Source organism: Ranitomeya variabilis, chromosome 4 (assembly GCF_051348905.1).
Source record: "Ranitomeya variabilis isolate aRanVar5 chromosome 4, aRanVar5.hap1, whole genome shotgun sequence".
Lineage (NCBI taxonomy): Eukaryota > Metazoa > Chordata > Amphibia > Anura > Dendrobatidae > Ranitomeya > Ranitomeya variabilis.
In genome coordinates this window covers 205,222,435-205,294,523 of record NC_135235.1, presented here as the reverse complement: position 1 = coordinate 205,294,523, position 72,089 = coordinate 205,222,435, and the positions used below count along the sequence as shown (strand labels likewise).

General features: G+C 49.5%; 1 protein-coding gene across 2 annotated transcripts; it reads right to left on the bottom strand.

Moving 5' to 3' along the window:
- Positions 1-39,321: 39,321 nt before the first annotated feature.
- On the bottom strand, positions 39,322-68,850 carry MED25 (mediator complex subunit 25). Of its 2 annotated transcripts, none has more exons than XM_077259731.1 (20): positions 68,609-68,850; positions 66,627-66,766; positions 65,962-66,007; positions 65,746-65,870; positions 64,683-64,781; positions 63,925-64,045; positions 63,648-63,807; positions 63,128-63,261; positions 62,908-63,004; positions 61,811-62,037; positions 61,391-61,528; positions 61,220-61,305; positions 60,609-60,666; positions 59,232-59,339; positions 58,965-59,141; positions 58,534-58,641; positions 58,356-58,439; positions 58,051-58,230; positions 40,210-40,417; positions 39,322-39,753 (listed from the first exon to the last, which is right to left on the bottom strand). In XM_077259731.1, the coding sequence occupies exons 2-20, from the start codon at positions 66,749-66,751 to the stop codon at positions 39,650-39,652; spliced, it is 2,385 nt and encodes a 794-aa protein (XP_077115846.1). In that variant the 5' UTR covers positions 66,752-66,766; positions 68,609-68,850; the 3' UTR covers positions 39,322-39,649. The 2 variants fall into 2 exon arrangements, with proteins under 2 accessions (XP_077115846.1, XP_077115847.1); XM_077259732.1 differs by having other exon boundaries at positions 61,220-61,302; positions 68,609-68,767.
- Between the last annotated feature and the right edge of the window lie 3,239 nt (positions 68,851-72,089).

The window sequence follows — 72,089 nt, the reverse complement described above, 5'->3', positions numbered from 1 at the left end:
CGCGGCGGTGATTTTTGAGATTCGGCACACGTGGGGCTGATTTTTGAGATTCGGCACCCGCGGCAGTGATTTTTGAGTTTTTTCACCGGTGGTGGTGATTTTCAAGATTCGGAACCTGCAGGGCGGATTTTCGAGATTCGGCACCCGCGGCAGTGATTTTCGACATTTGGCACCCGTGGACCTAATTTTAGAGATTCGGCACCCGCGGAGCTGATTTTTGAGATTCGATACCCGCGGCAGTGATTTTCGAGATTGGGCACCAACGGGGCTGATTTTCGAGATTCCATACCCGCGGCAGTGATTTTCGAGATTCGGCACCCGCGGGGCTAATGTTCGAGATTCGACACCCATGGAGCTAATTTTAGAGAATCGGCACCTGCGGAGCTGATTTTCGAGATTTGATATCCGCGGCGGTGATTTTCGAGATTCTGCACCCGCGGGGCTGATTATCAAGATTCGGGACCCGCAGGGCTAATTGTGAAGATTCGGCACCCGCAGGGCTGATATTCAATATTGGGCACCAACGGGGCTGATTCTCGAGATTTAGCACCCGCAGGGCTGATTTTCGAGATTCGGCATCCGCCGGTCTGATTTTTGAGATTCTTCCCCCGCGGTGGTGATTTTCATGATTCTGCACCCGCGGGGCTGATTTTTGCGATTTGGCACCCGCACAGCTGATTTTCGACATTTCATACCCGCAGCGGTGATTTTCGAGATTCAGCACCCGCGGAGCTGGTTTTCGAGATTTGGCATCCGTGGCGGTGATTTTCGAGATTTGGCACCCGTGGGGCTGATTTTCGAGATTCGGCACCCGCGGGGCTGAATTTCGAGATTCGGCACCCGCGGAGCTGATTTTTGAGATTCGATACCCGCGGCGGTGATTTTCGAGATTGGGCACCAACGGGGCTGATTTTCGAGATTCCATACCCGCGGCAGTGATTTTCGAGATTCGGCACCCGCGGGGCTAATGTTCGAGATTCGGCACCCGTGGAGCTGATTTTTGAGATTCATCCCCCGCGGTGGTGATTTTCGTGATTTTGCACCCGCGGGGCTAATTTTTGAGATTCTGCACCCGTGGGGTTGATTTTCGAGATTCTGCTCCCGTGGGGCCGATTTTCGAGATTCGGCACCCGCGGAGCTGATTTCAAGATTCGATACCCGCGGCGGTGATTTTTGCGATTCGGCACCCGTGGGGCTGATTTTCAAAATTCCATACCCGCGGCGGTGATTTTCGAAATTTGGCACCCGCGGGGCTAATGTTCAAGATTCTGCACCCGCACAGCTAATTTTCTAGATTCGGCACCCGTGGCAGTAATTTTTGAGATTCGGCTCTCGCGGCAATAATTTTTGAGATTTGGCACCCGCGGTGATGATTTTTGAGATTCGGCACCCGCGGGGCTGATTTTTGAGATTCGGCACCCGTGGGGCTGATTTTTGAGATTCGGCACCCGCGGCAGTGATTTTTGAGTTTTTTCACCGGTGGTGGTGATTTTCAAGATTCGGCGCCCAAGGGGCTGATTTTTGCGATTCGGCACCCGCGCGCCTGTTTTTCGAGATTCCACAGCCGCAGCATTGATTTTCGAGATTCGACACCCGCGGGGCTGATTTTCGAGATTCAGCACCCGCGGCGGTGATTTTCGAGAGTTGGCATCTGTGGGACTAATGTTCGAGATTTGGCACTCGCGGAGCTGATTTTCGACATTCTGCACCTGTGGCGGTGATTTATGAGATTCGGCACCTGCGGCGGTGATTTTTGAGATTCGGCACCCGAGGGGCTGATTTTTGAGATTCGGCACTCGCAGCGGTGATTTTTGAGATTCGGCACCCGCGGCGGTGATTTTCGAGATTCGGCACCCGTGGGGCTGATTTTCGAGATTCGGCACCCGTGGGGCTGATTTTCGAGATTCGGCACCCGCGGCAGTGATTTTTGCAATTCCATACCCGCGCGGCTGATTTTCGAGATTCGGCACCCGCGGAGCTGATTTTCGAGATTCGATACCCACAGCGGTGTTTTTCGAGATTCTGCACCCGCGGGGCTGGTTTTCGAGATTTGGCACCCGCAGAGCTGATTTTCGAGATTTGAATACCCGCAGCAGTGATTTTCGAGATTCGGGACCCTCAGGGCTGATTTTCGAGATTCTGCACCCGCGGGGCTGATTTTCGTGATTCTGCACCCGCAGGGCTGATTTTCAATATCCTGCACCCGTGGGGCTGATTTTCGAGATTCTGCACCCACGGGGCTGAATTTCGAGATTCGGCACCTGCGGAGCTGATTTCGAGATTCATTACCCACAGCGGTGATTTTCGAGAATCGGCACCCGTGGGGCTGATTTTCGAGATTCGACACCCGCGGGCTGATTTTTGAGATTCGGCACCCGCGGGGCTGATTTTTTAGATTCGGCACCTGTGGCAGTGATTTTTGAGTTTTTTCACCGGTGGTGGTGATTTTCAAGATTCAGAACCTGCAGGGCGGATATTCGCGATTCTGCACCCGTGGCAGTAATTTTTGAGATTCGGCTCTCGCGGCAATAATTTTTGAGATTTGGCACCCGTGGGGCTGATTTTTGAGATTCGGCACCCGCGGCAATGATTTTCGAGATTCGGCACACGCGGCTGTGATTTTTGAGATTCTGCCCCCGTGGCGGTAATTTTTGAGTTTCAGCACCCGCGGGAATGATTTCTGAGATTCGGCACCCGCAGCGGTGATTTTCGAGATTCGGCACCCGCGGGGCTGATTTTTGAGATTCGGCACCCGCGGCAGAGATTTTTGAGATTCGGAACCCGCAGCGGTGATTTTCGAGATTCAGCACCCGCGGGGCTGATTTTCGAGATTCGGCACCCGCGGGGCTGAATTTCGAGATTCGGCACCCGCGGAGCTGATTTCGAGATTCCATACCCGCGGCGGTGATTTTCGAGATTTGGCACCCGCAGGGCTAATGTTCGAGATTCGGCACCCGTGGAGCTGATTTTCGAGATTCTGCACCCGTGGCGGTGATTTTTGAGATTCGGCACCCGCGGCTGTGATTTTTGAGATTCGGCACCCGCGGGGCTGATTTTTGAGATTCGGCACCCGCGGGGCTGATTTTTGAGATTTGGCACCCGCGGCGGTGATTTTTGAGATTCGGCACACGTGGGGCTGATTTTTGAGATTCGGCACCCGCGGCAGTGATTTTTGAGTTTTTTCACCGGTGGTGGTGATTTTCAAGATTAGGAACCCGCAGGGCGGATTTTCGAGATTCGGCACCCGCGGCAGTGATTTTCGACATTTGGCACCCGTGGACCTAATTTTAGAGATTCGGCACCCGCGGAGCTGATTTTTGAGATTCGATACCCGCGGCGGTGATTTTCGAGATTGGGCACCAACGGGGCTGATTTTCGAGATTCCATACCCGCGGCAGTGATTTTCGAGATTCGGCACCCGCGGGGCTAATGTTCGAGATTCGGCACCCGTGGAGCTGATTTTTGAGATTCATCCCCCGCGGTGGTGATTTTCGTGATTTTGCACCCGCGGGGCTAATTTTTGAGATTCTGCACCCGTGGGGCTGATTATCAAGATTCGGGACCCGCAGGGCTAATTGTGAAGATTCGGCACCCGCAGGGCTGATATTCAATATTGGGCACCAACGGGGCTGATTCTCGAGATTCAGCACCCGCAGGGCTGATTTTCGAGATTCGGCATCCGCCGGTCTGATTTTTGAGATTCTTCCCCCGCGGTGGTGATTTTCATGATTCTGCACCCGCGGGGCTGATTTTTGCGATTTGGCACCCGCACAGCTGATTTTCGACATTTCATACCCGCAGCGGTGATTTTCGAGATTCAGCACCCGCGGAGCTGGTTTTCGAGATTTGGCATCCGTGGCGGTGATTTTCGAGATTTGGCACCCGTGGGGCTGATTTTCGAGATTCGGCACCCGCGGGGCTGAATTTCGAGATTCGGCACCCGCGGAGCTGATTTCGAGATTCCATACCCGCGGCGGTGATTTTCGAGATTTGGCACCCGCAGGGCTAATGTTCGAGATTCGGCACCCGCGGAGCTGATTTTCGAGATTCTGCACCCGTGGCGGTGATTTTTGAGATTCGGCACCCGCGGCTGTGATTTTTGAGATTCGGCACCCGCGGGGCTGATTTTTGAGATTCGGCACCCGCGGGGCTGATTTTTGAGATTTGGCACCCGCGGCGGTGATTTTTGAGATTCGGCACACGTGGGGCTGATTTTTGAGATTCGGCACCCGCGGCAGTGATTTTTGAGTTTTTTCACCGGTGGTGGTGATTTTCAAGATTAGGAACCCGCAGGGCGGATTTTCGAGATTCGGCACCCGCGGCAGTGATTTTCGACATTTGGCACCCGTGGACCTAATTTTAGAGATTCGGCACCCGCGGAGCTGATTTTTGAGATTCGATACCCGCGGCGGTGATTTTCGAGATTGGGCACCAACGGGGCTGATTTTCGAGATTCCATACCCGCGGCAGTGATTTTCGAGATTCGGCACCCGCGGGGCTAATGTTCGAGATTCGGCACCCGTGGAGCTGATTTTTGAGATTCATCCCCCGCGGTGGTGATTTTCGTGATTTTGCACCCGCGGGGCTAATTTTTGAGATTCTGCACCCGTGGGGTTGATTTTCGAGATTCTGCTCCCGTGGGGCCGATTTTCGAGATTCGGCACCCGCGGAGCTGATTTCAAGATTCGATACCCGCGGCGGTGATTTTTGCGATTCGGCACCCGTGGGGCTGATTTTCAAAATTCCATACCCGCGGCGGTGATTTTCGAAATTTGGCACCCGCGGGGCTAATGTTCAAGATTCTGCACCCGCACAGCTAATTTTCTAGATTCGGCACCCGTGGCAGTAATTTTTGAGATTCGGCTCTCGCGGCAATAATTTTTGAGATTTGGCACCCGCGGTGATGATTTTTGAGATTCGGCACCCGCGGGGCTGATTTTTGAGATTCGGCACCCGTGGGGCTGATTTTTGAGATTCGGCACCCGCGGCAGTGATTTTTGAGTTTTTTCACCGGTGGTGGTGATTTTCAAGATTCGGCGCCCAAGGGGCTGATTTTTGCGATTCGGCACCCGCGCGCCTGTTTTTCGAGATTCCACAGCCGCAGCATTGATTTTCGAGATTCGACACCCGCGGGGCTGATTTTCGAGATTCAGCACCCGCGGCGGTGATTTTCGAGAGTTGGCATCTGTGGGACTAATGTTCGAGATTTGGCACTCGCGGAGCTGATTTTCGACATTCTGCACCTGTGGCGGTGATTTATGAGATTCGGCACCTGCGGCGGTGATTTTTGAGATTCGGCACCCGAGGGGCTGATTTTTGAGATTCGGCACTCGCAGCGGTGATTTTTGAGATTCGGCACCCGCGGCGGTGATTTTCGAGATTCGGCACCCGTGGGGCTGATTTTCGAGATTCGGCACCCGTGGGGCTGATTTTCGAGATTCGGCACCCGCGGCAGTGATTTTTGCAATTCCATACCCGCGCGGCTGATTTTCGAGATTCGGCACCCGCGGAGCTGATTTTCGAGATTCGATACCCACAGCGGTGTTTTTCGAGATTCTGCACCCGCGGGGCTGGTTTTCGAGATTTGGCACCCGCAGAGCTGATTTTCGAGATTTGAATACCCGCAGCAGTGATTTTCGAGATTCGGGACCCTCAGGGCTGATTTTCGAGATTCTGCACCCGCGGGGCTGATTTTCGTGATTCTGCACCCGCAGGGCTGATTTTCAATATCCTGCACCCGTGGGGCTGATTTTCGAGATTCTGCACCCACGGGGCTGAATTTCGAGATTCGGCACCTGCGGAGCTGATTTCGAGATTCATTACCCACAGCGGTGATTTTCGAGAATCGGCACCCGTGGGGCTGATTTTCGAGATTCGACACCCGCGGGCTGATTTTTGAGATTCGGCACCCGCGGGGCTGATTTTTTAGATTCGGCACCTGTGGCAGTGATTTTTGAGTTTTTTCACCGGTGGTGGTGATTTTCAAGATTCAGAACCTGCAGGGCGGATATTCGCGATTCTGCACCCGTGGCAGTAATTTTTGAGATTCGGCTCTCGCGGCAATAATTTTTGAGATTTGGCACCCGTGGGGCTGATTTTTGAGATTCGGCACCCGCGGCAATGATTTTCGAGATTCGGCACACGCGGCTGTGATTTTTGAGATTCTGCCCCCGTGGCGGTAATTTTTGAGTTTCAGCACCCGCGGGAATGATTTCTGAGATTCGGCACCCGCAGCGGTGATTTTCGAGATTCGGCACCCGCGGGGCTGATTTTTGAGATTCGGCACCCGCGGCAGAGATTTTTGAGATTCGGAACCCGCAGCGGTGATTTTCGAGATTCAGCACCCGCGGGGCTGATTTTCGAGATTCGGCACCCGCGGGGCTGATTTTTGAGAATCGGCACCCAAGGCAGTGATTTTTGAGATTTGGCACCCGCTGTGGTGATTTTCAGCACCCGCGGGGCTTATTTTTGAGATTCGGCACCCGCGGCAGTGATTTTCGAGATTCGGAACCCGTGGCGCTGATTTTCGAGATTCTGCACCCATGGCGGTGATTTTTGAGATTCAGCACCTGCGGGGATGATTTTCGAGACTCGTCACCCGCGGGGCTGATTTTCGACATTCCAGCACCCGTGGGGCTGATTTTTGAGATTCGGCACCCGCGGTAGTGATTTTCCAGTTTCATCACCGGTGATGGTGATTTTCGAGATTTGGCACACGCGGGGCTGATTTTCGAGATTCTGCACCCGCGAAGGTGATTTTTGAGATTCAGCACCTGCGGCAGTGATTTCTGAGATTCGGAACCCGCGGCACTGATTTTCGAAATTCTACACCCGCGATGTTGATTTTTGAGATTCTGCACCGGTGACGGCGATTTTTGAGATTCGGCACCCGTGGGGCTGATTTTTGAGATTCAGCACCCGCGGGAATGATTTCCGAGATTCGGCACCCGCAGCGGTGATTTTCAAGATTCGGCACCCGCGGGGCTGATTTTTGAGATTAGGCACCCGCGGCAGAGATTTTTGAGATTCGGAACCCGCGGCGGTGATTTTCAAGATTCGGCAGCAGTCACGGTGATTTCCGAGATTCGGCACCCGCGGCAGTGATTTTTGAGATACGGAAACCGCGGCGGTGATTTTCGAGATTCGGCACCCACGGGGCTGATTTTTGAGATTCGGCACCCGTGTCGGTAATTTTCAAGATTCTGCACTGGTGATGGTGATTTTCGAGATTCGGCACTCGAGGCAGTGATTTTTGAGATTCGGGACCCGTGGGGCTGATTTTTGAGATTCGGCACCGGTGACGGCGATTTTTGAGATTCGGCACCCGCGGGGATGATTTTTGAGATTCAGCACCCGCGGCAGTGATTTCCGAGATTCGGCACCCGTGGCGGTGATTTTCGAGATTCAGCACCTGCGGCAGTGATTTTCAAGATTCGGCAGCGGTGACGGTGATTTCCGAGATTCGGTACCTGCGGAGGTGATTTTCAAGATTTGGCACCCACGGGGCTGATTTTTGAGATTCGGCATCCGCTTCGGTGATTTTCGAGAATCTTCACCCGCGGCGGTGAATTTTGAGATTCGGCACCCGAGGCAGTGATTTTTGAGATTCGGCACCCGTGGGGCTGATTTTTGAGATTTGGCACCCGCGGCAGTGATTTTCGAGATTCGGCACACGCAACGGTGATTTTCGAGATTCTGCCCCCGTGGCGGGGATTTTTGAGATTCGGCACCCACAGGGCTGATTTTTGAGATTCGGCACCCGTGGGGCTGATTTTCGACATTCCGGCACCCGCGGGGCTGATTTTTGAGATTCGGCACCCGCGGCAGTGATTTTCGAGTTTCATCACCGGTGATGGTGATTTTTGAGATTTGGCACCCGCGACGGTGATTTTTGAGATTCGGCACCGGCGACGGCGATTTTCGAGATTCGGCACCTGAAGGGGCTGATTTTTGAGATTCGGAACCTGCGGCGGCGATTTTCGAGATTCGGCAGCGGTGATGGTGATTTTCAAGATTCGGCACCCACGGGGCTGATTTTTGAGATTCGGCACCCGCGGCAGTGATTTCCAAGATTCGGCACCCGCGTCGGTGATTTTCGAGATTTGGCACCCGCGGCGGTGATTTTCATGATTAGGCATCGGTGACGGTGATTTTCGAGATTCGGCACCCACGGCGGTGATTTTCGTGATTCTGCACCCGTGGCGGTGATTTTTGAGATTCGGCACGAGTGACGGTGATTTTTGAGATTCGGCACCAGTGACGGTGATTTTTGAGATTCGGCACCCGCGGGGCTGATATTCGAGATTGGCACCGGTGACAGTGATTTTTGAGATTCGGCACCCATGGGGCTGATTTTCGAGATTCGGCACCCACGGGGCTGATTTTTTAAACTTGGCACACGCGGCAGTGATTTTTTAGATTCACTTCCCGCGGCGGAGATTTTCGAGATTCTGCACCCGTGGCGGTGATTTTTGAGATTCGGCACCCGCGAAGCTGATTTTCGAGATTCGGCACCCGCGGGGCTGATTTTTGAGATTCGGCACCCGCGACAGTGATTTCCGAGATTCGGCACCTGCGGCAGTGACTTTTGAGATTCGGCACCCGCAGGGCTGATTTTCGAGATTCGTCCCCCGCGGTGGTGATTTTCGTGATTCTGCACCTGCGGGGCTGATTTTCGAGATTCTGCACCCGTGGGGCTGATTTTCGAGATTCTGCACCCGTGGGGCTGATTTTCGAGATTCGGCACCCGCAGGACTGAATTTCGAGATACGGCACCCTTGGGCTGATTTTCGAGATTCAGCACCCGCGGGGCTGATTTTTGCGATTCGACACCCGCTCGGCTGATTTTCGAGATTCCATACCCGCGGCGTTGATTTTCGAGATTCGGCACCCGCGGGGCTCATTTTCGAGATTCGGCATCCGCCGGTCTGATTTTTGTGATTCTGCACCCGCGGGGCTGATTTTCGAGATTTGGCACCCACGGGGCTGAATTTCGAGATTCGGCACCCTTGGGCTGATTTTCGAGATTCGGCACCCGCCGGGGCTGATTCTTTCGATTTGGCACCCGTGTGTTGTGAATTTGGATTCTGGGCTCCCCCGGTGGCCGCTTGTGGAATTGGACTTGTCATCCTCTTTCCTGTTTCACCTGGTTCCATCAGTAGTGGGTGTCGCTATTTAAGCTCATTTCTCTGGTGGTTTCTTGCCGGTCAACAATGTTATCTGATGCCTCTCAGTGCTTGTTCCTGCTTCTAGACTACTACTAGATAAGTTGGACTTTTGTCCATGTTTTGTTTTGCCTATTTGTTCCAGTTCACAGCTGAAGTTTTGTTACTGTGTCTGGAAAGCTCTCGTTGATCAGGGATTGCTACTCTGGCGTTATGAGTTAATGCCAGAGTTTAAGGTAATCTCTGGATGGTGTTTTGTTAGTGTTTTTCTGCTGACCATGAAAGTATACTATCTGTCTTCTGCTATCTAGTAAGCGGACCTCAAATTTGCTAAGACTATTTTCCTGCTGCGTTTGTTGTTTCATCTGAACTCACCGTCATTATATGTGGGGGGCTACTGTCTTCTTTGGAATATTTCTCTAGAGGTGAGCCAGGTCTTATATTTCCCTCTGCTAGCTATTTAGGTCTTAGGCCAGAGCTGGGCATCTAGCGATAAATAGGAAATGCTACCTGGCTATTTCTAGTTGCGCGGCAGGCTTAGTTCATGGTCAGTATAGTTCCATCTTCCGAGAGCTTGTCCCTCTATAGGCTTGCTATGATCTCTGCCTGCAGAGATCATGACAGTTTGACCGGCCCATAAAGTGTTAAAGACCCAGGTTGAGAAAGGAGAGTTATAAGAAGTCTGCTGGAATTTTTTTTTTTTTTTTTTTTTTTTCCTCCAGTCTGCCTTGCTGCAGTCTTTTTTCTCTCTCTCCTCCTAATCTCTGTATGGCTCTGTGTGCACCTGACAATAATGGATCTCCAGAGTGTAACTACGGGTTTGAATAATCTCATCACTAAAGTACAAAATTTACAAGATTTTGTGGTACATGCTCCGGTATCTGAGCCGAGAATTCCTTTGCCGGAGTTCTTCACAGGGAATAGAGCTAGCTTCCAGAATTTCCGAAATAATTGTAAGCTTTATTTGTCCCTGAAGTCTCGTTCAGCTGGAGACCCTGCTCAGCAGGTTAGGATTGTGATTTCCTTGCTCAGGGGTGACCCTCAAGATTGGGCCTTCTCATTGCCAGCAGGGGATCCTGCGTTACGCGATGTGGATGCGTTTTTTCTGGCCTTGGGCTTGCTTTATGAGGAACCTCATTTGGAACTTCAGGCAGAAAAAACTTTGATGGCACTATCTCAGGGGCAAGACGAAGCTGAAGTTTTCTGCCAAAAATTCCGTAAATGGTCTGTGCTTACTCAGTGGAATGAGTGCGCCTTGGCGGCAACTTTCAGAGAAGGTCTCTCTGATGCCGTTAAGGATGTTATGGTGGGGTTCCCTGTGCCTGCAGGTCTGAATGAGTCCATGACAATGGCTATTCAGATTGATAGGCGTCTGCGGGAGCGCAAACCGGTGCACCATCTGGCGGTGTCTATGGAAAAGACGCCAGAAAGTATACAGTGTGATAGAATTCTGTCCAGGAGCGAGCGACAGAATTTTAGACGGAAGAATGGATTGTGTTTCTATTGTGGGGATTCTACTCATGTTATATCAGCATGCTCTAGGCGTACAAAGAAGCTTGATAAGTCTGTTTCCATTGGCACCATTCAGTCTAAGTTTATTTTGTCTGTAACCCTGATTTGCTCTTTGTCATCCATTGCCACGGACGCCTATGTTGACTCTGGCGCCGCTCTGAGTCTTATGGATTGGTCCTTTGCCAATCGTTGTGGTTTTGATTTAGAGCCTTTGGAGACTCTTATTCCTCTGAAGGGGATTGACTCCACCCCATTGGCTAATAATAAGCCACAATACTGGACACAAGTAACCATGCGTATCAATCCGGATCACCAGGAGATTATTCGTTTCCTGGTGCTGTATAATTTACATGACGATTTGGTACTGGGATTGCCATGGTTGCAGTCTCACAACCCAGTCTTGGACTGGAGAGCAATGTCTGTGTTGGAGACTGGGGCAGTGTTGTCGCAGAAAGGTTCCGACTGCTCCGTCATTAGGCCTTGTGCCTTCTTTTCTCGCAAATTTTCGCCCGCAGAGCGGAATTATGATGTTGGGAATCGGGAGCTTTTGGCCATGAAGTGGGCGTTTGAGGAGTGGCGCCATTGGCTCGAGGGGGCTAGGCATCAGGTGGTGGTATTGACTGACCACAAAAATTTGATTTATCTTGAGACTGCCAGACGCCTGAATCCTAGACAGGCGCGCTGGTCTTTATTTTTTTCTCGCTTTAATTTTGTGGTGTCATACCTACCGGGTTCTAAGAATGTTAAGGCAGATGCCCTTTCTAGGAGTTTTGACCCGGACTCTCCTGGTAATTCTGAACCCACAGGTATCCTTAGGGAGGGAGTAATTTTGTCGGCCGTTTCTCCTGATCTGCGGCGGTCCTTGCAAGAGTTTCAGGCGGATAGACCGGATCGTTGTCCGCCTGATAGACTGTTTGTTCCGGATGATTGGACCAGCAGAGTCATCTCTGAGGTACATTCTTCTGCATTGGCAGGTCATCCCGGAATTTTTGGTACCAGGGATTTGGTGGCAAGATCCTTCTGGTGGCCTTCCCTGTCACGAGATGTGCGAGTCTTTGTGCAGTCATGTGACGTTTGTGCTCGGGCCAAGTCTTGTAGTTCTCGGGCTAGCGGACTGCTGTTGCCCTTGCCTATTCCTAAGAGGCCTTGGACACACATCTCGATGGATTTTATTTCAGATCTGCCTGTTTCCCAGAAGATGTCTGTCATCTGGGTGGTCTGTGACCGTTTCTCTAAAATGGTCCATTTGGTTCCTCTGCCCAAGTTGCCTTCTTCTTCTGAGTTGGTTCCTCTGTTTTTTCAGAATGTTGTCCGATTGCACGGTATTCCTGAGAATATTGTTTCTGACAGAGGTACCCAATTTGTGTCTAGATTTTGGCGGGCATTCTGTGCTAGGATGGGCATAGATTTGTCTTTTTCATCTGCTTTTCACCCTCAGACTAATGGCCAGACCGAGCGGACTAATCAGACCCTGGAGACATATCTGAGGTGTTTTGTCTCTGCTGACCAGGATGATTGGGTTGCTTTTTTGCCATTGGCAGAGTTCGCCCTCAATAATCGGGCCAGCTCTTCCACCTTGGTGTCCCCGTTTTTCTGTAATTCGGGGTTTCACCCTCGATTTTCCTCCGGTCAGGTGGAATCCTCGGATTGTCCTGGAGTGGATGCGGTGGTGGAGAGATTGCATCACATCTGGGGGCAGGTTATGGACAATTTGAAGTTGTCCCAGGAGAAGACTCAGCGTTTTGCCAACCGTCATCGTCGTGTTGGTTCTCGGCTTTGTGTTGGAGATTTGGTGTGGTTGTCTTCTCGTTTTGTCCCTATGAGGGTCTCTTCTCCTAAGTTTAAACCTCGGTTCATCGGCCCTTATAGAATATTGGAGATTCTTAATCCTGTTTCTTTCCGTTTGGACCTCCCTGCGTCCTTTTCCATTCATAACGTTTTTCATCGGTCGTTATTGCGCAGGTATGAGGTACCTGTGGTACCTTCAGTTGAGCCTCCTGCTCCGGTGTTGGTTGAGGGTGAGTTGGAGTACGTTGTGGAGAAAATTTTGGACTCTCGTGTTTCCAGACGGAGACTCCAGTATCTGGTCAACTGGAAGGGTTACGGCCAGGAGGATAATTCTTGGGTCAATGCATCTGATGTTCATGCTTCTGATCTTGTTCGTGCCTTCCATAGGGCTCATCCTGGTCGCCCTGGTGGATCTGGTGAGGGTTCGGTGCCCCCTCCTTGAGGGGGGGGTACTGTTGTGAATTTGGATTCTGGGCTCCCCCGGTGGCCGCTTGTGGAATTGGACTTGTCATCCTCTTTCCTGTTTCACCTGGTTCCATCAGTAGTGGGTGTCGCTATTTAAGCTCATTTCTCTGGTGGTTTCTTGCCGGTCAACAATGTTATCTGATGCCTCTCAGTGCTTGTTCCTGCTTCTAGACTACTACTAGATAAGTTGGACTTTTGTCCATGTTTTGTTTTGCCTATTTGTTCCAGTTCACAGCTGAAGTTTTGTTACTGTGTCTGGAAAGCTCTCGTTGATCAGGGATTGCTACTCTGGCGTTATGAGTTAATGCCAGAGTTTAAGGTAATCTCTGGATGGTGTTTTGTTAGTGTTTTTCTGCTGACCATGAAAGTATACTATCTGTCTTCTGCTATCTAGTAAGCGGACCTCAAATTTGCTAAGACTATTTTCCTGCTGCGTTTGTTGTTTCATCTGAACTCACCGTCATTATATGTGGGGGGCTACTGTCTTCTTTGGAATATTTCTCTAGAGGTGAGCCAGGTCTTATATTTCCCTCTGCTAGCTATTTAGGTCTTAGGCCAGAGCTGGGCATCTAGCGATAAATAGGAAATGCTACCTGGCTATTTCTAGTTGCGCGGCAGGCTTAGTTCATGGTCAGTATAGTTCCATCTTCCGAGAGCTTGTCCCTCTATAGGCTTGCTATGATCTCTGCCTGCAGAGATCATGACACCCGTGTGGCTGATTTTCGAGATTCCATACCCGCGACAGTGATTTTCAAGATTCGGCACCCACGGGGCTAATTTTCGAGATTCGGCACCCGCGGAGCTAATTTTAGACATTCGGCACCCGAGGAGCTGATTTTCGAGATTCAATACCCGCGGCGGTGATTTTCGAGATTTGGCACTCGCGGAGCTGATTTTCGACATTCTGCACCCGTGGCGGTGATTTATGAGATTCGGCACCCGCGGGGCAGATTTTTGACATTCGCCACCCGTGGCAGTGATTTTTGAGTTTTTTCACCGGTGGTGGTGATTTTCAAAATTCGGAACCCGCAGGGCGGATTTTCGAGATTTGGCACCCGCGGCCGTGATTTTTTCGATTCGGCACCCGCGCGGCTGATTTTCGAGATTCCATACCCGCGGCGGTGATTTTCGAGATTCGGCACACCCGGGGCTAATTTTCGAGATTCGGCACCCGAGGAGCTAATTTTAGAGATTCGGCACCCGAGGAGCTGATTTTAGAGATTTGATTCCCCTGGCGGTGATTTTCGAGATTCTGCACCTGCGGGACTGATTTTTGAGATTCGGCACCCGCGGTGCTGGTATTCGAGATTGGGCACCAACGGGGCTGATTTTCGAGATTTGGCACCTGCAGGGCTGATTTTTGAGATTCGGCACCCACGGGGCAGATTTTCGAGATTCCGCCCCCGCGGCAGTGATTTTCGAGATTCGGCACCCGCAGGGCTGATTTTCGAGATTCGGCACCCGCAGGGCTGATTTTTGAGATTTGGCACCCACGGGGCAGATTTTCGAGATTCGGCACCCGCGGCAGTGATTTTCGAGATTCGGCACCCGCAGGGCTGATTTTCGAGATTCGGCACCTGCAGGGCTGATTTTTGAGATTCGGCACCTACGGGGCAGAGTTTCGAAATTCGGCACCCGCGGCAGCGATTTTCGAGATTCAGCACCCGCTGGGCTGATTTTCGAGATTCGGCACCTGCAGGGCTGATTTTTGAGATTCAGCACCCGCGGAGCTCGTTTTTGAGATTCGGCACCCGCGGGGGCTGATATTCGAGTTTGGGCACCAACGGGGCTGATTTTTGAGGCTGATTTTCGAGATTCGGCACCCGCCGGGTCTGATTCTTTCGATTCGGCACCCGTGTGGCTGATTTTCGAGATTCCATACCCGCGACAGTGATTTTCAAGATTCGGCACCCACGGGGCTAATTTTCGAGATTCGGCATCCGCGGAGCTAATTTTAGACATTCGGCACCCGAGGAGCTGATTTTCGAGATTCAATACCCGCAGCGGTGATTTTCGAGATTTGGCACTCGCGGAGCTGATTTTCGACATTCTGCACCCGTGGCGGTGATTTATGACATTCGGCACCCGCGGGGCAGATTTTTGAGATTCGGCACTCGCGGCGGTGATTTTTGAGATTCGGCACCCGCGGCGGTGATTTTTGAGATTCGGCACCCGTGGCAGTGATTTTTGAGTTTTTTCACCGGTGGTGGTGATTTTCAAAATTCGGAACCCGCAGGGCGGATTTTCGAGATTTGGCACCCGCGGCCGTGATTTTTTCGATTCGGCACCCGCGCGGCTGATTTTCAAGATTCCATACCCGTGGCGGTGATTTTCGAGATTCGGCACCCCCGGGGCTAATTTTCGAGATTCGGCACCCGAGGAGCTAATTTTAGAGATTCGGCACCCGAGGAGCTGATTCTAGAGATTTGATTCCCGTGGTGGTGATTTTTGAGATTCTGCACCTGCGGGACTGATTTTTGAGATTTGGCACCCGCGGTGCTGGTATTCGAGATTGGGCACCAACAGGGCTGATTTTCAAGATTTGGCACCTGCAGGGCTGATTTTTGAGATTCGGCACCCACGGGGCAGATTTTCGAGATTCCGCCCCCGCGGCAGTGATTTTCGAGATTCGGCACCCGCAGGGCTGATTTTCGAGATTCGGCACCTGCAGGGCTGATTTTTGAGATTCGGCACCCACGGGGCAGATTTTCGAGATTCGGCACCCGCGGCAGTGATTTTCGAGATTCGGCACCCGCGGCAGTGATTTTCGAGATTCGGCACCCGCAGGGCTGATTTTTGAGATTCGGCACCTGCAGGGCTGATTTTTGAGATTCGGCACCTACGGGGCAGAGTTTCGAGATTCGGCACCCACGGCAGTGATTTTCGAGATTCGGCACCCGCAGGGCTGATTTTCGAGATTCGGCACCTGCAGGGCTGATTTTTGAGATTCAGCACCCGCGGAGCTCGTTTTTGAGGTTTGGCATCCATGGCGGTAATTTTTGAGATTCGGCACCCGCGAGGGCATATTCGAGTTTGGGCACCAACGGGGCTGATTTTTGAGATTCGGCACCCGCGGGGCTGATATTCAAGATTGGGCACCAACGGGGCAGTGATTTTCGAGATTTGGCACCCGTGGAGCTAATTTTAGAAATGTGGCTAATGTTCGAGATTAGGCACCCGTGGAGCTAATTTTAGAGATTCGGCACCCGCGGAGCTGATTTTCGAGATTCTGCACCCGCGGGGCTGGTTTTCGAGATTTGGCACCCGCAGAGCTGATTTTCGAGATCTGATACCCGCGGCAGTGATTTTCGAGATTCGTCCCCCGCGGTGGTGATTTTCGTGATTCTGCACCCGCGGGGCTGATTTTCGAGATTCTGCACCCGTGGGGTTGATTTTCGAGATTCGGCACCCGCAGGGCTGAATTTCGAGATTCGGTACCCTTGGGCTGATTTTCGAGATTCCATACCCGCAGCGGTGATTTTCGAGATTCTGCACCCGCGGGGCTGATTATCAAGATTCGGGACCCGCAGGGCTGATTGTCGAGATTCGGCACCCGCAGGGCTGATTTTCGAGATTCGGCATCCGCCGGTCTGATTTTTGAGATTCTTCCCCCGCGGTGGTGATTTTTGTGATTCTGCACCCGCGGGGCTGATTTTTGCGATTCGGCACCTGCACAGCTGATTTTCGAGATTTCATACCCGCAGCGGTGATTTTCGAGATTCAGCACCCGCAGAGCTGATTTCGAGATTCCATACCCGCGGCGGTGATTTTCGATATTCGGCACCCGCGGGGCTGAATTTCGAGATTCGGCACCCGCGGAGCTGATTTCGAGATTCCATACCCGCGGCGGTGATTTTCGAGATTTGGCACCCGCGGGGCTAATGTTCGAGATTCGGCACCCGCGGAGCTGATTTTTGAGATTCTGCACCCGTGGCGGTGATTTTTGAGATTCGGCACCCGCGGCTGTGATTTTTGCGATTCGGCACCCGTGGGGCTGATATTCGAGATTCCATAGCCGCGGCGGTGATTTTCGAGATTTGGCACTCGCGGAGCTGATTTTCGACATTCTGCACACGTGGCGGTTGATTTATGAGATTCGGCACCCGCGGGGCTGATTTTTGACATTCGGCACTCGCGGCGGTGATTTTTGAGATCCGGCACCCATGGGGCTGATTTTTGAGATTCGGCACCCGTGGCAGTGATTTTTGAGTTTTTTCACCGGTGGTGGTGATTTTCAAAATTCGGAACCCGCAGGGCGGATTTTCGAGATTCGGCACCCGCGGCAGTGATTTTTTCAATTCGGCACCCGCGCGGCTGATTTTCGAGATTCCATACCCGCGGCGGTGATTTTCGAGATTCGGCACCCCCAGGGCTAATTTTCGAGATTCGGCACCCGCTGAGCTAATTTTAGAGATTCGGCACATGAGGAGCTGATTTTAGAGATTTGATTCCCGTGGCGGTGATTTTCGAGATTCTGCACCCGCGGGACTGATTTTTGAGATTCGGCACCCGCGGTGCTGGTATTCGAGATTGGGCACCAACGGGGCTGATTTTCGAGATTCGGCACCTGCAGGGCTGATTTTTGAGATTTGGCATCCATGGCGGTGATTTTCGAGATTCGGCACCCACGGTGGCTGATATTCGAGATTGGGCACCAACGGGGCTGATTTTCGAGATTCGGCACCTGCAGAGCTCTTTTTTGGGATTTGGCATCCATGGCGGTGATTTTCGAGATTCGGCACCCGCGGAGCTGATTTTCGAGATTCTGCACCCGTGGCGGTGATTTTTGAGATTCGGCACCCGCGGCTGTGATTTTTGCGATTCGGCACCCGTGGGGCTGATATTCGAGATTCCATAGCCGCGGCGGTGATTTTCGAGATTTGGCACTCGCGGAGCTGATTTTCGACATTCTGCACACGTGGCGGTTGATTTATGAGATTCGGCACCCGCGGGGCTGATTTTTGACATTCGGCACTCGCGGCGGTGATTTTTGAGATCCGGCACCCATGGGGCTGATTTTTGAGATTCGGCACCCGTGGCAGTGATTTTTGAGTTTTTTCACCGGTGGTGGTGATTTTCAAAATTCGGAACCCGCAGGGCGGATTTTCGAGATTCGGCACCCGCGGCAGTGATTTTTTCAATTCGGCACCCGCGCGGCTGATTTTCGAGATTCCATACCCGCGGCGGTGATTTTCGAGATTCGGCACCCCCAGGGCTAATTTTCGAGATTCGGCACCCGCTGAGCTAATTTTAGAGATTCGGCACATGAGGAGCTGATTTTAGAGATTTGATTCCCGTGGCGGTGATTTTCGAGATTCTGCACCCGCGGGACTGATTTTTGAGATTCGGCACCCGCGGTGCTGGTATTCGAGATTGGGCACCAACGGGGCTGATTTTCGAGATTCGGCACCTGCAGGGCTGATTTTTGAGATTTGGCATCCATGGCGGTGATTTTCGAGATTCGGCACCCACGGTGGCTGATATTCGAGATTGGGCACCAACGGGGCTGATTTTCGAGATTCGGCACCTGCAGAGCTCTTTTTTGGGATTTGGCATCCATGGCGGTGATTTTCGAGATTCGGCACCCGCGGTGGCTGATATTCGAGATTGGGCACCAACGGGGCTGATTTTTTAGATTCGGCACCAACGGGGCTGATTTTTTAGATTCGGCACCCGCGGGGCTGATTTTCGAGATTCCATACCCGCGGCAGTGATTTTCGAAATTTAGCACCCGCGGGGCTAATGTTCGAGATTAGGCACTCGTGGAGCTAATTATAGAGATTCGGCACCCGCGGAGCTGATTTTCGAGATTCTGCACCCGCGGGGCTGGTTTTCGAGATTTGGCACCCGCAGAGCTGATTTTCGAGATTTGATACCCGCGGCAGTGATTTTCGAGATTCGGGACCCACAGGGCTGATTTTCGAGATTCGTCCCCCGCGGTGGTGATTTTCGTGATTCTGCACCCGTGGGGTTGATTTTCGAGATTCGGCACCCTTGGGCTGAATTTCGAGATTCGGTACCCTTGGGCTGATTTTTGAGATTCGGCACCCGCGGGGCTGATTTTTGCGATTCGGCACCCGCTCGGCTGATTTTCGAGATTCCATACCCGCGGCGGTGATTTTCGAGATTCTGCACCCACGGGGCTGATTATCAAGATTCGGGACCCGCAGGGCTGATTTTCGAGATTCAGCACCCGCAGGGCTGATTTTCGAGATTCGGCATCCGCCGGTCTGATTTTTGAGATTCTTCCCCCGCGGTGGTGATTTTCGTGATTCAGCACCCGCGGAGCTGGTTTTCGAGATTTGGCATCCGTGGCGGTGATTTTCGAGATTTGGCACCCGTGGGGCTGATTTTCGAGATTCGGCACCCGCGGGGCTGAATTTCGAGATTCAGCACCGGCAGGGCTGATTTTCGAGATTCGGCATCCGCCGGTCTGATTTTTGAGATTCTTCCCCCGCGGTGGTGATTTTCGTGATTCAGCACCCGCGGAGCTGGTTTTCGAGATTTGGCATCCGTGGTGGTGATTTTCGAGATTTGGCACCCGTGGGGCTAATGTTCGAGATTCGGCACCCGCGGAGCTGATTTTTGAGATTCGGCACCCGCGGCTGTGATTTTTGAGATTCGGCACCCGCGGGGCTGATTTTTGACATTCGGCACCCGCGGCGGTGATTTTTGAGATTCGGCACACGTGGGGCTGATTTTTGAGATTCGGCACCCGCGGCAGTGATTTTCGACATTTGGCACCCGTGGACCTAATTTTAGAGATTCGGCACCCGCGGAGCTGATTTTCGAGATTCGATACCCGCGGCGGTGATTTTCGAGATTGGGCACCAACGGGGCTGATTTTCGAGATTCCATACCCGCGGCAGTGATTTTCGAGATTTAGCACCCGCGGGGCTAATGTTCGAGATTCGGCACCCGTGGAGCTAATTTTAGAGAATCGGCACCTGCGGAGCTGATTTTCGAGATTCGATATCCGCGGCGGTGATTTTCGAGATTCTGCACCCGCGGGCCTGGTTTTCAAGATTTGGCACCTGCAGAGCTGATTTTCGAGATTTGATACCAGCGGCAGCGATTTTTGAGATTCGGGACCTTCAGGGCTGATTTTTGAGATTCAGCACCCGCAGGGCTGATTTTTGAGATTCATCCCCCGTGGGGTTGATTTTCGAGATTCTGCTCCCGTGGGGCTGATTTTCGAGATTCGGCACCCGCGGAGCTGATTTCAAGATTCGATACCCGCGGCGGTGATTTTTGCGATTTGGCACCCGCGGGGCTGATTTTCAAGATTCCATACCCGCGGCGGTGATTTTCGAAATTTGGCACCCGCGGGGCTAATGTTCAAGATTCTGCACCCGCACAGCTAATTTTCTAGATTCGGCACCCGCGGAGCTCATTTTCAAGATTCTGCACCCGTGGCAGTAATTTTTGAGATTCGGCTCTCGCGGCAATAATTTTTGAGATTTGGCACCCGCGGGGCTGATTTTTGAGATACGGCACTTGCGGCAGTGATTTTTGAGATTCGGCACCCGCGGCAGTCATTTTTGAGTTTTTTCACCGGTGGTGGTGATTTTCAAGATTCGGCGCCCACGGGGCTGATTTTTGCGATTCGGCACCCGCGCGCCTGTTTTTCGAGATTCCACAGCCGCAGCATTGATTTTCGAGATTCGACACCCGCGGGGCTGATTTTCGAGATTCGGCACCCGTGCGGCTGTTTTTTGAGATTCCATACCTGCGGCGTTGATTTTCGAGATTCAGCACCCGCGGGGCTGATTTTCGAGATTCGGCACCCGTGGAGCTGATTTCGAGTTTCGATACCCGCGGCGGTGATTTTCGAGATTCAGCACCCGCGGGGCTGATTTTTGATTCGGCACCCGCGGGGCTGATTTTCGAGATTCCACACCCGCGGCGGTGATTTTCGAGATTTGGCACCTGAAGGGCTAATGTTTGAGATTTGGCACTCGCGGAGCTGATTTTCGACATTCTGCACCGGTGGCGGTGATTTATGAGATTCGGCACCTGCGGCGGTGATTTTTGAGATTCGGCACCCGAGGGGCTGATTTTTGAGATTCGGCACTCGCAGCGGTGATTTTTGAGATTCGGCACCCGCGGCGGTGATTTTCGAGATTCGGCACCCGTGGGGCTGATTTTCGAGATTCGGCACCCGCGGCAGTGATTTTTGCAATTCCATACCCGCGCGGCTGATTTTCGAGATTCGATACCCGCAGCGGTGATTTTCGAGATTCTGCACCCGCGGGGCTGGTTTTCGAGATTTGGCACCCGCAGAGCTGATTTTCGAGATTCGGCACCCACGGGGCAGATTTTCGAGATTCGGCACCCGCAGCAGTGATTTTCGAGATTCAGCACCCGCAGGGCTGATTTTCGAGATTCAGCACCTGCGGGGCTGATTTTCGAGATTCGGCAACCGCGGGGCTGATTTTTGAGAATCAGCACCCGCGGAGCTCGTTTTTGAGATTTGGCATCCATGGCGGTGATTTTCGAGATTCGGCACCCGCGGGGGCTGATATTCGAGACTGGGCACCAACGGGGCTGATTTTTGAGATTCAGCACCTGCAGGGCTGATATTCAAGATTTGGCACCCGCGGGGCTAATGTTCGAGATTCGGCACCCGTGGAGCTGATTTTCGAGATTCGATACCAGCGGCGGTGATTTTCGAAATTCTGCATCCGCGGGGCTGGTTTTTGAGATTTGGCACCCGCAGAGTTGATTTTCGAGATTGGGCACCAACAGAGCTGATTTTCGAGATTCGGCACCCGCAGGGCTGATTTTTGAGATTCGGCACCCGCCGGGCTGATTTTCGAGATTCGGCCCCCGCGGTGGTGATTTTCGTGATTCTGCACCCGTGGGGCTGATTTTCGAGATTCGGCACCCGTGGGGCTCATTTTCGAGATTCGGCACCCGCAGGGCTGAATTTCGAGATACGGCACCCTTGGGCTGATTTTCGAGATTCAGCACCTGCGGGGCTGATTTTTGCGATTCGGCACCCGCTCGGCTGATTTTCGAGATTCGATACCCGCAGCGGTGATTTTCGAGATTCGGGACCCTCAGGGCTGATTTTCGTGATTCTGCACCCGCGGGGCTGATTTTCGTGATTCTGCACCCGCGGGGCTGATTTTCGTGATTCTGCACCCGTGGGGTTGATTTTTGAAATTCGGCACCTGCGGGGCTGAATTTCGAGATTCTGCACCCGTGGGGCTGATTTTCAAGATTCTGCACCCGCGGGGCTGAATTTCGAGATTCGGCACCTTCAGAGCTGATTTCGAGATTCAATATCCACAGCGGTGATTTTCGAGATTCGGCACCTGTGGGGCTGATTTTCGAGATTCGACACCCGCGGGCTGATTTTTGAGATTCGGCACCCGCGGGGCTGATTTTTTAGATTCGGCACCCGTGGCAGTGATTTTTGAGTTTTTTCACCGGTGGTGGTGATTTTCAAGATTCAGAACCTGCAGGGCGGATATTCGCGATTCGGCACCTGCAGCAGTGATTTTTTCGATTCGGCACCCGCGCGGCTGATTTTCGAGATTCCATACCCGCGGCGGTAATTTTCGAGATTCGGCACCCGCGGGGCTAATTTTAGAGATTCGGCACCAGTGGAGCTAATTTTCGAGATTCGGCACCCGAGGAGCTTATTTTAGAGATTCGATACCCGCGGCGGTGATTTTCGAGATTCTGCACCCGCGGGACTGATTTTCGAGATTCGGCAACCGCGGTGCTGATATTCGAGATTGGGCACCAACGGGGCTGATTTTCAAGATTTGGCACCTGCAGGGCTGATTTTTGAGATTCGGCACCCACGGGGCAGATTTTCGAGATTCGGCACCCGCAGCAGTGATTTTCGAGATTCGGCACCCGCAGGGCTGATTTTCGAGATTCAGCACCTGCGGGGCTGATTTTCGAGATTCGGCAACCGCGGGGCTGATTTTTGAGAATCAGCACCCGCGGAGCTCGTTTTTGAGATTTGGCATCCATGGCGGTGATTTTCGAGATTCGGCACCCGCGGGGGCTGATATTCGAGACTGGGCACCAACGGGGCTGATTTTTGAGATTCAGCACCTGCAGGGCTGGGGCTGATTTTCGAGATTCGGCACCCGCGGGGCTGATATTCAAGATTGGGCACCAACGGGGCTCATTTTCAAGATTTGGCACCCGCGGGGCTAATGTTCGAGATTCGGCACCCATGGAGCTGATTTTCGAGATTCGATACCAGCGGCGGTGATTTTCGAAATTCTGCATCCGCGGGGCTGGTTTTTGAGATTTGGCACCCGCAGAGCTGATTTTCGAGATTCGGCACCCGCAGGGCTGATTTTTGAGATTCGGCACCCGTGGGGCTGATTTTCGAGATTCGGCACCCGCGGCAGTGATTTTTGCAATTCCATACCCGCGCGGCTGATTTTCGAGATTCGGCACCCACGGAGCTGATTTTCGAGATTCGATACCCGCAGCGGTGATTTTCGAGATTCTGCACCCGCGGGGCTGGTTTTCGAGATTTGGCACCCGCAGAGCTGATTTTCGAGATTTGATACCCGCGGCAGTGATTTTCGAGATTCGGGACCCTCAGGGCTGATTTTCGTGATTCTGCACCCGCGGGGCTGATTTTCGTGATTCTGCACCCGCGTGGCTGATTTTCGAGATTCTGCACCCGTGGGGCTGATTTTCGAGATTCGGCACCCGCGGGGCTGAATTTCGAGATTCTGCACCCGTGGGGCTGATTTTCGAGATTCTGCACCCGCGGGGCTGAATTTCGAGATTCGGCACCTGCGGAGCTGATTTCGAGATTCAATACCCACAGCGGTGATTTTCGAGATTCGGCACCCGTGGGGCTGATTTTCGAGATTCGACACCCGCGGGCTGATTTTTGAGATTCGGCACCCGCGGGGCTGATTTTTTAGATTCGGCACTCGTGGCAGTGATTTTTGAGTTTTTTCACCGGTGGTGGTGATTTTCAAGATTCAGAACCTGCAGGGCGGATATTCGCGATTCGGCACCTGCGGCAGTGATTTTTTCGATTCGGCACCCGCGTGGCTGATTTTCGAGATTCCATACCCGCGGCGGTGATTTTCGAGATTCGGCACCCGCGGGGCTAATTTTCGAGATTCGGCACCAGCGGAGCTAATTTTCGAGATTCGGCACCCGAGGAGCTTATTTTAGAGATTCGATACCCGCGGCGGTGATTTTCGAGATTCTGCACCCGTGAGGCTGATTTTCGAGATTCGGCACCCGTGGGGCTGATTTTCGAGATTCGGCACCCGTGGGGCTCATTTTCGAGATTCGGCACCCGCAGGGCTGAATTTCGAGATACGGCACCCTTGGGCTGATTTTCGAGATTCAGCACCTGAGGGGCTGATTTTTGCGATTCGGCACCCGCTCGGTTGATTTTCGAGATTCCGTACCCGCGGCGTTGATTTTTGAGATTCTGCATCCGTGGCGGTGATTTTCGAGATTCGGGACCCGCAGGGCTGATTTTCGAGATTCGGCATCCGTGGCGGTGATTTTCGAGATTTGGCACCCGTGGGGCTGATTTTCGAGATTTGGCACCCGTGGGGCTGATTTTCGAGATTCGGCACCCGCGGGGCTGAATTTCGAGATTCGGCATCCGCGGAGCTGATTTCGAGATTCCATACCCGCGGCGGTGATTTTCGAGATTCGGCACCCGCGGGGCTAATGTTCGAGATTCGGCACCCGCGGAGCAGATTTTCGAGATTCTGCAGCCGTGCCGGTGATTTTTGAGATTCGGCACCCGCGGCTGTGATTTTTGAGATTCGGCACCAGCGGGGCTGATTTTTGAGATTCGGCACGCGGGGCTGATTTTTGAGTTTTTTCACCGGTGGTGGTGATTTTCAAGATTCGGAACCCGCAGGGTGGATTTTCGAGATTCGGCACCCGCGGCAGTGATTTTCGACATTTGGCACCCATGGACCTAATTTTAGAGATTTGGCACCCGCGGAGCTGATTTTCGAGATTCGATACCCGCGGCGTTGATTTTTGAGATTCTGCATCCGTGGCGGTGATTTTCGAGATTCGGGACCCGCAGGGCTGATTTTCGAGATTCGGCATCCGTGGCGGTGATTTTCGAGATTTGGCACCCGTGGGGCTGATTTTCGAGATTCGGCACCCGCGGGGCTGAATTTCGAGATTCGGCATCCGCGGAGCTGATTTTGAGATTCCATACCCGCGGCGGTGATTTTCGAGATTCGGCACCCGCGGGGCTAATGTTCGAGATTCGGCACCCGCGGAGCAGATTTTCGAGATTCTGCACCCGTGGCGGTGATTTTTGAGATTCGGCACCCGCGGCTGTGATTTTTGAGATTCGGCACCAGCGGGGCTGATTTTTGAGATTTGGCACGCGGGGCTGATTTTTGAGTTTTTTCACCGGTGGTGGTGATTTTCAAGATTCGGAACCCGCAGGGTGGATTTTCGAGATTCGGCACCCGCGGCAGTGATTTTCGACATTTGGCACCCATGGACCTAATTTTAGAGATTTGGCACCCGCGGAGCTGATTTTCGAGATTCGATACCCGCGGTGGTGATTTTCGAGATTCTGCACCCGCGGGGCTGATTTTTGCGAATCGGCACCCGCGCGGCTGATTTTTGAGATTTGGCACCCACGGGGCAGATTTTCGAGATTCTGCACCCGCGGATCTGGTTTTCGAGATTTTGCGTCCGTGGCGGTGATTTTCGAGATTCAGCACCCGCGGGGCTGATTTTTGAGATTCGGCACCCGAGGGGCTGGTTTTTGAGATTCGGCATCCGCGGCGGTGATGTTCAAGATTCGGCACCCGCAGGGCTGATTTTCGAGATTCGGCACCCGCGGGGGCTGATTTTTGCGATTCGGCACCCGCACAGCTGATTTTCGAGATTTCATACCTGCAGCGGTGATTCTTGAGATTTGGCACCCATGGGGCTGATTTTCGAGATTCAGCACCCGCGGAGCTGGTTTTCGAGATTTGGCATCCGTGGCGGTGATTTTCGAGATTTGGCACCCGTGGGGCTGATTTTCGATATTCGGCACCCGCGGGGCTGATTTTCGAGATTCGGCACCCAGGGGGTGATTTTTGCGATTCGGCACCCGCACGGCTGATTTTCGAGATTTGGCACCCACGGGGCTGATTTTCGAGATTCGGCACCCGCGGAGCTGGTTTTCGAGATTTTGCGTCCGTGGTGGTGATTTTCGAGATTCGGCACCCGAGGGGCTGGTTTTCGAGATTCTGCACTCGCAGCGGTGATTTGTGAGATTCGGCACCCGCGGCGGTGATTTTCGAGATTCGGCACACGTGGGGCTGATTTTTGAGATTCGGCACCCGCGGCAGTGATTTTTGAGTTTTTTCACCGGTGGTGGTGATTTTCAAGATTCGGAACCCGCAGGGCAGATTTTCGAGATTCGGCACCGGCGGCAGTGATTTTTGAGATTTGGCACCCGTGGACCTAATTTTAGAGATTCAGCACCCGCGGAGCTGATTTTCGAGATTCGATACCCGCGGCAGTGATTTTCGAGATTCTGCACCCGCGGGGCTGGTTTTCGAGATTTGATACCCGCGGCAGTGATTTTCGCGATTCGGCACCCACGGTCCTGATATTCGAGATTGGACACCAACAGGGCTGATTTTCGATATTCGGCACTCGCAGGGCTGATTTCTGAGATTCGTCCCCCGCGGTGGTGATTTTCGTGATTCTGCACCCGCGGGGCTGATTTTCGAGATTCGATACCCACGGCGGTGATTTTCGAGATTCTGCATCCGCGGGGCTGGTTTTTGAGATTTGGCACCCGCAGAACTAATTTTCGAGATTTGATACCCGCGGCAGTGATTTTCGAGATTCGGGACCCTCAGGGCTGATTTTCGAGATTCGGCACTCGCAGGGCTGATTTTTGAGATTCGGCACCCGCCAGGCTGATTTTCGAGATTCGATACCCGCGGCGGTGATTTTCGAGGTTTTGCACCCGCGGGGCTGGTTTTCGAGATTCGGCACCCGCGGCAGTGATTTTCGAGATTCGGGACCCGCAGAGCTAATTTTCGAGATTCGGCACCCGCGGCGGTGATTTTCGATATTCGGCACCCGCATGGCTGATTTTCGAGATTTGATACCCGCGGCAGTGATTTTCGAGATTCGGCACCCACGGTCCTGATATTCGAGATTGGACACCAACAGGGCTGATTTTCGATATTCGGCACTCGCAGGGCTGATTTCTGAGATTCGTCCCCCGCGGTGGTGATTTTCGTGATTCTGCACCCGCGGGGCTGATTTTCGAGATTCGATACCCACGGCGGTGATTTTCGAGATTCTGCATCCGCGGGGCTGGTTTTCGAGATTTGGCACCCGCAGAACTAATTTTCGAGATTTGATACCCGCGGCAGTGATTTTCGAGATTCGGGACCCTCAGGGCTGATTTTCGAGATTCGGCACTCGCAGGGCTGATTTTTGAGATTCGGCACCCGCCAGGCTGATTTTCGAGATTCGATACCCGCGGCGGTGATTTTCGAGGTTTTGCACCCGCGGGGCTGGTTTTCGAGATTCGGCACCCGCGGCAGTGATTTTCGAGATTCGGGACCCGCAGAGCTAATTGAGATTCGGCACCCGCGGCGGTGATTTTCGATATTCGGCACCCACATGGCTGATTTTCGAGATTTGATACCCGCGGCAGTGATTTTCGAGATTCGGCACCCACGGTCCTGATATTCGAGATTGGACACCAACAGGGCTGATTTTCGATATTCGGCACTCGCAGGGCTGATTTCTGAGATTCGTCCCCCGCGGTGGTGATTTTCGTGATTCTGCACCCGCGGGGCTGATTTTCGAGATTCGATACCCACGGCGGTGATTTTCGAGATTCTGCATCCGCGGGGCTGGTTTTCGAGATTTGGCACCCGCAGAACTAATTTTCGAGATTTGATACCCGCGGCAGTGATTTTCGAGATTCGGGACCCTCAGGGCTGATTTTCGAGATTCGGCACTCGCAGGGCTGATTTTTGAGATTCGGCACCCGCCAGGCTGATTTTCGAGATTCGATACCCGCGGCGGTGATTTTTGAGGTTTTGCACCCGCGGGGCTGGTTTTCGAGATTCGGCACCCGCGGCAGTGATTTTCGAGATTCGGGACCCGCAGAGCTGATTTTTGAGATTCGGCACCCGCCGGGCTGATTTTCGAGATTCGATACCCGCGGCGGTGATTTTCGAGGTTTTGCACCCGCGGGGCTGGTTTTCGAGATTCGGCACCCGCGGCGGTGATTTTCATTATTCGGCACCCGCATGGCTGATTTTCGAGATTCGGCACCCGCAGTGCTGAATTTCGAGATTCGGCACCCATGGGCTGATTTTCGAGATTTGGCACCCTCAGGGCCGATTTTCGAGATTCGGCATCCCCCGGTCTGAATTTTGAGATTCTTCCCCCGCGGTGGTGATTTTCGTGATTCTGCACCCGTGGGGCTGATTTTTGCGATTCGGCACCCGCGCGGCTGATTTTCGAGATTTGACACCCACGGGGCTGATTTTCGAGATTCGGCACCCACGGGGATGATTTTTGAGATTCAGCACCCGCGGAGCTGGTTTTCGAGATTTGGCATCCGTGGCGGTGATTTTCGAGATTTGGCACCCGCGGGGCTGATTTTCGAGATTCGGCACCCGCGGGGCTGATTTTCGAGATTTGGCACCCGAGGGGCTGGTTTTTGAGATTTGTCATCTGCGGCGATGATGTTCAAGATTCGGCACCCGCGGAGCTGGTTTTCGAGATTTGGCATCCGTGGCGGTGATTTTCAAAACTCGGCACCCGCGGGGCTGATTTTCAAGATTCGGCACCCGCGGGGTTGATTTTCGAGATTTGGCACATGCGGCGGTGATTTTCAAAATTCGGCACCCACGGGGCTGATTTTCGAGATTCGGCACCCGCGGAGCTGGTTTTCGAGATTTTGCATCCGTGGCGGTGATTTTCGAGATTCAGCACCCGCAGTGCTGAATTTCGAGATTCGGCACCCATGGGCTGATTTTCGAGATTTGGCACCCTCAGGGCTGATTTTCGAGATTTGGCATCCCCCGGTCTGAATTTTGAGATTCTTCCCCCACGGTGGTGATTTTCGTGATTCTGCACCCGTGGGGCTGATTTTTGCGATTCGGCACCCGAGCGGCTGATTTTCGAGATTTGACACCCACGGGGCTGATTTTCGAGATTCGGCACCCACGGGGATGATTTTTGAGATTCAGCACCCGCGGAGCTGGTTTTCGAGATTTGGCATTTGTGGCGGTGATTTTTGAGATTTGGCACCCGCGGGGCTGATTTTCGAGATTTGGCACTTGCAGGGCTGATTTCTGAGATTCGGCACCCGCCGGGCTGATTTTCGAGATTCGTCCCCCGCGGTGGTGATTTTCGTGATTCTGCACCCGCGGGGCTGATTTTCGAGATTCTGCACCCGTGGGGCTGATTTTCGAGATTCTGCACCTGTGGGGCTGAATTTTGAGATTCGGCACCCGCGGAGCTGATGTTCGAGATTCGGCACCCACGGAGCTGATTTTCGAGATTCTGCACCCGTGGCGGTGATTTTTGAGATTCGGCACTCGCGGCGGTGATTTTTGAGATTCGGCACTCGCGGCGGTGATTTTTGAGATTCGGCACTCGCGGTGGTGATTTTCAAGATTCGGAACACGCAGGGCGGATTTTCGAGATTCGGCACCCGCGGCAGTGATTTTCGAGATTTGGCACCCGTGGAGCTAATTTTAGAGATTCGGCACCCGCAGAGCTGATTTTCGAGATTCGATACGCACGGCGGTGATTTTCGAGATTCTGCATCCGCGGGGCTGGTTTTCGAGATTTGGCACCCGCAGAACTAATTTTCGAGATTTGATACCCGCGGCAGTGATTTTCGAGATTCGGGACCCTCAGGGCTGATTTTCGAGCTTCGGCACTCGCAGGGCTGATTTTTGAGATTCGGCACCCGCCAGGCTGATTTTCGAGATTCGTCCCCTGCGGTGGTGATTTTCGTGATTCTACACCCGCGGGGCTGATTTTCGAGATTCGATACCCGCGGCGGTGATTTTCGAGATTTTGCACCCGCGGGGCTGGTTTTCGAGATTCGGCACCCGCGGCAGTGATTTTCGAGATTCGGGACCCACGGGGATGATTTTTGAGATTCAGCACCCGCGGAGCTGGTTTTCGAGATTCGGGACCCGCAGAGCTGATTTTCGATATTCGGCACCCGCATGGCTGATTTTCGAGATTCGACACCCGTGGGGCTGATTTTCGAGATTCGGCACCCGCAGTGCTGAATTTCGAGATTCGGCACCCATGGGCTGATTTTCGAGATTTGGCACCCTCAGGGCTGATTTTCGAGATTCGGCATCCCCCGGTCTGAATTTTGAGATTCTTCCCCCGCGGTGGTGATTTTCGTGATTCTGCACCCGTGGGGTTGATTTTTGCGATTCGGCACCCGCACGGCTGATTTTCGAGATTTGACACCCACGGGGCTGATTTTCCAGATTTGACACCCACGGGGCTGATTTTCGAGATTTGGCACCCACGGGGATGATTTTTGAGATTCAGCACCCACGGAGCTGGTTTTCGAGATTTGGCATCCGTGGCGGTGATTTTCGAGATTCGGCACCCGCGGGGCTGATTTTCGAGATTTGGCACCCGAGGGGCTGGTTTTTGAGATTTGTCATCTGCGGCGATGATGTTTAAGATTCGGCACCCGTGGAGCTGGTTTTCGAGATTTGGCATCCGTGGCGGTGATTTTCAAAATTCGGCACCTGCGGGGCTGATTTTCAAGATTCGGCACCCGCGGGGTTGATTTTCGAGATTTGGCACATGCGGCGGTGATTTTCAAAATTCGGCACCCACGGGGCTGATTTTTGAGATTCTGCACCCGCGGGACTGATTCTCGAGATTCGGCACCCGCGGCAGTGATTTTCAAGATTCAGCACCAGCATGGCTGATTCTCGAGATTTGGCACCCGCGGAGCTGATTTTCGAGATTCGATACCCGCGGCGGTGATTTTCGAGATTTTGCACCCGCAGGGCTGGTTTTCGAGATTCGGCACCCGCGGCGGTGATTTTCGATATTCGGCACCCGCGGGGCTGATTTTTGAGATTCGGCACCCGCGGAGCTCGTTTTCGAGATTTGGCATCCATGGCGGTGATTTTCGAGATTCGGCCCCCATTGGGGCTGATTTTCGAGATTCAGTACCCGCGGGGCTGATTTTTGAGATTTGGCATCCGCGGCGGTGATTTTCAAGATTCGGCACCCGCAGGGCTGATTTTCGAGATTTGGCACCCGCGGGGCTGATTTTCGAGATTCGGCACCCGCGGGGCTAATTTTCGAGATTCGGCACCCGAGGAGCTGATTTTTGAGATTCGATACCCGCAGCGGTGATTTTCGAGATTTGGCACTTGCAGGGCTGATTTTCGTGATTCTGCACCTGCGGCGGTGATTTTCGAGATTTGGCACCCGCGGAGCTGATTTTCGAAATTCGATACCTGCGGCGGTGATTTTCGGGATTCTGTACCCGTGGGACTGGTTTTTGAGATTCGGCACCCGCGGAGCTGATTTTTGACATTCGATACCCTCGGGCGGTGATTTTCGAGATTCGGGAGATTCGGCACCTGCATGGCTGATTTTCGAGATTTGCCATCCTCGGCGGTGATTTTCGAGATTCGGCACCCGGGGGCTGATTTTCCAGATTCGATACCCGCGGCAGTGATTTTTGAGATTCGGCACCCGCGGGGCTGATTTTCGAGATTCGGCACCCACCGGGCTGATTTTCGAGATTCGTCCCCCGCGGTGATGATTTTTGTGATTCTGCATCCGCGGGGCTGATTTTCAACATTCTGCAAATCTCAAAAATCAGCACCGCGGATCCCAAATTTTGAAAACCAGCCCCGCAGGTGCCAAATCTCGAAAATCACAACCGCGGGTATTGAATCTCGAAAATCAGCCCCACGGGTGCAGAATCTCGAAAATCACCGCCGTGGGTATCGAATCTCGAAAATCAGCTCAGCGGATGCCGAATCTCGAAAACCACCGCCGCGGGTATCGAATCTCGAAAATCAGCCGCGCGGGTGCCGAATCGCGAATATCAGCCCCACGGGTGCCAAATCTCGAAAATCAGCCCCGCGGGTGCCGAATCTCGAAAATCAGCCCCGCGGGTGCCGAATCTCGAAAATCAGCCCTGCGGGTGCCGAATCTTGAAAGTCAGCTCTGCGGGTGCCGAATCTCAAAAATCAGCCCCGTTGGTGCCCAATCTCGAATATCAGCCCCGTTGATGCCCAATCTCGAATATCAGCCCCGCGGGTGCCGAATCTCGAAAATCAGCCCCGCGGGTGCCGAATCTCAAAAATCAGCCCCGTTGGTGCCCAATCTCGAATATCAGCCCCGTTGATGCCCAATCTCGAATATCAGCCCCACGGGTGCCGAATCTCGAAAATCAGCCCCACGGGTCCTGAATCTCGAAAATCAGCCCTGTGGGTCCCGAATCTCGAAAATCACCGCCGTGGGTATCGAATCTCGAAAATCAGCCGCACGGGTCCCAAATCGCGAAAATCAGCCCCTCGGGTGCCGAATCTCGAAATTCAGCCCCACGGGTGCCGAATCTCGATAATCAGCCCCACGGGTGCAGAATCACGAAAACCACCACCGCGGGGGACGAATCTCGAAAATCAGCCCCGCGGGTGCCGAATCTCGAAAATCACCGCCATGGGTATCGAATCTCGAAAATCAGCTCCGCGGGTGCCGAATCTCGAAAACCAGCCCCGCGGGTGCAGAATCTGGAAAATCACCGCCGCGGGTATCGAATCTCGAAAATCAGCTCTGCAGGAGCCGAATTCGGCCCCCGCGGGACTGATTTTTGAGATTTGGCACTCGCGGCGGTGATTTTTGATATTTGGCACCTGCAGGGCTGGTTTTCAAGATTCGGCACTCGAGGAGCTGATTTTCGAGATTCGATACCCACGGCGGTGATTTTTTGAAATTCGACACCCGCAGGGCTGATATTCGAGATACATGTAGAAAAGCCGCGACACCATCACGTGTTTCTCAACGCAAGCAATGAATAGCCAGGTCTTTCACTGGGAAGGAACAACCACGGGAAGGGCAGCATCCAATAAAGGAAACCACCTATGCCAAAACATGGTATCCATCCACAGACAGCTCTCCCCGAGGTCATTCATCCTTATGTTTATAGTCTTTTCACTAGGCACTGCTCCTAATAGCCAGTTTCCTACTCCACACTGATGAGGGGCAAATACCCCGAAACAGCTGTCCACACGGTGGAATTCAACTCTGCACATGTTGCAGCGACTGTGGCAGCACCGACGAGCCCTGGTGCAATACGTTATGACGTATAGCCTGGGCCAACGAGATCAAGAGGTGGGGCAAATCACGCTGCAGGAGTGGTCTCAGATCAGGCACCTATGCACCCTTCTGCACAGTTTTGAAATAGCATCGAAGATGTTTAGTGCTGACGATGCCATTATCAGCATGACCATTCCGGTGATTTACATGCTGGAGCACACCTTACACAGTGTTCGGAGTCAGGTGGTGGAACAAGAGGAGGAGGAACAGGAGGAGTCGTATGCGGAAGGGATCATATCTCTTCAAGAAGGTTGGCAGTACCAAGGCGGCTGGCATTGGAGGCTGGGGGAGAGGGATTACCGAGGGCGCATGGTAGCAGCCAAACTGTTGAGGAAGGTGCAGGAGGTGAGGAAGAAGTGGAGGACGAACTGGCGCTGGGCATGGAAGACTCATCAGATGAGGGAGACCTTGATCAAATTTCTGTTGTGCGAGGTTGGGGGGAGAGGGCAGACGATGGAAGCATGATTCTTAACCTCGCCACCACCTAGACAACAAGGACTTGGTCCTCCTGGATGCAAGACACATGAGTGCCTTCTTGCTGCACTACCTGCAACATGACCCTCGGATTGTCAGAATCCGAAGTAATGCCGACTACTGGGTTGCCACACTCTTAGATCCCTGGTACAAAAGCAAATTTGGCGAAATAATTCCTGCCATAGAAAGGGATTCACGCATGCAGGAGTATCAGCAGAGACTGTTACAGAATCTAACATCTGCTTTTCCACAAAGCACCAGTGGTGCACGTAGTGAGTTCTAACTTGCCAACCGTGGGACTATCGAGTCATCACTCAAACCGTAACAGTAACAACGTATCTGGTGGTAACAGCAATTTTTTCCAGTCGTTTCAAGATTTTTTTAGACCATCCTTTGCTAGGCCACAGGAGACAAGAAGTCTGACGCACAGCCAACGCCTAGAGAGGATGGTACAAGAGTATCTCCAAGTTAACATCGATGCCATGACTGTGGAACTGGACCCTTGCTCATTTTGGGCTTCCAATCTTGAAAAATGGCCTGAGCTCGCCACTCACGCCTTGGAGATCTTGTCGTGCCCCGCAGCCAGCGTTCTCTCTGAACATGTGTTCAGCGCTGCTGGTGGTGTGCTGACAGATAAGCGCACGCGGCTGTTCAGTGACAATGTAGACAGACTAACGTTCATCAAGATGAACAAATCCTGGATCCGCAAGGACTTTTCTACCCCTGTGTCATCTTGGGGAGACTAAAAGCTTAATGATTTTTGAAAATCACCCCACCGACCGTTTTAAAAAACTCTGGCGAAATTGATGCCACTTAAGTGGTGTCTGTGGCCGAATTTTTGGAAAAAATGGAGACTCTTTGATTTAGTCTCCTTGCTGAGTTTTACATGATGTTGCCATCGTCAATTCCAGGTGGGTGGGGTCGTCTGCAGAGTTGTTTACTCATACTATGGCCTGGGATTCAGAGGTCTGCTCCAAAGCTTCAGTGTCTGCTAGTCAGCAGAGTAGCCCAGCCACCCACCGCCTGTTTACCCAAGTACTGTTTTTAACAGCATCTGGCCCAGGAAATCCTTTGGGCCTAGTAGAATTTGGTGCTACTCAGCAGCGTACTTCACCCATGAAGCAAGCTACACCGCCTGTTTACCTAACTACTATTTTGTAATGGCATCTAGCCCAGGAAATCCTTTCGGGCCTAGTAGAATTTAGTGCTACTCAGCAGCGTACCCCCACCCATGAAGCAAGCTACAACGCCTGTTTACCTAACTACTATTTTGTAACGGCATCTAGCCCAGGAAATCCTTTCGGGCCTAGTAGAATTTAGTGCTACTCAGCAGCGTACCCCACCCATGAAGCAAGCTACATCGCCTGTTGATCTAATTACTAACTTTTAACTGATCTAGCCCAGGAAATTGTTTTGTACCTAATAGCATTTTGTGCTACTCAGCAGAGTACCCCACCTATGAAGCAAGCTACACCGCCTGTTTACCTAACTACTATTTTTTAATGGCATTTGGCCAAGGAAATCCTTTTGGGCCTAGTAGAATTTAGTGCTACTCAGCAGCGTACCCCACCCATGAAGCAAGCTACATCGCCTGTTGATCTAATTACTAACTTTAACTGATCTAGCCCAGGAAATTGTTTTGTACCTAATAGCATTTTGTGCTACTCAGCAGAGTACCCCACCCATGAAGCAAGCTACACCGCCTTCTTTCTTTCTCAATCGAACCCCTAAGAAGTCATCGAGGTAATGGATAATATGTGCCGCCTTACAAACGTCCATGACGACACATTCGAGGAAGCAACTAAACGCCTCAAATAGTGAGCAGGATATGGAGCACCCCATGGGCAAACATCGATCTATGTAGTATGCTCCTTCACAGAAGCAGCCCAATGGGAGGACACTATTCGGAGGCACAGGTAGTAACCGGAACGCCCCCTCAATGTCTGTTTTGGCCATTAGGGTGCCCCTTCCCAACTTCTTGACCCACCTGATTGCCTCGTCAAAGGAGGTACAGTACATAGTACTGTACTTGGTTCCGCGTCGATGTTGTCGTTTACTGACCTGCCCCTTGGATATGACAAATGGTGGATTAGTCTGAATGTATTGGGTTCATTTTTTGGCACAACTCCCAACGGGGGGTACCACTACGTCTTCTAAGGAAAGTGTTCTGAATGGACCCACCGCCATTCTACCTAAAGATATATTTTTTTTTTTTGTCAAGACGTCTGGGTGTTGGTAGAGTGAGTTTAGATTTTTACTCCAGCCTTTCTTAACTTTAGAAGGGCATGACATGCCTATATGTGTCTCCTCCTCCTTTTACTCCTCCACCTCTTTTCTTTTCGCATGACTATGTGTAGTTGTGACATTTCCATGTGTTTGTTGTGTCTTCTGAGCAGTTTGTCAGCTTTTGGACACCTTTTAAGGTGTTTTCTATGTGTTTTCCATGTGTTTGTATGTGTTTGTGTTTGCCTGCCATTGGTTTCAATGGGGTTTGACGGTGTTCGTCGAACAGTTCGACGAACAGTTCGGCGAACATATCCCTGTTCGACGAACCGAACCCGAACACTAGGGAGGTGGCTCATCTCTAATCCTCAGCTCCCGGCCCAGCTTCTGGCGGTCTCTGGTCTCACCCGTTGGGCCCTTGTCCATGAACTCGTGCAGTCAAATTCACAGATGCTGCAACAATCCCAGTATCAGGTGAAGTTTCTGATGTGAAGGTCAGTAAGGGGGGGGAATGTTGGGTTTTATTTCCTTTGTTTTTTAAAGAGATATTACAGCAACAAACAAATTCTAATGAAAAGCAATGTGTCTACCTTTTCTTCCAAGAGCCTTTTTCAGGCCGAGTTGTAGTTTTGTATGACACCATTCAATTTCACTATATAATAGAAAATGGGAGAAAAAAAAATGAGTGGGGTCAAATGGTGAAGAAAAAAAAATTGCAATCCCGCCGTAGTTTTTTTGGCTTTTATTTTTACAATGTGTGGTAAAAATTACCTGGTGACTTTATTCTGCAGGTCTGGTAATTTTCTCTGGTTTAAAAAAATAAATGTTTTAACAAAAGTTAGTATGGCCATTTTCTGGGACCTGTAACTTATTTTTCCATGGATTTTCCTTTTAGATTTTTTTTTATTTTTTTTTATAATAGCTTGGACTTTCACAGACACGGTGATACAAAAAAATATATATTTTTTTACTTTATTATTTTTGGTTTGGAGGGAAATAAAATGGAGGTATTAAAACTTTTTTTTCTCAGAATATTTTTTTTTTCACCTACATTTTTTTCATTCCGCACCTGCAATCGTTTGTATTATATACTGCAATACTAAAATACTATAGCAAAAATTAACGATCTGTGTCTGCGGTTTAAACAAGCACCAAGATAGTGGTGACTTGGGCTTTTAGTAGACCCCCTGGATCACATGGTAACTCGGATGCCCACAATTTTATTTATTTTTTTAAAACAATTTTCAGATTGACAGCAGCACCTAAATGGTTAAACAGCTCAGCTCCAGTTGCTGCTGTTGGAGGCAAGTGCCCTGAGTCCCTTTAAACATCAATATTCAAAGGGGGTTTCTGGGTGTATGTATGTATGTATGTATGTATGTATGTATGTATGTATGTATGTATGTATACACACACACACACACACACACACACACACACTGTATATATACAGTACAGACCAAACGTTTGGACACACCTCATTTAAAGATTTTTCTATATTTTCATGACTATGAAAATTGTACATTCACGCTGAAGGCATCAAAACTATGAATTAACACATGTGGAATTATGTACTTAACAAAAAAGTGTGAAACAACTGAAAATATGTCTTATATTCTAGGTTCTTCAAAGTAGCCACCTTTTGCTTTGATGACTGCTTTGCACACTCTTGGCATTCTCTTGATGAGCTTCAAGAGGTAGTCTCCGGGAATGGTCTTCCAACAATCTTGAAGGAGTTCCCAGAGATGCTTAGCACTTGTTGGCCCTTTTGCCTTCACTCTGCGGTCCAGCTCACGCCAAACCATCTCGATTGGGTTCAGGTCTGGTGACTGTGAAGGCCAGGTCATCTGGCGTAGCACCCCATCACTCTCCTTCTTGGTCAAATAGCCCTTACACAGCCTGGAGGTGTGTTTGGGGTCATTGTCCTGTTGAAAAATAAATGATGGTCCAACTAAACAGAAACCAGATGGAATAGCATGCTGCTGCAAGATGCTGTGGTAGCCATGCTGGTTCAGTATGCCTTCAATTTTGAATAAATCCCCAACAGTGTCACTAGCAAAGCACCCCCACACCATCACACCTCCTCCTCCATGCTTCACGGTGAGAACCAGGCATGTAGAGTCCATCCGTTCACCTTTTCTGCATCGCACAAAGACACGGTGGTTGAAACCAAAGATCTCAAATTTGGACTCATCAGACCAAAGCACAGATTTTCACTGGTCTAATGTCCATTCCTTGTGTTCTTTAGCCCAAACAAGTCTCTTCTGCTTGTTGCCTGTCCTTAGCAGTGGTTTCCTAGCAGCTATTTTCCATGAAGGCCTGCTGCACAAAGTCTCCTCTTAACAGTTGTTGTAGAGATGTGTCTGTTGCTAGAACTCTGTGTGGCATTGACCTGGTCTCTAATCTGAGCTGCTGTTAACCTGCGATTTCTGAGGCTGGTGACTCGGATAAACTAATCCTCAGAAGCAGAGGTGACTCTTGGTCTTCCTTTCCTGGGGCGGTCCTGATGTGAGCCAGTTTCTTTGTAGCGCTTGATGTTTTTTTGCCACTGCACTTGGGAACACTTTCAAAGTTTTCCCAATTTTTCGGACTGACTGACCTTCATTTCTTAAAGTAATGATGGCCACTCATTTTTCTTTACTTAGCTGCTTTTTTCTTGCCATAATACAAATTCTAACAGTCTATTCAGTAGGTCTATCAGCTGTGTATCCACCAGACATCTGCACAACACAACTGATGGTCCCAACCCCATTTATAAGGCAAGAAATCCCACTTATTAAACCTGACAGGGCACACCTGTGAGGTGAAAACCATTCCCGGTGACTACCTCTTGAAGCTCATCAAGAGAATGCCAAGAATGTGCAAAGCAGTCATCAAAGCAAAAGGTGGCTACTTTGAAGAACCTAGAATGTAAGACATATTTTCAGTTGTTTCACACTTTTTTGTTAAGTATATAATTCCACATGTGTTAATTCATAGTTTTGATGCCTTCAGTGTCAATGTACAATTTTCATAGTCATGAAAATACAGAAGATTCTTTAAATGAGAAGGTGTGTCCAAACTTTTGGTCTGTAATATATTTATTACTTAGATCGGCTCCTAATCTAGATACTTTGAACGGAACCTGAAGTATCAGACATATCGAAATCCGATCTGTCCAATCTTTGCTAACCATGACGACATATATTGAAGGATAATATCCATCAGTAATTATGTAATTTCTATCACCAGCCTAACCATAAAACATGCATCTGAATCCATGAACACAAAAGTTGTATATCTAAAAATAATTTTAATACTTTGCTGTCATAACCATTATTGTAAAAAGGAAGAAACCCAAAAAAAATTCTACAAATGAGACATTTATTTACTAAGTTAAAAAAAAGGATTAAATAAGCAGAATGCTTCATCTGTGAAGATGGCGTGTCCCATGTCTGTCCATGGCGGATTACTGGAGTTGTAGTAGCACACAAGATAACCTGGCTGAGTGCTGCCACATGGTGGCGGGAGATGGGAGTGCACACAGAACTTGTCTGGGAGAATCCAAAGTCTTTAATTAGTAAATTTTAAGGCGTCTAGAGGAATCAGCCAGATTGTGGAAGTGATGATGGATAACAATAGATTTCCAACAGTGTGAATTGAGGAGGAGATTTACAGTTCACAAGTGGCTACTTTTAGATGAGGTCCATTAAGATATCCTCTTCCATGACGCTTTGGGCCTGTACTTGTAATCCTGGTTGAGGGACGGGTCCTCGTGGTCCTGCATTCATCATGACTCCTGAAAAGTGCAGAGACTTTAATCAAAAAGACATGATATGGCGAATACATCATGCTAAAGTGAACATGATATTTTTCAAAGTGGTTGTGCCATTTCAGAAAAACCTTTCATAGGCTGCGATAGCTTTAAAAAAAAACAAAACCTAAACACTTATCCCTGCCCAGGTCTGGAACTACCCCGGTCTCTTGTCTGCAGAACTGATGTCACATCAACAGCGCTGCAGCCAATCAGTGAGCTCAGCAGCTAATAACAGGCAGCACTGCCGTGCTCACCAATTGGCTGCAACGCTGTCAATGTGACATCAGTGCTTCAACGGAGCAAAACAAACATTTTTTTGTGGCTACTGCAGTCTGAAAGGGGCGCCATCCCCTTTAACATGTAAACCAAGGAGAGAATGAATTGGGTCGTACCTGAAAAAAGAAACTATGCTGGCTTCACAGTATTACTGTGACTTACCTGGCATGGGTGCCCGCTGTGCCATTTGATTGCCCCACTGCTGGGCTGGGGTCTGATGCATAAGAGACTGCCCTGAGATCTGCAGCTGTGGCTGGCCGGGGGGCTGGTGCGGCATCTGTTGCCCCAATGCCTGGTGAGGGAGCAGGCCTTGTGCTGCCTGCTGCATGTGATGCAAAGGCTGCTGGGTCTGAGAAACCGCGGCCTGTGGCTGAAAGAAAAGACAAGACTTATGGTACTGTCACACAGTGCAATTTTGATCGCTTCGACGGTACGATTCGTGACGTTCTAGCGATATCGTTACAATATCGCAGTGTCTGACACGCTACTGCGATCAGGGATCCTGCTGAGAATCGTACGTCGTAGCAGATCGTTTGGAACTTTCTTTCGTCGCTGGATCTCCCGCTGTCATCGCTGGATCGTTGTGTGTGACAGCGATCCAGCGATGTGTTCGCTTGTAACCAGGGTAAACATCGGGTAACTAAGCGCAGGGCCGCGCTTAGTAACCCGATGTTTACCGTGGTTACAAGCGTAAAAGTAAAAAAAAAAAAAACCGTACATACTCACCATCTGATGGCCGTCAGGTCCCTTGCAGTCTGCTTCCCGCTCTGACTGTGAGCGCCGGCCGTACAGTGAGAGCAGATCACAGCGGTGACGTCACCGCTGCGCTCTGCTCTCACTGTACGGCTGCACTCAGTCAGAGAGGGAAGCGGACGGCAAGGGACCTGACGGACATCAGATGGTGAGCATGTACGGTTTTTTTTTTTTTTACTTTTACGCTGGTAACCACGGTAAACATCGGGTTACTAAGCGCGGCCCTGCGCTTAGTAACCCGATGTTTACCCTGGTTACCAGCGAACCTCGGCATCGCTCCAGCGCCGTGATTGCAAAGTGTGACCGCAGTCTACGACGCTGGAGCGATACTCATACGACGCTGCGACGTCACAGATCGTGCCGTCGTAGCGACAAAAATTGCACGGTGTGACAGTACCCTTATTCTTACCTTCTTAATCCATGTTTGACCCTGCTTTATGATAATGAGGAAACACAAAAGCCAACATGATTAAAATCTCCTTGTCTATAGTGGTTGTTAAGATCCCAATTGCTGATTCCCTTTAAGAATCCAGCCCTGTATATTTGATTTAAAAAATTATCAGTGGCCAAATAGAGGACCCTTTAAAGAGGGCCTTAAAGGAAATAAACATTGCAGTCCCTGAAGCTGCGCTGATCGGAGTTCTGGGAATGAATGAAAAGTATATTATAAACTTATGCAGATATCTGCTAATAAACCACGAGAACCCGTCAGGTCATCAGCCGTGTGGTCATGTTTGACAATAAGCCTGGAGACGCTTCCCCTCTCCCGAGAAGGTCGGCCGAGCTCAGGTTCTGGTGAGCCGAGCTGCCATCTGGCACATGAGATGTCCTACGCCCTCCGGTGACATCACTCACATCTGGTCTCCATCAGCGGCATGGTCGGATTTGCTTATCGGAATAGAAATCATTGGCATTCTTCTCGCTCCAGTTATAATAAAGGACCGACAAGTGAAAAAGTGTGATATTATTGGCAGAAGTGTCAGGATAGGCCTCCAACTGGTCACACTCAATACCACAGCCACAATCAGCTATTATTTTATATTCCTGTCCTTGGCATTTAGTGGGATATTCCAGTTCAACATTACCATGACATCATCCCATAAGAACACAGCCTAGAAATAAGGACAACCACTACTATGACATCCCATTAGAACACATCCTAGAAATAAGGAAAAACACTACTATGACATCCCATAAGAACACTACCTAGAAATAAGCACAAACACTACTATGGCATCATCACATAAGAATACAGTCTAGGAATAAAGAAATACTAACGTGACATTGTCACAAGAACATAGCTTCAAAACTGAGACAAACACTACTGTGATATCACATCAGAAAGCAACCTAGGAGTAAGGAAAACAGGGATTTTACTCACCGTAAAATCCTTTTCTCCGAGCCACTCATTGGGGGACAGAGACCATGGGTTGTATGATGCTTGCAACTAGAAGGCTGACACTTTGTTAACACAAAAAAGCTCCTCCTCTGCAGTATACCCCCTCGTGCTGGCTGACAGAGAACCAGTTCGGTGCAATAGCTGTAGGAACAAATAGTAACAGCATAGAAGAGTACAACATGTCAACTTAAAAGAACAGGTAAAAGCCATATGAGCCGATAGGCTAACAGGGTGGGTGCTGTGTCCCCCAATGAGTGGCTCGGAGAAAAGGATTTTACAGTGAGTACACAAGAATCCCCATTTCTCCTTTGCCTCATTGGGGGGACACAGACCATGGGACGTCCCAAAGCAGTCCCTGGGTGGGAAAAAACTACACAAAGGATTAGGCTTCATGCAACAACTGCCTAAATGTGCGCCACCGTTGCCTGCAGAATTCTTCTGACCAGACTCGCATCCGCTGAAGCCTGAGTGAATATTATAGTGCTTTGCGAAGGTATGTAAACTGGACCAAGTCGCAGCTTTACAGACCTGCTCCGCCGTCACCTGCCGCCGAATGGCCCAAGAAGCCCCCACCACCCGAGTGGAGTGTGCCCTGATCCCAGCTGGGATGGGCTGACTTCTGGACTCGGTATGACTCCTGGATGGTGGAACGAATCCACCTGGCCATCATAGCCTTAGAAGCAGCAAGACCTTTCCTGTGACCTTCCGGGAGAACGAACAGAGCATCTGTTCTTCTGAAGGATGCGATCCTGAAAATTACCTTCGCAGAGCTCTGACCAGGTCCAGAGTGTGGAGAGCTCTTTCAATTCGAATAGGGGCCGGACAAAAGGAAGGAAGAAAAATGTCCTTGTTAAGATGGAAGGACGAAACAACCTTTGGCAAAAAGGATGGCAACGGCCTGAGGACAACCTTGTCCTGATGGAAGATAAGCAAAAGATGCCCGGCAGGATAAGGCGGCTAATTCCGAAAGCCTTCTGATCAATGTGATCGCCACAAGAAAGGCAACCTTCTAGGACAGAAGGACCAGAGAAATGTCCTGAAGCGGTTCAAAGGGAGGTTCCTGAAGGACACTTAGCACCAAGTTAAGGTCCCAAGGCTCTAAAGGCATGGGATAGGGAGGAGCGACATGAGACAACCCTGAAGAAAAGTCTTAACCTGAAGTCTTGACACGATGCATCTCTGAAATAAGACTGATAGGGCAGAGATTTGGCCCTTGAGAGAGCTGAGTGCCAGCCCGGATTCCAGACCGGCCTGTAGTAACTCTAAAATGGTGGGAACCGAGAAGACGAGAGGAGAAAGACCACAATCCTTGCACCAAGCAAAAAAATGTCTTCCAGGTACGATGACAGATGCGTACCGATGAGGGTTTACGGGCACTAACCATGGTGGAAATGACCTGTTGAGACAACCCTGCCTGAGTTAAGACCCAGGATTCAACAGCCACACCGTTAAACACAGGGCCCCTGAGTTATGGTGGTAGATGGGGCCCTGGGAGAGCAGATCTGGGCGATCTGGCAGTCTCCAGGGTATGTCGGCGACGACCAACTCTGCGCGGCGAGGCCAATTGGGAGCTACCAGGATCACTGGTACTCCTTCCATCTTGATTTTCCCGATTACTCTGGGGAGTAACGGTAGAGGAAGAAAAATGTACGGAAGGCAGAATTTCTCCATGAAAGAACCAGAGCGTCCAAACCAATGGCTCTTGGATATCGAGACCTCGCTATAAACTGGGGAACCATGGCATTCAGTCTGGACGCCATGAGGTCCACATCTGGGATCCCCCAGAGAAGACAGATCTGGTTGAAGACTTCCGGATGGAGCTCCCACTCCCCCGAAGTGAGACCCTGACGGCTGAAGAAGTCCGCAGTCCAGTTTTCCACTCCTGGAATGTGCACAGCTGAGATCACCGAGCAGTTGTTCTCTGCCCATGAAAGGATGTTAGTTACCTCGGGCATGGCCGCCCTGCTGCAGGTACCCCTATGATGATTCATGTATGCCACAGCCGTGGCATTGTCTGATTGGATACGGATGGGGTGACCCGCCAGAAGATGAAGGAAGTGTTGCAAGGCCAGTCGAATAGCACGGATCTACACGACGTTGATCGGTAGGTTCAATTCCTGAATTGACCAGCGGCCCTGAGCAGTGTGGTGGTGGAAGACTGCTCCCCAGCCCGAAAGACTGGCATCGGTAGTCACCACTAGCCAGTGAATGGGTAGAAATGCGAACGGACTCCGCACAGTCGTGGAAGGACGGACCTTTGATCAACAGGTCTTCCAGATAGGGCAGAACGATCACACCCCGAGAGTGCAGGATGGACATGACGGCCGCCATGACCTTTGTGAACACTCTGGGGGCAGTAGCAAGGCCGAAGAGCAGGGCTGTGAATTGGAAATGCTGGTCACGAATGGGAAAGCGCAGGTATCTCTGGTGAGGGGAAAAAATTGGAATGTGCAAGTAAGCATCTCGGATGTCGATTGAGGCCAAGAATTCCCATTCTTCCAGGGAAGTGATAACTGAACGCAGAGATTCCATGCGGAAATGACGGACCTTGACAAACTTGTTTAGAAGTTTGAGGTCTGGTATCGGTCTCACCTTTCCGTCCTTGAGACGACGAAAAGGTTTGAATAGAAACCCTGAAACCTTTTGCTTTCTGGGACAGGGACAATGACGCCATCGTGACGCAGTGCATCTATGGCCCGGGAGAAAGCCTTTGCGCTTGCCTCTGAAGAGAGAGGACGTGAGGTAAAGAAACATAAAGGGGGGTGCGCAGCAAAGTCGATTTTGTATCCAGACGACACCAGATCTCTGACCCACTCGTCGGAGACAACGGAAAGCCAGACCTGACGAAAGAAGTAGGCGTCCGCCTACCCTGCCGGTGTCGACCGGATAGCGCTGATAGTCAGCGAGAGGAAAATCTCTGGGACCTAGGACCTTTAGGCCTCGACTGTTTGGATTGGGACTTCCAATGCTGGTTAGGTCTGTACGAGACTTAAGTTCCTCCATCTCTTTGTGCAGAACGTCCTGAACCGGACAAAGTAGTGGTAGTGGCCCAGCTTGGAGTGGAACGAAAGGAACGGAGACAGAATTGTTGCTGTCTCCGAAAGGGACGTCTAAGTCTCTGTTGGGGAAGGAATTTACTCTTCCCTCCCGTAGCATACGAAATAAGCTGATCCAGCTTTTCTCCAAACAAGCGACCGCTTTGATAAAGAAGGGAGGTGAGAGACTTTTTTGATGCAGAATCCGCCTTCCACTCTCTGAGCCATAATGTCCTTCTGATAGTGATGGCATTGGCTGCTGACTGGGCAGCACAACCGGCAGCATCTAAGGATGCATGTACCAGGTAATCGCCTGCCCGGGAAATTTGGTTGGCAAAGTGCACTCCAGAGGAAGGTTACTGTTACGAAGAGAATTAGCTAAGGTTTCTAACCAGAAAACCATAGCCTCAGCTAACCATGCCGCAGCAAAGGATGGATAGAGAGCCGAACCTGTGGCCTCAAAAACAGAGAGGGCCAAGCTTTCTATTTGACGGTCCGTTTAGTTCTCTTAAAGGACACGGTCTGATCCGGAGCGGAGCCAGAATCCTCTTCAACCTTTAAAGCCTGGTTGACACCCTCAAACAGCGAATCCACAGTCTTCTGAAAATCTGGCGTATCCGGATCTAAGGAACCATCTGATTCACACTCAGATTCGCTTTCGCTACTAAACTCTGGAGAGGGAGAGCGAGAAACGGAGCTGTGAGGTGACAAGGCACGTGTCTGCTCAGGAGATGTGCTACTGATCCGTTTTCTAGGTGCCCGACGGCTTCTAGAGTGCTTTCGGCCCCTGCTAACCAACTGCTCCCGGCTTGGGGAGGTTCCGTCTACATCAGTCCTGCAAACGCTCCGGTCCCCGGAAGGATCACGGAGGGATTCAATCGCTTTGGCCAGCGAAGCCATGGATTGAGACAGTGACGAAGCCAACTCAGGGGGACTAGGTACACTGGGCTCGGTGGCGGCGGAAAACTCCTGAGCGCAGTTGGGGTCACAGGCATTGCAGAGCTCTGAGCCTTTGGAAACTCAGACTGACAGGAGGAGCATGAAGTAAAAAATATAGCCATAGTCTTGTTAGACTTGATGTACCCTTCTATGTGGCCCTATAATATTAGGGGCTGCTGAGAAAAAAAAAGGGGGTTACAGCAGGGAGGAGGATCCCAGAGGGATTCAATCTGTAAAATGCAGCGCTCCCTTACCCTGGTCTGTGTCCCCGCTCCTCCTGCGTTACTCCGACTACGTGGACCCTGCACGACACTAGCTGCCTCCGTCCTGATGGCAGATAGAGTGCGTGCTGAGGTGGTCTGAGGGGAGAAACGTGGCCCCTGAGATCTGAGAGGTGCTTCTCTTGCTGTGCATCATGTCATAGCGTGGGCGGAGTTAGGGCTTGCGGCCAAGAACAGGGCTGAAGCCGGGGACTAAATTGAAGGTTCCGATGCAGGAAGGGGCTGATGCGCGTCCCCGCAAGGAGAATGGGTCCCCCCTACCCAGCGCCACCCCAGACCACCTGAAAGGAGCCCTCCAGCCCCGGCACTTACCCGGAGAGGCTGCTGGATGGCAGGTAAGGCAGCTTGCTGAGGGGAAAAAAGCCTCAATCCACCATCCCTTTAGTAGGGAGGTGGAGAGGGACCGTCCGCCTCCTTGTACCATCCGCTTTAATAGTGGTGGTGCAATGGGAGCTGCTCGGATGCCACGAGGTGGGCCTCAGTACATCCAAGGGGTTAATCCCATAGGTTGGGCAGGGCTAAATGTCCGGCAATAGGCCTGGCTGCGGAAGAGAGTACATGGAGGCGACACTCCATGTGCTTGTCCGTTAAAGGTGTGGGGAGATCGGTGCCCTTGAAGGGATCCATTGCCCCTAAGAATCAGCTCAGGCGTGGCATCCCACCTTGCAGGAGAGGATACGGAGAGGCAACACTCTCCGTGCTCGCCTGTTGATGGTTCGGGGAGATCGGAGCCTTGAAAGGATCCATTGCCCTTTATCCACTGTAAAAAAATAAAATACTTAAAAATTGTAAAAATAAAATAATAAGGAGATTTTTGTGTACTCACCGTAAAATCCTTTTCTCCAAGCCAATCATTGGGGGACACAGGACCATGGGTGTTATGCTGCTGCCACTAGGAGGACACTAAGTAAACAGAGAAAGAATAGCTCCTCCCCTGCAGTATACACCCTCCAGCTGGCTCTCAGTGAACCAGATCGGTAACAAAGCAGTAGGAGCTTAATATTTAACAAGGATGAACTATGTCAAAAACCAAGTTAACTCAACAAAAACCAAAGCCAATAGGCTAACAGGGTGGGTGCTGTGTCCCCCAATGATTGGCTCGGAGAAAAGGATTTTACGGTGAGTACACAAAAATCTCCTTTTCTCCTACGCCTCATTGGGGGACACAGGACCATGGGACGTCCTAAAGCAGTCCCTGGGTGGGAAACAATTAACTGCAATTGCTACATGCACCCACAAGTTACAGATGCGGCACAGCCGCCTGCAAAATTCGTCTGCCGGCGGTCGCATCTGCCGAGGCCTGAGAGTGAATATGGTAACGTTTTGTAAAGGTATGCAGGCTGGACCAAGTCGCAGCCTTACAAACTTGTGCGGCCGAAGCTTGGTGCCGGATGGCCCAAGACGCACCCACTGACCGAGTGGAGTGAGCCTTAATCCCTGCTGGGACAGGAAGACTTCTGACTCGGTAGGACTCCTGAATAGCCGAACGGATCCATTTGGCTATTGTCGCCTTGGAAGCGGGAAACCCTTTCCTCGGTCCTTCCGGGAGCATGAATAGGGCTGCGAGATGTATCTCCTAAGAGCTCTCACTAAATCCAGTGTGTGAAGGGCCTTCTCGATGCGATGGACTGGTGCCGGACAGAGTGAGGGTAAGACAATCTCCTCATTGAGATGAAAAGAGGATACAACTTTCGGTAGAAAAGACAGGGATGTCCTCAAAACCACCTTATCCTGATGATAGGAATCAGGAACGGAACTTGAGAGGACAGAGCTGCCAGCTCGGAGAATCGTCTGATAGAGGTGATCGCAACTAGAAAAGCAACTTTCCATGAAAGGAGAGACAGGGAAACCTCCTGTAGAGGTTCGAAAGGAGCCTGTTGCAAAACTCCGAGGACCAGATTAAGATCCCATGGTTCCAACGGCATCCTATAGCGGGGCGCCCGATGGGAGACTCCCTGAATAAACGTCTTGACCTGTAATCTGTTGGCAATCCTGCGTTGAAAGAACAGACAGGGCTGAGATCTGCCCCTTGAGAGAACTAAGGGCGAGACCCGAGTCCAAACCCGTTTGTAAGAACTCGAGAATGGAAGGGATGGAAAAATGTAGAGGAGAATGTCCTCGGTCGCTACACCATGAAAAGAAAGTCTTCCAAGTGCGATGATAGATATGCATAGACGTAGGCTTTCTAGCGTTGATCATGGTAGCTATGACTTCTGGAGAGAAATCTGCCTGGGTCAGGACCCAGGACTCAACGGCCATGCCGTCAAACACAGGGCCTCTGAGTTCTGGTGGTAAAAGGGGCCTTGAGATAGCAGATCTGCGCGATTCGGTAATCGCCAGGGAACGTCGGTAACTAGCCCGGCGCGGCCAATCTGGCGCAATCAGGATTACCGGTACCCTCTCCGCTCTGATTTTCTTGATGACTCTCGGTAGGAGAGGAAGCGGGGGAAATATGTACGGAAGCTGAAAATGATGCCACGGGAGTACAAGAGCGTCTGCCCCAATGGCTGCCGGATCGTGGGACCGAGCCATGAAGTCGGGAACCTTGGAATTCAGCCGCGAGGCCATCAGATCCACGTCCGGGGTTCCCCAACGATAGCAGATCTGGTGGAAGATCTCCGGATGGAGAGACCACTCCCCGGAGTCGAGGCATTGTCGACTGAGGAAGTCTGCATCCCAATTGTCCACTCCCGGGATGTGAACCGCAGAGATCATTGAGCGGTTTTCCTCGGCCCATCGGAGGATGTGGCCTACCTCCGTCATGGCCGCCCTGCTGCGGGTTCCCCCTTGGCAGTTGATGTATGCCACTGCAGTGGCGTTGTCGGACTGAATCCTGATTGGGCGACCTGCTAGGAAGGGATGGAACTGGAGAAGTGCCAGCCTGATCGCCCGGATTTCCAAGATATTGATTGGAAGGCGTGATTCCTGGGGGGGACCAGCAGCCCTGAGCAGTGTTATGAAGGAACACCGCTCCCCAGCCTAGAAGACTGGCGTCTGTCGTCGCAACCAGCCAGTGTACTGGAAGAAAAGACTTCCCTTGATTCAGGGAGGATTTCAATGTCCACCACCAGAGAGACTGTCTGACTCGCTGGGGAAGGAGGAACCGACGGTCTAGGGAGAACGGGTTCCTGTGTTAAACAGCCAGGAGGGCATGAGGTAGAGGACGGAGGTGTAGTTGGGCAAATGGAACCGCCTCCATAGCTGCTACCATCCTGCCGAGGACTCTCATACTGAAGCGCAGAGAGTGAGAGCGAGGCTGAGAGAGCTTCTGAGCTTCTCGCTGTAAGACTGAGATCTTTTCCGGGGGAAGAAGAACCAACCCCCAGGACGAGTTGAGTATCATTCCTAGAAAGGAAATTCGCTGAGCCGGTACCGGGGAAGATTTTTTGAAGTTTATCTTCCAACCCAGGCGAGAAAGGGTATCTATTGTGATGGCCACGGCTTCCTTGCAGGAGCGGAAAGAGGGGCCTTTGATGAGGATATCGTCTAAATACGGGAGCGCCACCACTCCTCAGGTGTGGAGTATGGCCACGGCAGCCGCCATGACCTTGGTGAATACCCTGGGAGCGGTGGCGAGGCCGAAGGGCAGAGCAACGAATTGGAAGCGATCTTCCTGAACTGCGAAGCGAAGAAACCTTTGGTGAGAAGGTAAAATAGGAATGTGGAGGTATGCGTCTTGGATGTCTATAGACGCCAGGAACTCGCCTTTTTCCATGGAGGCGATGACAGAACGAAGCAATTCCATCCGGAACCGTCATACCCTGACGAACCTGTTCAGCAGTTTTAGGTCCAGTATGGGCCGTACTGTACCGTCCTTCTTTGGAACAATGAAGAGGTGTGAATAAAAACCTTGAAACCTTTCGCTTTGAGGGACCGGAATAATAACTCCGTCTTTTCTCAGAGAGCTTATAGCTTTGAAGAACTCTGATGCTTTTGCCCTGGGAGGAGAAGACAGGAAAAAACGGTTTGGAGGATGAGATAAGAGATCTATCTTGTATCCGGAGGACACTAGATAGCGGACCCACTCGTCGTGAACGACCGAGAGCCACGCGGCACTGAAGGAAAGCAGGCGGCCGCCTACTTTGAGGGTGTCCCCCGGATACCGCAGGGAGTCATTGTGTGGAAGGTCTGCCTGTTCTGGCGCCTCTGGATCCCGGCTGCCTTGGCCTGCCTCTCCATGAAGGGGAAGGCTTAAAAGAGGCCTGTGAACCTCTGTCTCCACGTTGTGCCCGGCCGGAACCGGGAGATGTGGAAGTAGAGGACCAGTTTGAGTTCTAAAGAAAAAAAAAAAAAATCGGGAACGAGCCTGTGGTTGCAGGTTCCGAAAGGGCCGAGAGGGTCTCTGTTGTGGAAGAAATTTACTCTTCCCTCCAGGGGCGTCAGAAATTAACTGGTCGAGCTTTTCGCCAAAAAGGCGACCGCTCTGATATGGGAGAGAAGTCAATGACTTTTTGGAAGTAGAATCCGCACGCCAGTCCCTGAGCCATAAGGACCTCCGGATGGTGATGGCATTTGCTGCTGCTTGAGAAGTGCAGTCAGCGGCATCCAGGGACGCGGTCACTACAAAATCTCCAGCTCTGGCTATCTGAGTAGCGAGGTCTGCTATCTCGAGGGGAAGAATGGTATCCAGTACTGCTGAAGACAAGACCTCAGCCCAGTGGGTCATAGCCATAGCCACCCACGTAGCGGCAAAAGATGGAAAGAGTGCGGCCGCTGAGGCTTCAAAGGCTGAACGCGCCATATTGTCGATCTGACGATCGGTTGGATTTTTGATAGAGGCGCCCTCCGAGGAGTATAAAACAGATTTGGTAGCCAGGCGCGATACCGGAGGATCTACTGGGGGAGATTGTGACCAATCTTTTCTTAGATCCTGGGCAAAGGGATATTTGGACTCCATGAGCTTCTGCCCTGTGAATCGTTTATCTGGACGGATCCTGTGAGATTCAACAATTTGCTTAAACTCGGGATGAGTGGCGAACACTGTGAGCTCGTTTGGTCCTCTTAAAGGACACGGCATGATCCGTTTTAGATAAGGGTTCCTCCTCAAGTCTCAAAGCCTTATTCACTGACTCAATTAGAGAGTCGAGAGTCCCCTGATCGTGATGAAATTCCTAATCTAGGGACGTATCAGAATCGTCCTCTGAAACAGGTTCTCTACTAGCCCCAATGGAAGGGGAGCGACAAATGGAGCTGCCAGAACCCGAATCCCGGTGATGGTCTGGGGATATGGCATGAGTCCTGTTCCTGGAAGAGTGAGAGCTCCTTGGCAAGGTACGACCCCTGGAGTACGAGGGGTTCTGACCATCGGAAGCGTCGTCCGTATTAGTGCCCTGGTTAGAGGAAGGGTCTCGGAACGAGTCTAACGCTTTTGCCAGGGATGCCATAGACCGGGTAAGGGAGGTAGCCCACTCAGGGGGACTAGGCTCACTGGGTTCAGTATCAGCAACAGGTGGTTCCTGAGCTGTCACCGGTTCACAAGCTGTGCATAATGCAGTATTGTGACTACGGGGTAATGATACCTTACAAGAGGTACATGCAGCGAAAAATACAGTGTGGGTTTTCCCAGACTTTTTGTGAGGCTTTGGTTGAGACATAGTAAAGCCTGGAGGAAAGCGCTTACTAGCAGGGGAAGGGTTAAGCTATGTGCCTGCAGCTTACCCAGGTCCTGGGTCTTGAGTCCCCAGGGCAGGTCCGCAGTGTAGGCAGAGAAAAACGCTAGTCCTTAGGGCTGTGATAGGAAATGCTGGAGCAGTGCTGCAACATCAGGGCTGTGGGTGTCCCAAGATGGCCACCGAGACCAGGAAGTGGGAGCTCATCACAGGGAACGAGAAGCGCCAGAAAAAGTGGGCAGGGCTAACTGCCGGTGGGCGTGGCCAAAACTCCAACCTGTATTGAGGGAAATTTTATTTATTTTTTTTCTCTGCGGTTGCAGCCTGCAGCGCAGCGACCGCTATTAGCGCCATCATTAGCTGCACTCCTTCGTGGGGTTACCGCACTAAGGACCACCCACGGACACAGTCTTAAGGTGCGGGACTCCCGTACCCCGGGGACCAGTACCCCCCAGCGCCTCGGCCCCCGCAGTGTACTCACGGTAGATGCGGTGGGCCAGTGCTCAATCCACCGTCGCCATAGTCAGGGAGGGGGTGGAGAGCTTCTGCCACCATGCGTCATCCGCTATATCAGTGGTGATGCAGTGGGGGGCTGCACGGACGCCATATATATCATGTCCGGCTATGCACCTGGCTCCAAGAGAGGTAGATGGAGGGCTACTCCATGTGGTCGCCTGCTATGGAGGGGGGAGGTTGGAACGCGAAGGAACCGTCGCCCGTAAGGCGAGCTCAGGGCTGGCATCCAACGTTGCAGGAAAGGATACGGGAGGAACGCTCCACGTGCTTGCCTGTTGATGGTTCGGGGGAGATCGGAGCCTAGAAAGGATCCGTCGCCCCCATTCGCTCCGTTAACCCCTTCACCCCCAAGGGTGGTTTGCATGTTATGGACCGGGCCAATTTTTACAATTCTGACCACTGTCCCTTTATGAGGTTACTGTATAACTCTGGAACGCTTCAACGGATCCCGGTGATTCTGACACTGTTTTCTCGTGACATATTGTACTTCATGATAGTGGTAAAATTTATTTGATATTACATGCGTTTATTTGTGAAAAAAACGGAAATTTGGCGAAAATTTTAAAAATTTTGCAATTTTCCAACTTTGAATTTTTATGCAATTAAATCACAGAGATATGTCACACAAAATACTTAATAAGTAACATTTCCCACATGTCTACTTTACATCAGCACAATTTTGGAACCAAATTTTTTTTTTTGTTAGGGAGTTATAAGGGTTAAAATTTGACCAGCAATTTCTCATTTTCACAACACCATTTTTTTTTAGGGACCACATCTCATTTGAAGTCATTTTGAGGGGGTCTATATGATAGAAAATACCCAAGTGTGACACCATTCTAAAAACTGCACCCCTCAAGGTGCTCAAAACCACATTCAAGAAGTTTATTAACCCTTAAGGTGTTTCACAGGAATTTTTGGAATGTTTAAATAAAAATGAGCATTTTACTTTTTTTTCACACAAAATTTACTTCAGCTCCAATTTGTTTTTGTTTTACCAAGGGTAACAGGAGAAAATGGACCCCAAAATATGTTGTACAATTTGTCCTGAGTACGCCGATACCCCATATGTGGGGGTAAACCACTGTTTGGGGCACATGACAGAGCTCGGAAGCGAAGGAGCGCCATTTGACTTTTCAATGCAAAATTGACTGGAATTGAGATGGGACGCCATGTTGCGTTTGGAGAGCCCCTGATATGCCTAAACATTGAAACCCCCCACAAGTGACACCATTTTGGAAAGTAGACCCCCTAAGGAGCTTATCTAGAGGTGTGGTGAGCACTTTGACTCACCAAGTGCTTCACAGAAGTTTATAATGCAGAACTGTAAAAATAAAAAATCATATTTTTTCACAAAAATGATCTTTTCGCCTTCAATATTTTATTTTTCCAAGGGTAAGAGAAGAAATTGGACCCCAAAAGTTGTTGTACAATTTGTCCTGAGTACGCCGATACCCCATATGTGGGGGTAAACCACTGTTTGGGTGCATGGGAGAGCTCGGAAGGGAAGGAGCGCCGTTTGACTTTTCAATGCAAGATTGACGGGAATTGAGATGGGACCCCATGTTGCGTTTGGAGAGCCACTGATGTGCCTAAACATTGAAACCCCCCCACAAGTGACACCATTTTGGAAAGTAGACCCCCTAAGGAACTTATCTAGAGGTGTAGTGAGCACTTTGACCCACCAACTGCTTCACAGAAGTTTATAATGCAGAGCCGTAAAAATAAAACAAACATTTTTTTCCCACAAAAATTATTTTTTCGCCCCCAGTTTTGTATTTTTCCGAGGGTAACAGGAGAAATTGGACCCCAAAAGTTGTTGTCCAATTTGTCCTGAGTACGCTGATACCCCATATGTGGGAAGGAACCACTGTTTGGGGGCATGGGAGGGCTCGGAAGGGATGGAGCGCCATTTTGAATGCAGACTTAGATGGAATGGTCTGCAGGCGTCACATTGCGTTTGCAGAGCCCTAATGTACCTAAACAGTAAAAAAAAAACACAAGTGACACCATTTTGGAAAGTAGAGCCCCTAAGCAACTCATCTAGATGTGTTGTGAGAGTTTTGAACCCTCAAGTGTTTCACTACAGTTTATAACGCATAGCCGTGAAAATAAAAAAAAAAAAATTTCCCCCCAAAATTATTTTTTAGCCCCCAGTTTTGTATTTTCCCAAGAGTAACAGGAGAAATTGGACCCCAAAAGTTGTTGTCCAATTTGTCTTGAGTACGCTGATACCCCATATGTGGAGGGGAACCACTGTTTGGGCGCATGGGAGGGCTCGAAAGGGAAGGAGCGCCATTTGGAATGCAGACTTAGATGGAATGGTCTGCAGGCGTCACATTGCGTTTGCAGAGGCCCTAATGTACCTAAACAGTAGAAACCCCCCACAAGTGACACCATTTTGGAAAGTAGACCCCCTAAGGAACTCATCTAGATGTGTTGTGAGAGCTTTGAACCCCCAATTGTTTCACTACAGTTTATAACGCAGAGCCATGCAAATAAAAAATATTTTTTTTTCCACAAAAATTATTTTTTAGCCCCCAGTTTTGTATTTTCCCAAGGGTAACAGGAGAAATTGGACCCCAAAAGTTGTTCTCCAATGTGTTCCGAGTACGCTGATACCCCATATGTTGGGGTAAACCCGTTTGGGCGCACGGGAGAGCTCGGAAGGGAAGGAGCACTGTTTTACTTTTTCAACACAGAATTGGCTGAAATTGAGATCGGACGCCATGTCGCGTTTGGAGAGCCCCTGATGTGCCTAAACAATGGAAACCCCCCAATTATAACTGAAACCCTAATCCAAACACACCCCTAACCCTAATCCCAACGGTAACCCTAACCACACCCCTAACCCTGACATACCCCTAACCCTAATCCCAACCCTATTCCCAACCGTAGATGTAATCCAAACCCTAACCCTAACTTTAGCCCCAACCCTAACCCTAACTTTAGCCCCAACCCTAACTGTAGCCTTAACCCTATCCCTAGCCCCAACCCTAACCCTAGCCCCAACCTAACCCTAGCCCCAACCCTAGCCCCAACCCTAAACCTAGCCCCAACCCTAACGGTAAAATGGAAATAAATACATTTTTTAAATGTTTTTATTTTTCCCTAACTAAGGGGGTGATGAAGGGGGGTTTGATTTACTTTTATAGCGGGTTTTTTAGCGGATTTTTATGATTGGCAGCTGTCACACACTGAAAGAAGCTTTTTATTGCAAAAAATATTTTTTGCGTTACCACATTTTGAGAGCTATAATTTTTCCATATTTGAGTCCACAGAGTCATGTGAGGTCTTGTTTTTTGCGGAACGAGTTGACGTTTTTATTGGTAACATGCTCGGGCACGGGAGATTTTTTGATCGCTTTTTATTCCGATTTTTGTGAGGCAGAATTACCAAAAACCAGCTATTCAAGAATTTCTTTTGGGGGAGGCGTTTATACCGTTCCGCGTTGGGTAAAATTGATAAAGCAGTTTTATTCTTCGGGTCAGTATGATTACAGCGATACCTCATTTCTATCATTTTTTTTATGTTTTGGCGCTTTTATACGATAAAAACTATTTTATAGAAAAAATAATTATTTTGGCATCGCTTTATTCTGAGGACTATAACTTTTTTATTTTTTCGCTGATGATGCTGTATGGCGGCTCGTTTTTTGCGGGACAAGATGACGTTTGCAGCGGTACCATGGTTATTTATCTCTGTCTTTTTGATCGCGTGTTATTCTACTTTTTGTTCGGCGGTATGAGAATAAAGCGTTGTTTTTAGCCTCGTTTTTTTTTTTTTTTTTTTTACGGTGTTCACTGAAGGGGTTAACTAGTGATATAGTTTTATAGGTGGGGTCGTTACGGACGCGGCGATACTAAATATGTGTACTTTTATTGTTTGATTTTTTTTATTTAGATAAAGGAATGTATTTATGGGAATAATTTTTTTTTTTTTTTTTTCTTTATTTAGGAATTTTTTTTTCTTTTTTTTTACACATGTGGGAATTTTTTTTTTTTACTTTTTTACTTTGTCCCAGGGGGGGACATTACAGATCGGTGATCTGACAGTGTGCACAGCACTCTGTCAGATCACCGATCTCACTTACAGCCGTGCAGGCTGCAGCTTTCATCTGCAGCCTGCACGGCATCCGGAAGTAATCCCTGCAGGACCCGGATGCAGCCCCGCGGCCATTTTGGATCCGGGGCCTGCAGGGATAGGAGGTAGGAGACCCTCGCAGCAACGCGATCACATCGCGTTGCTCCGGGGGTCTCAGGGAAGCCCGCAGGGAGCCCCCTCCCTGTGCGATGCTTCCCTGTACCGCCGGCACACCGCGATCATGTTTGATCGCGGTGTGCCGGGGGTTAATGTGCCGGGGGCGGTCCGTGACCGCTCCTGGCACATAGTGCCGGATGTCAGCTGCGATAGGCAGCTGACACCCGGCCGCGATCGGCCACGCTCCCCCCGTGAGCGCGGCCGATCGTGCTGGACGTACTATTCCGTCCTTGGGAATTAGGGCCCACCCCACATGGACGGAATAGTACGTCCAATGGCAGAAAGGGGTTAAAGAAAAAAAATAGAACAAAAAAATCAAAAATTAAAATAAAAACGGTGGGGTCTGAAACAGACCCAAGTGCCTCCTACAGACACTAAGCAAGAACTGGTTCACTTGGAGCCAGCAGGAGGGTGTATACTGCAGGGAGGAGCTATTCTTTCTGTGTTTACTTAGTGTCCTAGTGGTGGTAGCAGCATAACACCCATGGTCCTGTGTCCCCCAATGAGGCGTAGGAGAAAAAGAGTTTTTGGTCTGAATAGCAGACCCGTCTGTGTGCCTCCTACAGACACTAAGCAAGAACTGGTTCTCTGGGAGACAGCACGAGGGTATATACTGCAGAGGAGGAGCTAACTTTTTTGTGTTAACTTAGTGTCAGCCTCCTGGTGGCAGCAGCATACACCCACGGTCTGTGACTCCCAATGAGGGGAAGGAGAACACACTAACGTGACATCATCACATAAGAACACAGCCTAGGAATAAATACAAAACACTCAAACTTTTGCATGTGACAATTCTATTGACACTTAAAAGGCGTTTTGTTACTTTGGAACGCCCGTTCACCAGCTGCAGTTTGCTTAACACACACACAAAAAAACACAACAACCCAAACTGGTCTTTACCCACTGTTCCCAGGTCCAACACAGTCTCATCTGCTGTTTCCAATGTGTTGTTGTCTGCAGCGGCGATGCCCATGCGACAACGCCGGCCGCAGCCAATCAGTGAGCTTAGTGGATCTAAGCAGCTCATGACATCAACACAGGCAGAGTCGCGGAGTTGAGCAATTGGCTGCAGCGCTGTCAACGTGACGCTATCGCCGCAGCCAATGACGTCAATCGTGGTCTAAGTGTGTCAGTAGTCCAGCGAAGCGATTAGAAAGCTTCACATCACACAGTGCCTACTCCAGATTAGTAGAATGGCAGAAGATACTCACAGGCTGCTGGCTGAGCAGTAGGTTTCGGAGCTGGGGGTTGGCACCGGGGTTTTGGGGTCTCAGCATTGCTCCTGCTGAGTTCTGTGGCTGTCCGGGGGCTTGCACTGTAGCTTGGGTCCCCTGCTGAGGCGCTTGGTTGGGACCCTGCGTTGCCTGCTGTTGCTGCATTCTGATCTGTAACTGAAGTCCTGCAGTCAGTGAGGACGCCTAAGCGCATGTTCACACACAGTTTTCTTTTCCATAATAAGCAGCGTATTGGCACGCAGAGGAAATGCAATAAGTGCGACATTACAGAGGAAGCTCACCAGATTCTGCGATCTCTGCTGCTCGTCCATCATGGTTACCTGGCTGACAGATGGCATGCCTTGCGTTACCTGCTGCCCGGGCATCTGTAATATGATAAACATGTCACAATGTGCACGGTTAGCGATGCGGTGTTATAGACCGGCGCGCACACAGCGAGACGCGTAGGGACGGATTTACCTGCTGTGGTACAGCCTGTGTCACAGGCAGAGGAACGGGCTGCTTGGATAAGAAGGACTGGGGGTTGGCCTGAGCGGACCCAGCACCCATAGACTGAGCTGCCCCCATCTAAAAGAACAAGGGACACTTTAAGGTGGCCATATTGAAAATTCAATTTCGTAAAACTCTCCAAAGTCCAATTATTGCGGTTGTGATGCGGACACTAAGCGCATGTTCACACGTGGCATATTTGGTGCAAATTCCACGCATGACCATGATGTCCGCCGTCTCCAGGATGCAAAGCTGAAATCATAATCGGAGCCAAATTGAGATGAGAATGAAATGAGAACATTTGTCGTGGGAGCGCAAGTCATTTTTGAGGTTGGGGGGGAATTCCTGTATTAACAAGGTGGGGGTCACTGGGTTAAGACTGATCGCCAGCGCCTCCTTACACTGCGGTTCTGCATCTGCACTTGCTTGTGGTTGGTGATCACTTGTCGGATGCCGTTGACAAAGCCGCTCTGATCGTACGGGATCAACCCCATGAAGATCTTCTTTTTGGAGGAGTACAGCAGCATGAGAACCCGGACTTCGCATGGAGTGGTGTGCGGAAAGTGTACGCAGCCGGCCTACAACAGCAAGAATTAAAAAAGGTCAACTCCAGAAGATGCAGAAGGAATATAGCTGTAAGACATGTAGGAGCCCATAATGTGACTTACAAAGCCGTTACCCATGATCCGATAGAGTCCCTTAAGAGATTCCAGATCTTTGTTGGTAAAGTGGAATTGCACCATGCGAGAGTTCCTGAATAAGGGTCCTAAGGTGGTCTGCAACAAAATAAATGAGGTTCTTGTTATATTTTTAGGGCCACTTACGTCCCAGCCCAAGTTGGTCATACATATTAGGCTACTTTCACAGGTTTTTGCCGTCAGGTACAATCCGTCGAATGTTGAAAAAGACGGATCTGTCGCAGATTGTGAAAAACTGATGCGACTAGCATATCCAGATAATTGGATTAAAAAAAAAAAAAAATTGGAGCATGCTCAGTTTTAAAAAAACGGAATCCGGCGCCGGAATCCGTCATTTTCCGCATCCGGCACCTTCTGGCTCCTATAGGTTTCCATTCTAGCAAAAAGCCGGAAGCTTCCGGCTTTTTCGACAGAGACAAAAAACGTTACTGTGTAAGTTTTTTCCAGACGCCGGAAATGACATTTTTGCCATATCCGGCAAAAACCGGATGAAACGTAAGGTCATCCGGCGCAATCCGACGCTAATACAAGTCTATGGGAAAAAAACGGATCCGGCGGCATCTTTTGACGGATCCAGTTTTTTCAAAATTTGCCGGATTGAGCCTGACGGCGAAAGACGGATGTGTGAAAGTAGCCTTAGATAGCTGTTGGACGATCAATTGTTCGGCTGACAGCTCCCTCCCCCAATTCCCCCATACACAGGAATGCTCCTGTGGTTTCTATTAGAGTGCTGCTGCCTAATCTTCTCGTGAAACAAAAGCTATGGACACCAAAATTCAACAATCCGGATCCCTCTCCTCCCCATCATCTGTCAGGGGAAGAGTTGAGAAGCCTGCCCACCCATACATTAATACATTAGATTGTCAGATGATTCTGCCAAAATAGACTTATCTAATGTGTTTGACCTGTGACCACATCAAAAGTGGCTAATTTTTGCTCTTAATTTTATTCCCCCTGTTCCCTTGATTACTCATTTTTTTTCTCTTTTAAAATCCGCTCTACGATTCCAGAGATATGGGCCTATTTATTGCTAAGATTTTCTGTCTGGATCCTCTGGGGCGTGTCTTAAGGCTGCTCTGCATAATTACCCTGTGAGCCATGCCCCCTTGTAAAGATTAGAAAAATTAGCACAGAATAAAAACACTCCTATCTCTGGAACCATATAATGGATTTTGAAAAAACAAAAACCAGAATAATCAGGGGAGCAGCGGGAATAAAATAAGAGCAGAGAATGGACACTCATAACCTGGTGACAGCTCCTCGCTAAAGAAGCAGTCAACTGCTCTGATGGCCATAACATATGACCAAACATGGATAGTCACATATATATTAAAGACGATTATATACCAATAATTGCTGGGGGATCAGCTGCATTATTAACTTCTGTGGCCACTGATCCGTTTTCCTGCAATGAAAAAAAAAACAACAAAAAAAAAAAACAATAAAACAAGTTGAACTTTATTTTTTTGTGAAATTCTGTGTATATTTCATTAATCTCTGAACACAATTAACATTGGATTTTTATATTTACCATTCAATCTATTTCTCATTGAAAACTTGTGTTCGCCTCCAACAGACAAAATCCTAGGACTGCCCTAGCTAGCGTCCAAGGAGAGGTAATACCCCACCAGACATTGGGGTTTTTTTTAACCTATTGTCAAGCAAGGCATAAACCCACGACAAGCACAATTACATAAAAATATGTGATCATAATACATTACTGTGTCGCTTCCCTATCCGGTTACAAGTGGACACAATTCCTGACACATGAACATGAGCAGCGTCGTTTATGAGAATACAAGGCCCTTTTTTTTCCTAAGCTTTAAGTTTCTAGTACCAAAACTGCAAGTAGTGACCAAAACTAGCCAGACACCATTTACTTTATTTTAAGGTCTGGAAAAAAGTTGGAAAAAAAAAACCACAGTTGAGCTAATGAAGTAATACCTATAGGCACTTACAGATTTTCCCCGGGGTTGACGTAGACTTGACATGGAAGGGAACGAGTGAGCTTGGCGTTGGTGTCCACGGACGGTGGCTTAGGCTTCTATGCGGAAAGAAAGATCGACTTATATCAAAACCATCCACTCTAAAGTGTCCTCATATTAAGCCTCTGGCAGGACATAACTCACCTCCTGCCACTCCAGCACACCGCTCCACGCCAGCATTTTATTGGCCACAGACTGCTGTGTATTGGCCAGTTGTGCGGTGCCAAGCTGCGGTGCGTTTGCTTGTTGGGCTGGTAAACCGGGTGGCACTCCTGTGCCGGGCTACAAGAAAATGAAAAAGTAGTATACAGACAGTAAATAATTGTGATCTATACGCAAGATAGAATGAAGGGTCATTCCTATCTTGTAAAGCGAGTGGTTAGATTGCTAGAACCCCCCGCCAATACTGAGAATAAAGGAAACAAGTAAGGCAGGAAAAAACAGGGGACTCTAGTATGCCCCCCATACGGCAGTTATAACTGGATGGTGGTGGACTAGGAAGGAGAAAAGGTTAGGGCCAAGGATTAGCTTGTGTGAAGTGCAGAGCCATCGATTGTGATGTACCATGGGCTGAGGGACGGGCTGCTGCTGAGCGCTCTGCTGCGCCATCATTCCCTGGGAGGGTCCTGTGGTTACAGTGGAGACCAAACTTGGCTGGGGAGACGACGTTAGTAAAGAAGCTGAAGAGGTGACCATCTTGGACGCTTGTCCTTGAGGCATTGCTTGAGATGGTGGTTGGTTGAATGGTGGGCCGACAGGCGGTGTAGACTGCAGGGCTCCGAGTCCAGGAACTGAAAGAGAAAAATACAAATCAAAGAACCAAGATGAGAAAATGCACAATGCAGAGTGAAAGTAGCCCGGGATATGGAACTAAAACAAAAGAGGGGAACGACAGTGAGAAAGGACACTGGCGATATCTGTGACCAAAGAACAAGATGGCTCTGCAAAGATAAAGCCCTTTGGCACCTAAGAGACTAATGCACACTGGGGCAGTACAAAGAGTACGCCTAGACTAATGCACACTGGGGCAGTACAAAGAGTACGCCTAGACTAATGCACACTGGGACAGTACATAGAGTACGCCTAGACTAATGCACACTGGGGCAGTACAAAGAGTACGCCTAGACTAATGCACACTGGGGCAGTACAAAGAGTACGCCTAGACTAATGCACACTGGGGCAGTACAAAGAGTACGCCTAGACTAATGCACACTGGGGAAGTACATAGAGTACGCCTAGACTAATGCACACTGGGGCAGTACAAAGAGTACGCCTAGACTAATGCACACTGGGGAAGTACATAGAGTACGCCTAGACTAATGCACACTGGGGCAGTACAAAGAGTACGCCTAGACTAATGCACACTGGGGTAGTACATAGAGTACGCCTAGACTAATGCACACTGGGGCAGTACAAAGAGTACGCCTAGACTAATGCACACTGGGGCAGTACAAAGAGTACGCCTAGACTAATGCACACTGGGGCAGTACTGGGAAGAGCTGATCGTTGGGGTCCCGGGTGTCGCACTCCCATCTCTCAGATATTGATGACTTACGGTATCCTAATTATAGGACATCAATGGAAAAGTCCCAGAAACCCCTTTATCTCCACACTGTACAGTCTTGCACGTCGATGGACGAGGAGCAGCGAGAGACACTTACACCGACTTTGGATATTATTCTTCTGGATCTTGGCAGCCTCGACTGCTGACTGTGCCGCGAGCTGTGCGGGGGTCAGGGTGCTGTTCTGAGACGGATGCTGTAATGATAAAGTCATCACATTTGAGACCCAGGTATCGGAATAAAAGCCATAGCCTCCATCTAATACCAAAATATTGTACCGCCATGGCTTCAAAATACAACATTTAATATTTCAACGTACCATGTATGGAGCCTGCACTTGTGGGAGCGGGTGCGGAGGGGCACTCGGAAGCTGGGATTGTACCACGGGGAGCTGCGGCTGGGGTAGAGGTTGCTTTAATGGAACAATACCGGGCGTTGAGGATGCTCCTCCAACTGTAAAAGGAAGCACAAAAGGTAACTGCAACAGGCATGACCAACAACATTAGATATTCACCGGTTTAACGGCCCATCGGCCAGGATGGAGAGCAGCTAATAAGGGCCATGGAGGGCCCGGCCTGTCCATATATTACACAGCTGGCCATGAATTTGTATTACATCCCCAATAAGTCACTTCCAATATTATTGAAGGGTTTAAGAAGTGAGACACAAGACTATCAACGAAACCACAGAAAGGCTTATTTTCCTATGATATGTCTGCAAAAATGATACACTATTTACCGGTAATCTGATTTTCCGAAACCCACGACAGCACCGTAAAAAAGGGTACTGTTGTGGGGATGGGAAAAATTAATACAAATCATAGGAAGTGTTGCATTAACCTGGAAGGACCATCCCTCTGATTAGTATCATGTGTCGAGGGTCCTGACTGTAGTCCTTGGGCTGTGGCTCCATCATACTTCCTACCGGCATGGCTTTCTCAAAAAGTGTCCTCAGAGCTGGCAGCTTCCGCGGAGAGATGATGGAGAAATGGATTCCTCTCTGGTGAGAAAATCAAACATTAAAAAACGGACATTTCCCCCCTCCATTATTAGTATTTACATGTTTTGGGTTTTTTTTCGATCATTTTTAACCACTACAAAAGCAAAGACTATGTACCTCCCCGATCTTCTGGACCAGGTTCTCCGTCGTGTACCCGGAGTAGGTCGTGCTCTCCACGGCAGGAAGCAAGTATGGAGGAGAGTTGCAGATCAGGATGCAAACCTTGTGAGTCTGCCCGCTGTCAGAGACAAATCGATACGTTATTGGCAATGCAGCGGCGACCGCACATATAAACACTCTGACTGTAGCTAAATGCAATGTGTAGTAGCCGCTGCTGAGTGCTGCAGAACGCCTACTATTCATGAAGATGCAGCGCCCCGCAGCCGCCGATACACACAGAATCAAGCCGCACTTCTATTAATTTACATCTAGCGTCTGCCAGAGCCAATACCACCTGATCGTCGGTGGGTGCCGGACCCACAGAAGAACGATACTGATGACCAGGATAGGCTCATGACCAACTCTGAATACCATTCCATCAAAATCCAAGAATTACCCTTAGAAAACTGAACTTTGCTAGGGATATCTAGAATTCCTCGATTCCGGATGCCTCACCCAACTTTTCCAGGCCCTGGAAGAAGAGTCATGGGAGAGGTGCAGCAACCTGAACTATATTAGTAACTTACTGTGTACAGCTCACTTCTCCAGGCTGGACAACCCCTTTAATAGTGTAGATTAGATTTTTACTATAAAGGGTTTGTCTCAGTGCAAAGCACAACTGATCTCGCTTTTTGGTTTTTCCAATGATTATCCCGAGGGATAGCAGACTATGTAGTCCGTTCATTACAAACAACTGTCTGAAACGAGTCACTTACATCTGTTCTCTCATCTTCTTGAAGTCGTCGAAGAGTTGCAGCGCCGTGCTGAGTCCTTCGGCGATGAGGCTGCAGCTTTCACCACCACCTCCCATAAACCTGAAAAGAAAAAGACAGAAGACTGTCCTTAACCTTTGAACAAGATGGTCCTGGTGCAGTGCCGGGAGAAAGAGAGGCTCGGGAGAAATTAAAAAAAAAAAAAAGCAGAGGCTCGGGAGTGTGATACAAATGAGACAAGAATGTCTGAATGTATGTGTAGATAGTGATTTCACGTATCTATTGCCATTAACTGAGTAAAACAAGACAAAATGGAAGCGGGAAAGTGCCCTCAGAGTGACCTAGTTGTATTGTATGAGGAGATGTGGCATAAACAGCTATGTACACATGCGCAGCGGCATTCTTGTAGTGTGAGGAAAATATTCTCAAGGGTGAACAACAAGATAAGCATGGAATTTGTACAATAACAGCTCGTGATCTGTAAAATAATAAGTTATATGAGAAAAATGCCAGTACGCATGACGAAACTGAATCCAGTTTTAAGTGTGTAAAACAGGACGGCATCTAGGTGGGGGTAGGGACATTCCAGGAGACTTTATGGACGCATAACTTCTGTGATGATGTGTTACCGAATGTTTCCTTCTCATCAGTCGAGTCCCCCGACAGGGAAGTGATGTTACAATATTTGGTAATTATATAGATGCTTACTTTCTCTATTATATAGATGATGATTATGATCATGTAATGTTAGGCTAGCGCTGTTATAATTCATGTGCCTGTAGTACATATATCAAATCATAGTTTAAATTGTTGATTATTAAACTTTATTTCATTATTAATAAAATATAAATTGTTTTACCGAAATAGAGACCTAGTAGTCTTCTTGCCTAATTAGTATATTAGTGAGCGCTACGTAAGTAAGGGGTTTTCCCCTCCCAGAGTGAAAACTCGGTAAGACAGGGAGAAATAATAAAAAAAAAAAAACAGAGGCGCGGGAGAAACAGAGGCGCGGGGATGAAGCCTGGAAGACTCCTAAATTTATGGGATTAATAAGACAAAGACTTACATAATGCTGTCCAGCCACTGAACAAACTCATAGGCACTGCTGGTGGGTGCGTGACACTGGACGTACGACTCTGGAGCACAGTCCACCGTATTGAAGACCACAAGACTGTATTGTGTGCCGCCATACTGGAACACAAGACAAGACCAGTGAGTACAGGTGGATATCAGCATATGGAGGACTGCTGATTCATGGTAGACCAAGTGTGTAAGAACTCACATCTCCTCCAAAGTCAGTTTCAGCTGGGGGGCCGCCATTAAAATATCTGGGGGAAAGAAAAAATAATAATATGAGCGTGAAGTTTCAAACCTTGTTGACCCCTTTTTGGCCGAGCAGTGGTCTTCAAACTGCACCTCTCAAGCTGATGAGAAGCTATAAGTTGGAGACCGCTGTCCGAGTCTACATCCGCAGCTTTCACATTTGTGGCTTCCGACTGAAGTCGTGAAAAAGTGACACTGCTGCACCGGAGCTCGGATGGCGTCTGTCCGCCTTCATTATAGTGAAGGGCTTTCTAGGGATTGAGGGGGGTCCTGTTACGGTTTCTCAAGGTTTCAGACAGAAGCCACAAACAGGTGGAAAATGTAACACAGCGGCAGTGCACAACGCTGCACCCGACCTTTTTATAGTGAATGAATAAAGCGGCGTTTCAGCGACCAACCTGCAGCGTCATTAGTTAATGAGGATTACAGCGTCACGTTCTGCCCAGCCGGTCACCCCCACCCATAAGGAATTATTACCGATCCTGTGGATAGGTGACAACTTGCTTTAACCAGACAACCCCTCTAAATTATCAGCCGCAGGTTCCCTTTGCTGAATCCTGACATCCCAAAAGTGCACGCAGTTGACTCGCAGGAGACGCTGTGACAATACAGAATGTAACTTACTCTATCGCGGGGAGAAGATAATGTTTCCTCAAAGACTCGAAGTAAGGTCCTAAGTTAGCTGTCCCTTCTATAACAAAGACGACGTCAGATACTATGCCTCCATTTCCCTGGGTGGAAGCGTCCATCTCTGGAACTGTCCTCTAGGAGACAAAACATCAGGATTTGTTATAAGTGTCAGACCGGATGCCGGCTTCAAGATGGCACATTTCAACGGAGGACTGATTTATCTTGAAGGGGTTGTCCGGCCTTAGGGTTCAAGTCTGTAGACCCTTTATGTAACTGCAAGCCTGTCAGTGGCGGAAGCAGATGGGCACGTGACTATCAGTATGTGATTTTCATACATGCGGTCACATGCAGACTAGTCGTGCGCGACCTCGTTCAATACAAGTGAATTGACAAGTCTAGTCGGAATGTGGCTGAAAAATTCTGACTACGAAAATTGTGCATAGTGAGGATTCACAAAACTTGAGCCCCAAAGCCGGACAACCCCTTTAATCCCTAACGAGACATAGAGAAGAATAACAAAGGATGAAACTGATCGATTGGGGTCTTAGTAGGAGGACCACCTTATTGACCAGCAATAACTTCTTGCATTGGTCAAGCACAATTTAAAAAGGTCTTTGCTGGCAGCAATGGATTTGTGTATTCCTCAGATGTGTCCGATTACTAATCAGCTGTTACTCGCCCTCCAGGGGGTCCAGCTCTTCACCGCCATGAGAGCTCTGGTGATTATGTGCAGGCTGCAGCGGTAACGTCACCGAGTCCAGCGACTGTCTGCAGCATGTTGACGTCACCACTATCACTACAAGAGTGACAACAATGCAGTGACGGACCTGGGGAGGACGAGTAACAACTGATTCTAATATTTAACACAGCGACGACAAATTAGTACAAAAAGATTAGAGGGGGGAAAAATCCCTAAACAGTACCCCTCCCCCTCTGTATATTTTCCCTATTGGAGTACATGGACATCGCAGAGCGGGGTCTTCAGCACAGGACTTCTCACTATGGGCCAATAGGAGGGGACAATAAAAAAAGCACTTGTTGAGAGTTTCTGACTCTTTCCAGAGATCAGGAAAGTACTTAGAAATCGAAATGCTAAAAGTTAGAAGAATTGCAGAAAGTTATAAATGCAGCTTTAATTGCAGAAAATCCCTTTAAATAGACCATTCAAGGAAAATCCCTTTAAGTATACCATTCATGGAAAATCCCATTAAATATACCATTCATGGGAAAATCCCATTAAATATACCATTCATGGGGAAATCCCATTAAATATACCATTCATGGGGAAATCCCATTAAATATACCATTCATGGGAAAATCCCATTAAATATACCATTCATGGGAAAATTCTCATTAAATATACCATTCATTGAAAAATCCCTTTAAAAATAGCATTCATTGAAAAATCCCTTTAAAAATAGCATTCATTGAAAAATCCCTTTAAAATAGCATTCATTGAAAAAACCCTTTAAAAATAGCATTCATTGAAAAATCCCTTTAAAAACAGCATTCATTGAAAAATCCCTTTAAATATACCATTCATGGAAAATTCCTTTAAATATACCATTCATTGAAAAGTCCCTTTAAATATACTATTCATTGAAAAGTCCCTTTAAATATACCATTCATGGAAAATTCCTTTAAATATACCATTCATGGAAAATTCCTTTAAATATACCATTCATGAAAAATCCATTTAAATATACAATCTATGGAAAATCCTTTTAATTATAGAATTTACTCATGCAGCATCCCTTTAAATATACCATTTATTGGTGGAAAATCCCTTTAATTTGCCCGCAAAATGTAAATGCACCTAAAATTCATATGTTATACATGGTAACCCAGACATATAAGTAAACTGTTTAGAGCTGTGAATAATCTATAAAACCCAACCACTGCAGCTAAATAAGCAAAGCATGCTGGGCATTGTAGTTCTCCAGAGGCTGCGCACACACTACAGGAGGTTCCCTTACCTTTCTATAGCAGCCCAGTCTCGCACACTCAGACCCTCCCAAAAATGTGCCCGTAGAGATTCCCTACGGGGGAGGGTGTGCCCCCTATACCGGGGCACGGGGTCCAGGAGATGCTGTGCCCCGAACTTCCGAATCCCGGAAGCTCCCAACCTCCACACCAGCGAGACGCCGGCGCAGAGCGGCTATGACGTCACCGCTCTGCGCACACAGGCAGTACGGCAGTACGCTCCTCGTCTGGGATCGATTAGTGCTGTCTGCCATCGCTTATGCTTGGTTGTCTCTTTGGTGCCATCTAGAGGTACGAGGTGATATTACACTTTCAGTACAGCCAGTACAGGATTATTAGCAAATTGCTAAATGTGCTGAAAGGAGAAAAATCTCCATAACTCCTGCTCTGATTTACAAAACCAAATGATACAAGTATCTAACAACGATTTAAATTGTTTTAGTATTATAAACATAATCATTAACCCCATAGTCACCTTAAAGGGGTTTTGTCATCTCTTTGGGGACAATTTTACATTATCTTTCTTCAATGCGTGTATTTTTTTTAGCTAACAATCAATTTTGCAATAGGGTTTCACTAAAAAGATTGCTTTCTACAGCCTCTGCGTTGCGCTGTTTAATGCTGGCTGCAGAATGAGCTAACTGAAAATTTGTCAGTGAGCTCCTTTAAACTGTTTTTCTTCTGAGCTCCTGTCAACTGATTTATGAGCACTGACCACATCAAAGATGAATGTACAGGGAAACAAAGAGCCTGTAAAAGCCAAACAGTGCAAACGCGTTAATGAAGCACAGTTGCAGAAATTATTTTTAGCCCCAAATACATGCATTTATGTAAAAAAAATCACAAGAGATGAACAACCACTTTAATGACCACCATTTTATTTTGTAATTTTTTCCTCTCCTGTTTGGAACACCCATAATTGTTTTTCCCCCAAAAAAAGTGGCTGTACCAGACTTTGTTTTATGTGGGACAAATGGTATTATTTTTCACTAGTGTGTTGGTGTAGATATAAATGACTACGTCATCTATATAATTTTTCTTTGCAGCACATAAAAATAGATTTTTTTCCATTTTTCTTTTCTTTTCACGTTTCACATTGTAGCAGCCCCTGCTAAGAACTGAATTAAACTGCGACTTTAAGAGACAATGCCCCTGTCTGCACTTGGACTAGTCCTTCCTTCCCTGCAGCTTGCTGTGTGTTGGTTTTGAACAAGGAGCAGGGAGTGTGTAGTTTCAGGAAGAGAAGAGGGAGCCTTGTGCCTGTGAGACACAGGCAGGACTATAAGTGTGTCCTAACAACGAGAGACTGGTAAATTAACTAACAGCTTCAAGGGAGAAGTTAGTACCCGGGTACCGCAGGATCGATCACCAGGACCACGTCAGAAGGAAAGTGTCACATCGCACAGGCAGGTAGTTCTCCCCGATCACTGGTAACCTGAAAGAGAAAACAACACTGTGGTACCAGTAATCTCTCAACATTAAAAGAGGGAACGAGAGTTGCCCAGATCCGGAAGAAGATGGATCAGTTATCCTGAAGCAAGAGCTCAACACAACAAACTCGTCTCTGCTACATCAGGACCAAGCAGCAGCTACCAGACTTTCTTCTAAGCTCCACAGAACTGTGAGTGTACACAGATGTTCAGCTGCGTTAGGGTGTAGAGCAGGTCTCTTTAGCTAGGGCCCTGTAGCAGCACGGCCCGATTATCGGAAGCCAGGTAGGAAGTTAGAAGCCTCCTCGACTACTGTTCCCTAATTGAGTCCTGCCCGGCAGTGTCGCTAAGGCACTGCTACAACATCAAATAACCCGTTAAATGAATTCTACAGGTTATTACGATCATTTGGATATCTAATTTGTATAGGATATCACAGTCGCAGAGAGTGTGGCCGCGACCAGGCTCGTGCAGGAGTAGAAGGCGCTAACGCAAACATCGTTTTCAGCTGAATGTGCATCCTCCGACACACATTCAGCTGAAATGTCACCAGCTCCCTGCGCCACAATAGCTAAAGTGGCTGTTGACCTATCAGAAGCCAGCAGCTTATGCCCATCACAGGCGGCTCATATTGTCACTTCCATGCAATGCCAAAGGAGGAAGGAGAGGATGCTGCTCATCATGGGAGCGAGGAAAGATGAGGGACATTATTGCAGGATGGGAGTCATTACTACAGGAGGGGATATTATTACAGGATGGGGGTCATTACTACAGGATGGAGATATTATTACATTATGGGAGTCATTAATACAGGATGGGGATATGATTACAGGATGGGGACATTACTACAGGATGGGGATATTATTACAGGATGTAGGTCGGGTCATTACTACAGGATAGGGATATTATACTACAGGATGGGGGGACATTTTAACATGACGGGGGACATTGTTACAGGGTGGAGACATTTACTACAGGATGTGGAACATTATTACAGGATGGGGGATATTAATTGCAGGTTGGGGACATTATTACAGGATGAGGGATATTATTACAGGATGAGGATATTATTACAGGATGAGGGTCATTACTACAGGATGTGGGACATTGCTCCTGTGTATAATGTCACTAGTGATCACTGTATTGCCTGTATACTATACACTATATACACAAAACCTGTATATAATGTCACTAGTGATCACTGTATTGCCTGTAAACTATACACTATATACAGAGCTCCTGTGTATAATGTCACTAGTGATCACTGTATTACCTGTATACTGTACCCTATATACAGAGCTCCTGTGTATAATGTCACTTGTGATCACTGTATTACCTGTATACTGTACCCTATATACAGAGCTCCTGTGTATAATGTCACTGGTGATCACTGTATTACCTGTATATTATACACTATATGCAGAGCTTCTGTGTATAATATCACTAGTGATCACTGTATTACCTGTACACTGTGTAGTGCAGCGGTGACCTTGCTGTGCAGTGAGACGGCAGTAACCCAGGAAAAGGTTCAAAATAAAGTCTTGTTTATTGTTTAGTGTACTCACAAACAGAAAGTAAACGAGTCCTCTAGTACGCAGCCGGGAAAAATGAGGACAGTCCGCGACCAGTTGCTGTGAACGAACTACACCACCTTGTACGCTGGGGTGTCAGGCTTTAGACTCTGCCTGGCCCTGTGTTGCTCCACACAGGAAGAGCTCTGCACAAGTCTCCTGCTTGGTCCGCTTCCAAGACCAACACTGACACACATCTCCCTATCCTATAGGGCTTTTAATCAGTCACTGTTTCACCATTGTAATCACAGCCACACCTGCGACTGCAATACCCCCTCATGGCCTCACTATGGCTCCGTGCGCATTCTAGGGAGCACAAACAGTACCCCCTAGCTGTAACAGGGGTCACTGCCTCATATGTATAATGTCACTGGTGATCTTTCTATTACTTGTACACTATATATTATATACAGAGCTTCTGTGTATAATGTCACTGGTGATCCCTCTATTACCTGTACACTATATATTATATA

Excerpts from the sequence above, each read along its gene's own strand:
- MED25 (XM_077259731.1), bottom strand. The coding sequence starts at position 66,751 with ATGGACGCTTCCACCCAGGGAAATGGAGGCATAGTATCTGACGTCGTC. Across the intron at positions 63,262-63,647 it reads CAGAGGGATGGTCCTTCCAG|TTGGAGGAGCATCCTCAACG; the intron begins GTTAATGCAACA and ends TTCCTTTTACAG. Across the intron at positions 39,754-40,209 it reads ACAGCGGGCACCCATGCCAG|GAGTCATGATGAATGCAGGA; the intron begins GTAAGTCACAGT and ends TGCACTTTTCAG.